General features: G+C 45.3%; 1 protein-coding gene and 1 pseudogene across 1 annotated transcript; both read left to right on the plus strand.

Annotated features, from left to right (window-relative positions):
- The first annotated feature begins 2,843 nt into the window (after nt 1-2,843).
- LOC141182887 (uncharacterized) lies at nt 2,844-43,779 on the plus strand. Its single transcript, XM_073661005.1, has 15 exons — nt 2,844-2,910; nt 23,198-23,356; nt 23,486-23,662; nt 23,746-23,869; nt 23,953-24,050; nt 24,248-24,338; nt 29,572-29,574; nt 32,925-32,996; nt 33,152-33,309; nt 34,220-34,369; nt 34,499-34,675; nt 34,758-34,881; nt 34,964-35,061; nt 35,260-35,350; nt 38,408-43,779. The coding sequence occupies exons 2-15, from the start codon at nt 23,264-23,266 to the stop codon at nt 40,603-40,605; spliced, it is 3,654 nt and encodes a 1,217-aa protein (XP_073517106.1). The 5' UTR covers nt 2,844-2,910; nt 23,198-23,263; the 3' UTR covers nt 40,606-43,779.
- Nucleotides 43,780-47,978: 4,199 nt separating this feature from the next.
- On the plus strand, nt 47,979-63,139 carry LOC141182888 (uncharacterized; annotated as a pseudogene).
- The last annotated feature ends 8,950 nt before the right edge of the window (nt 63,140-72,089 follow it).

Raw genomic sequence — 72,089 nt, forward strand, 5'->3', positions numbered from 1 at the left:
TCCAAAGTTTCCCTTGGACACCTCCAGCTCAGGGATGTTGGCGTCAGGTGATGCTGCCCCATCCTCATCGCCCACAAACACACATGGGAAACTCTTCGGTTACGGCCTACGGCGAGGTTTCTTCAGGGGTGTTCTGGCTGTCATCTAAGCAACCAGATGTCACCACTTTCCCCCTCATGTCCCAGAATAATGCACAATCCCGTCCGATTATTATCAGGTGCAACAAGTCTTTAACGACCCCCACTTCCTGAGCTGTGGTGCCACAGTCCGTGTTTACATCCACCCGGGCAACAGGACATTTTTTAGCGTCCCCATGGATACACCGGACACCCACCACCTTCCCAAGAACCAGCCAATGAGGGAGTTTGGCGCTTATCAGGGTTACCAAACTTCCTGAGTCCAGCAGTCCAGACACTTGCATCCCGTTCACGGACACTGAGCACGCCAGAGGGCTCTCGCCGTGTTGATGAACCGCACTAGAGGCAGGGTAGGCAAAGTAGAAGCAATGCCGGCCTATGCTGCAGTCCATTGGCTCAGAGTTCCTGGGCCACCGAGCAGCTATATGGCTAGGGGCATGACAACTCCAACAGAGGATGGATTGGGACTGATTCCCCAGCTGCGATTCATCTGCCTCTTGGACTTTGGACGAACGCCCAGTGAAGATTTAGTCCCCTTCTTTTGGGAGCCCCAGAAAGGTGACCTAACCACTGCTAGACCACCCAGGGAGCCCTCTACCACCCGGTACCTCTCTACTAGGCCCACCAGGTTGTCTGCATTTTGGGGATCTCCCTGGGCAACACAGGACTGAAGCGGCTTCGGCAGAGAGTGGATAAACCGATCCACGATCCATGACCACTCTCTCTACCATCTGGCTGGGGAACAAGTCTCTGGCTGCAGCGACTTCTGTACCAGGTGCAGAAGATCAAACATTTGTGACCAAGGAGTTTTGTCCCTGTGGAAGTCCCAGAGGTGGACTCGTACTCTGACTGCCAGGGTTATGCCCAGCCGCCCCAGGATCTCAGCCTTAAACTTGCTATACTCCTTAGAGTCCTGCAGTGCCAGATCAAAATACGACTTCTGTGGTTCCCCGATCAGATATGGCGCCCACTGCTCTGGTAGTAGTCTCTCATGGTCCGCCACCCTCTCAAACACGGCCAGGAACGCCTTGACGTCAACCCCCCGGAGTCATCTTTTGCAACGCCCCTCTCACGGTTTTCCTCACCTGGGTCTCATAGCTTTGGCCTGGAGGTGGTGCGGCTTCTCCGATACGGAGGGCCTCCGCCAGGAGCGTCATCTGTTCCTGCTGCTGTCAAAGCTGCATCTATTGCTGTTGAAGCTGGAACTGTTGTACTAACAATTTGTTGGTCTGCTGAGCTTGCTGCTGAGGCATATTCGCCTGCACCAGTTGCTTTATCAGCTCCTCCATGTTGCCGGACGAACCTTGCTGGCTGGCGGCCTTCACCCAGGACATATACGTTTTCCTGTAGCAGTCACACTGCCCCTTGGGATTTGTGCCCGCATTCTCCACCAATCTGTGACAGATTAGCTCTCGGGCCGGCGCAGGTTCACACAGGAATGCAGTCCGCAGGTTCAAAAACAAACTGGTGGTTTATAAAATGTCCATAAACCAACCAGGAAAACAAAACATAACAGCCTTTTTCTGGCACAAAAGGTATAACAGAACAAAACTCAAAATAACCCGTCCATATGCAGCACGGCTTCAGCCGTTTAAATGTAGTGCTTCTCTCCGCCTCCAGCAGACTGAGCAGCACATGCAAGGTCTGCTCACCTTGCACAACACACAGCACACTGAGACAGGTGCACCTGTCTTAAATCAGGCCTTCCAAGACCTGGACTGGAGGTAAGTGAGCAGCTGACCCCCCCCCACCCCCAGCTCTTTCAGCTGCTCGTAAAACCCGGCCCTTTAACTCCCTCTCAGCACTATGTGTGCTGGAGCCTGCTTCTCCGGGTCCTACATCACCGAAGGTTGGTACTTCGGGGACACATACCTCCCATCCATGACCTGTCCGGAAGCCACCTTACAGCGCACAGATACGCACACTTCGTACACGCGCGGCTCTGCTCCGTACATCTCGTACACACGTGGCTCCACTCCGTACACCTCGTACACACGCGGCTCCGCTCCGTACACCTCGTACACGCGCGGCTCCGCTCCGTACACCTCGTACACGCGCGGCTCCGCTCTGTACACCTCGTACACGTGCAGCTCCGACCGTACACCTCGTACCAGCGCGGCTCCGCTCCGTACACCTCGTACACGCGCGGCTCCGCTCCGTACACCTCGTACACGCGCGGCTCCGCTCCGTACACCTCGTACATGCGCTGCTCCGCTCCGTACACCTCGTACATGCGCGGCTCCGCTCCGTACACCTCGTACACGCGCGGCTCCGCTCTGTACACCTCGTACACGTGCAGCTCCGACCATACACCTCGTACACGCGCGGCTCCGCTCCGTACACCTCGTACACACGCGGCTCCGCTCCGTACACCTCGTACACGCGCGGCTCCGCTCCGTACACCTCGTACACACGCGGCTCTGCTCCGTACACCTCGTACACACACGGCTCTGCTCCGTACACCTCGTACACACACGGCTCTGCTCCGTACACCTCGTACACACGCGGCTTCACTCCGTACACCTCGTACACACGCGGCTCCGCTCCGTACACCTCGTACACACACGGCTCTGCTACATCCACACTGTAAACCCCTCCTGACCCCACACATAAACTTCAGCTCATCCAGCACCATGACAACCAGCACAGCAGAGTCCTGCATCCACTGAGGCCCCTGATCATGTGACCCCTGACTCCTCCCCTCCTGTGACCTCATCACAGCTCCTGTGTGCACAGAGCAGCCATATATGTGGTGGCGGCTCTGCAGGTGGAGGTATGTGGAGACTCCCATTACTGGGTGCAGGGGGCATTAACCCCTTCAGCACGGAGACTCTTTTGGGGTCTTGTGTTGCCCCTTTATAAGAATCGTAAGGTTTTTGTTCTGTTTCCTGTAATAGATACATACGACCCAACTATGGAGACTCATAGTACAGGACCCCTTTACTGGCCCCACAATGTAATGCCCCATTATGCCCCTTATGCAGAATGTATGATGCCCCCACACAGTGTAATGCCCCATTATGCCCCTTATGCAGGATGTATGATGCCCCACACAGTGTAATGCCCCCATTATGCCCCTTATGCAGGATGTATGATGCCCCCATTATGCCCCTTATACAGTATGTATGATGCCCCACACAGTGTAATGCCCCCATTATGCCCCTATGCAGGATGTATAATGCTCCCACAGTATAATGCCCCCATTATGCCCCTTATACAGGATGTATGATGCCCCCACAGTATAATGCCCCCATTATGCCCCTTATGCAGTATGTATGATGCCCCACACAGTGTAATGCCCCCATTATGCCCCTTATACAGTATGTATGACGCCCCCCACACAGTATAATGCCCCCATTATGCCCCTTATGCAGTATGTATGATGCCCCACACAGTGTAATGCCCCCATTATGCCCCTTATGTAGTATGTATGATGCCCCCCACACAGTGTAATGCCCCCATTATGCCCCTTATGCAGTATGTACAGTGGTGGCCAAAAGTATTGGCACCCCTGCAATTCTGTCAGATAATACTCAGTTTCTTCCTGAAAATGATTGCAATCACAAATTCTTTGGTATTATTATCTTCATTTAATTTGTCTTCAATGAAAAAACAAAAAGAGAATGAAGCAAAAATCAAATCATTGATCATTTCACACAAAACTCCAAAAATGGGCCAGACAAAAGTATTGGCACCCTCAGCCTAATACTTGGTTGCACAACCTTTAGCCAAAATAACTGCAAACAACCGCTTCCGGTAAGCATCAATGAGTTTCTTACAATGCTCTGCTGGAATTGTAGACCATTCTTCTTTGGCAAACTGCTCCAGGTCCCTGAAATTTTGAAGGGTGCCTTCTCCAAACTGCCATTTTGAGATCTCTCCACAGGTGTTCTATGGGATTCAGGTCTGGACTCATTGCTGGCCACCTTAGAAGTCTCCAGTGCTTTCTCTCAAACCATTTTATAGTGCTTTTGGAAGTGTGTTTTGGGTCATTGTCCTGCTGGAAGACCCATGACCTCTGAGGGAGACCCATGACCTCTGAGGGTGACCCAGCTTTCTCACACTGGGCCCTACATTATGCTGCAAAATTTGTTGGTAGTCTTCAGACTTTATAATGCCATGCACACGGTCAAGCAACCCCAAAACATCAGGGAACCTCCTCCATGTTTGACTGTAGGGACCGTGTTCTTTTCTTTGAATGCCTCTTTTTTTTCCCTGTACACTCTATGTTGATGCTTTTTCCCAAAAAGCTCTACTTTTGTCTCATCTGACCAGAGAACATTCTTCCAAAACGTTTTAGGCTTTCTCAGGTAAGTTTTGACAAACTCCAGCCTGGCTTTTTTATGTCTCGGGGTAAGAAGTGGGGTCTTCCTGGGTATCCTACCATACAGTCCCTTTTCATTCAGACGCCGACGGATAGTACGGGTTGATATTGTTGTACCCTCGAACTGCAGGGCAGCTTGAACTTGTTTGGATGTTAGTCGAGGTTCTTTATCCACCATCCACACAATCTTGCGTTGAAATCTCTCGTCAATTTTTCTTTTCTGTCCACATCTAGGGAGGTTAGCTACAGTACCATGGGCTTTAAACTTCTTGAAGACACTGTTAACGGAAGACACAGGAACATTCAGGTCTTTGGAGATGGACTTGTAGCCTTGAGATTGCTCATGCTTCCTCACAATTTGGTTTCTCAAGTCCTCAGACAGTTCTTTGGTCTTCTTTCTTTTCTCCATGCTCAATGTGGTACACACAAGGACACAGGACAGAGGTTGAGTCAACTTTAATCCATGTTAACTGGCTGATTTAGTTATTGCCAACACCTGTTTGGTGCCACAGGTAAGTTACAGGTGCTGTTAATTACACGAATTAGAGAAGCATCACATGATTTTTCAAACAGTGCCAATATTTTGTCCACCCCCTTTTTTAGGTTTGGTGTGGAATTATATCCAATTTGGCTTTAGGACAATTCTTTTTAGTATTTTTTCATTGAAGACAAAATAAATGAAGATAATAATACCAAAGAATTTGTGATTGCAATCATTTTCAGAAAGAAACTGAGTATTATCTGACAGAATTGCAGGGGTGCCAATACTTTTGGCCACCACTGTATGATGCCCCACACAGTGTAATACCTCCATTATGCCCCTTATGCAGTATTTTTGATGCCCCACACAGTATAATGCCCCCGTTATGCCCCTTATGCAGTATGTATGATGCCCCCACACGGTGTAATGCCCCCATTATGCCCCTTATGCAGTATGTATGATGCCCCCACACGGTGTAATGCCCCCATTATGCCCCTTATGCAGTATGTATGATGCCCCCACACGGTGTAATGCCCCCATTATGCCCCTTATGCAGTATGTATGATGCCCCCACACGGTGTAATGCCCCCATTATGCCCCTTATGCAGTATGTATGATGCCCCCACACAGTGTAATGCCCCCATTATGCCCCTTATGCAGTATGGATGATGCCCCCACACAGTATAATGTTCCCACAGTACCTCCTGAGGTCCTGCAGTTGGAATAAGTCCTGAGGTTTTACAGTTGGAATAATCCCTCTGGAGTTGGTTTTCCCTCTGCCTGCTCCCCTACATATACCCTCGAGCATGTATACATGCATGTAGGGGAGCAGGCCTTACTAGATATCGAGGCTTTGTACAGTAATATATCGCATGAGGATGGTATCAGTGGAGTAAGATGTTTATTGAAATCGATATCAATAGAGTGTACTAGACATAATGACTTCATGGAGGATCTTCTGAAATTCATTCTTACTCATAACGTCTTACTTTTTGACAGGAAGTACTTAAACGAGCTCAGGGGTACTGCGATGGGGAGCCCCTGTACCCCCTCATCTGCTAATCTATTCCTGGGCTGGTGGGAGGAAACCAAAATACTCAGTGATGATTATAAGTGGTGGCAACCATATATTGGGGTATGATATAGATATATTGACAACATTTTTATCATCTGGTCAAGGACGAGTGAACAATTTCTTTAATTTGTCAGGGAACTCAATATCCATAGAGTGGCCCTTAGATTTATATCAGAGTTTAATTATTACCAGTTGCCTTTCCTTGATGTACCAATCAAGAAAGTACGGGATGGGAGCCAGGGCTGTGCAGTCGGTAAGCCAAACCTTTGACTCCTACTCCTAAATTTCCATGACACCGTCTCCGACTTCATGACTCCGACTCCCTCATACATGGCTCATGTTTAAGTGATTTACAGTAGGACACATTTTATTCGTTCTCCCATGACCGCACCACGAGAGAGAGGATCTGCCCATCAAGGACAGGAAACCTACAGGTTAAAAAGGGCGGCGCCTCTCTCTCGCCTCAGTTTAGGTTTCCTGTCCATGATGGGAGACCTCGCAGGCTTACCTGCAGAAGATGGTCTCTTTCCCCAGAGGGAGCCACAGGGTGCTGGATGGAGCTGTCTGTCCTGGGCCTCTGGAGACGTCACGGCAAGGCTCATTGGGGCACCTCCGTGTGCGTTGCGGCAGGCAGTACAAGGCAGGAGATCCGGGCCGCGCCGGCGGGGCACGTGACAGGCGCGGCCCTGTGACGTATTTCCGGTGCGTCGGGGACGTCACCGGAAGTGGGCGGAGCTCTCGCGCGCAACCAGGAAGTGTGCGCGAGCATGAGGACGCCGAAGCCACGAGGAGGACAATGTCAGCTGGGCAGGCGGCGGTGAGCCCACCTGGGGAGGGGGGGGGGAACCACGTGGGAACAATTAACTCCCTCCTGGGTTCGAAAAAAGAAAAAAACCCACACATGGTACCTGGTATGGCCAGTATAAAAGAGTCCTGGCAACATACAGAGGTGCTTCCCAGCCCATTGTTACCTTGGTAGACATGGGAGATTCATAGGAGCAGCTTTCACCTCAGCAAGAGCAACTGCTGCAGGAGCAGCCCTCTGGGGAGCCCTCACAACTGGTGGTGCAACGTCATTCCCGGTCTGGGTCTAGTCGTTCAGCTAGGAAGTTCACCACTAAGAGCAGAAAAAATAGTCCGGTTCAGCGTGATTCCCCGCCGGTTATGATGGATTCTTCTGCTTCTACGGTACCAGATATTCTGTGGGGTAAGTGGAATCTTCGTGGAAGTTCTACTAATAGTTTCCTTCTCCTTTTTTCTTTCTATAAACTCCTCTTTAAGAGCAAGAAATGTTGAGCTAAAATGAAACATAAAGAATGTGCCTTATGCAGCAATCCGCTCCCAGATGCATATAATAAGAAATTGTGCCAGCTGTGTATTAACAAAGTAATGACGGAGGAAACCCCGGGGTTTTCCCTGGACCTAAAGACTTTAATTAGAGAGGAAATAGGCAAGGCTTTGCAAGGCTCAGAATCTACTCATATTTCTCGGGAACCTGAGCCGGGTTCAGACTCTGACATATCTGACATTTCCTCCTCCGCTCTCTCTTCTTCTGATAGTGAATCGGATAGCCAGTGTTTTCCTCTCCAGGAGGTTGATTCCTTGGTAAAAGCTGTCCGGTCTACCATGGGCATTGTAGACATGAGGGCAGAAAAGTCTGTGGAGGACGTAATGTTTGGTGGATTAGGTCAGAAAAAGAGAAAACGTTTTGCCGTGAATACAAGAGTAAAAGACCTCAATGATAGAGAGTGGAAAAAACCCGACAGGAAGGGCAGTGTTCCTCCATCTTTCAAGAGGAGGTACCCATTTGAGGATGCCATATGTTCCTCTTGGTCAAAAGCACCAAAGCTGGACGTTGCTGTCGCTAAAGCGGCAAAAAAGACTTCCCTCCCGTTTGATGACATGGGAGCATTAAAAGACCCCCTGGACAGACGAGCCGATACCTTCTTAAAAGGTGCATGGGAGACAGCTGCAGGAGCACTGAGACCAGCAGTAGCAGCCACCTGCACATCTAGAGCCCTGATGGTTTGGCTGGAACAGTTAAACAGTCAGCTAAGGGATGGTGTCTCTAGGAAGGAGATTATTTCTTCCCTTCCACTGGTTCAGGGTGCAGCGGCCTTTCTTGCTGATGCGTCTGCGGACTTAGTCAGATTGGCAGCAAAGTCATCAGCTCTGTCAAATGCGGCTCGACGAGCGCTATGGATTAAATGCTGGCCTGGGGATGTACAGACAAAGTCCAGGCTGTGTACAATCCCTTGCGAAGGGGAATATCTCTTTGGCCAGACTATGGACGAATTATTGGAGAAGGCCGGAGATCCTAAGAAGTGTTTTCCATCAGTACCTCTACCCTCCTTTAAGAGATCGTTTCGGAAAAGAAAATTCATCCGAAGAAGATTCTTCAGGGAACCGGACAAGTCCGAAGAAAGAGGTCGAAAAGGTAGAGGCCTTCTCTTTGGTTCATCTCCAAAAAATGAGCAGAAGCCAGGGAATGCACAATCAGCCCAGGTGGGAGGGAGATTGTCATTATTTTTCCCAGCTTGGGAACAGATTTCTCATAGTAATTGGATTTTGAGCCTGATTAAATATGGTCTAAAATTTCAATTTCAAGCTTTTCCTCACAAGAGATTCATGATTGTTCCCTCTAGTTCCTCCCCAGAACGCCAGACTGCCCTCGTATCGGAAATTCAAGTCTTAATAAGGAAAAACGTTCTGATTGAGGTTCCGGATTCAGAAAAGGGTCTCGGATTCTACTCCCCGCTCTTCTTGGTCCCAAAACCGGATGGGAGTTTCAGGACAATTATAAATCTAAAATCCTTAAATAGCTTCCTTAAAGTAGACACTTTCAAAATGGAATCCTTGAAAACAGTAATAAAGTTGCTTTTTCCCCACTGTTATATGGTAGTTCTCGATCTCAAGGATGCGTATTACCATATTCCCATTCATAGTTACTATCAGAAATACCTGAGGCTGGCCATTGAAATTGAGGGGGTGGTTAAACACTTTCAGTACACTGCACTTCCCTTTGGGTTAGCAATAGCCGCGCGAATTTTCACCAAATTAATGGCAGAGGTTATGGCCCATATAAGAGAAAGAGACATTCTAATAATCCCTTACCTAGATGATCTCCTGATAGTGGGAAACTCTTTTGTTCAATGCGAGGCCCACCTTCGGGTGACCATGTCTTTCTTGGAGGGCTTGGGGTGGTTTCTAAATTTGGAAAAATCTAGATTAACTGCACTCAAAGCTCAGCAGTATCTGGAGGGTCATGTTAGATTCTAAAAAACAGTTATGTTATTTATCTGAAGAAAAAATCACAAGAATCCAGGGTTTGGTAAGACAGTGTATGGATAAACCCTCTATGTCACTCCGTAAAGCCATGTCGCTATTAGGGACCTTAACCTCGAGTTTTTCCGCAGTTCGTTGGTCACAATTTCATTCAAGGGCTCTTCAGTGGGATGTATTGTATAACAACTCAGTCCTAGAGGGACATTTAGACCGTGAGTTTACCCTGTGTCCTCGGGCCATACATTCCCTTCCATTGGTGGTTATGACACGATAATCTTTCTAGGGGGGTCCCCTGGGAGTGTAAGCCGACGGCAGTCTTAACTACAGATGCGAGTGCTGCAGGTTGGGGAGCTCACTTCAATGGGAACTTAGTTCAGGGGACCTGGTCAAGGAGTGAGATACAGTTGTCATCAAATGTTAAGGAGCTTTTGGTGGTGGATTATGCGTTCAACAAGTTCCTTACAGGGCCAGCATGTCCGTATACTCTCGGACAATCAAGTCTCAGTAGCTTATATAAATCACCAAGGGGGAACCCGCTCAAGAGACTTAAAGAGGGTAGCGGACAGACTTCTTCAGAAGGCAGAAGATCATTGTCTCTCCCTTTCGGCTATTCATCTAAAAGGGAAAGAAAACGTCACAGCGGATTTCCTAAGCCGTATTTCCATAAAAGAGGGAGAATGGTCCTTGAATCCTCAAATCTTCTCCAGAATTGTGGCAATGTGGGGTCTTCCGACAGTGGACTTATTTGCGACAAAATCCAACCGGAAGGTGACAACATTCTGTTCCCTAGACCCCAGAGAAGAACCCCTGACAGTGGACGCCTTTATGGTTCCCTGGAAATTCCCTCTGGCATATGCATTTCCTCCCATGATCCTGCTTCCAGCAGTTATAAGGAAGATCAGGGCAGACAGGGCCAGAGTAATACTCATATGCCCCTTTTGGCCAAAAAGACCGTGGTTCCCTTGTCTCCGAAAAATGTCCATATCAGATCCCTGGATCCTTCCGGAGATTCCGGACCTTCTCACTCAGGGTCCGGTTTCCCATCCTCCAGCCTCGAGTCTCCATTTGACGGCGTGGAATTTGAGAGGGTGCTGTTAACCAACAAGGGATTCCCCGCAAATGTAGTAAATACTCTCTTGTCTAGCAGAAAACCCGTTACCACCCGCATTTATGCTAGGACCTGGAGGAAGTTTTTATCATTTACTGAATTTAAATCAGAGGAGGGGCCCCCTATTGGGAAAATACTAGAGTTTCTGCAGCGGGGCTTAGAATTGGGGCTTACCACTAGTACCTTAAAAGTACAGGTGTCGGCTTTGGGAGCTTTGTTTTCTTCCGATATTGCAGCTAATTATTGGATAGCACGATTTATAAAAGCTTCCTTTAGGTGTAGACCCATTATCAAAGCAAAATCCTCTCCCTGGGATTTGAATTTGGTCCTAGAGGCCTTAACTAATCCTCTCTTCGAGCCCCTAGATTTAGCCTCCCCAAAAATTATTCTCCTAAAAACAGCCCTGTTAGTGGCCCTGACTTCAGCCAGAAGAGTGAGTGACATACAGGCTCTTTCCATATGTCCGCCATTTACTCAGATTCTGGATGATAGGATTGTATTAAAACCTGACCCAGCCTTTCTTCCAAAAGTAGTCACTCGGTTCCATAGAACTCAGGAGGTAGTTCTCCCAACCTTTTGCTTTCCCCCCAAAAATCAAAAAGAGGAGAGGCTACACACTTTAGACGTGAGGAGGTGCGTACTCAAATACCTACAGATTTCACGCAGTTTTAGGAAGGATAATTCCCTATTTATATGCCATCAGGGGGCTAGAAAGGGTTGTAAGGCCTCCTTTGTTTTGTGCACCTTTGGGAGAAGTTGGTGAAAGTAATGTACTTAATGTAATGATGTGTTTATTGTAACTAACCTTGGCGGTCCTCTCATGCGCTGTTAACTAAACTGAGGCGAGAGAGAGGTGCCGCCCTTTTTAACCTGTAGGTTTCCTGTCCTTGATGGGCGGATCCTCTCTCTCGTGGTGCTGTCATGGGCTCCGAAAAATCCCGTTACCGGTAAGTAACTAAGGCTTTTCTCAGCTAAAAGTCTAGACTCTTAGATCAGGAATAGGCAAGACATTTATAGGACATTTCATAACTTTCTCAAATTCTTATGAAAAAATATTCCTCACAAACTGCATTGAACTACTGTACCCAATTTATTATATATTTTAGGCGTCGGAGTGGGTCCATTTTATACCGAATCCACCAAAATGGGCACCGACTCCGACTCCACAGCCCTGGTTTGGACCCTAGGGACACTCATCTACCATAAACTATTAAAGTGGGATAGCCACCACTGCATCCTACTAAAAAAAAAAAATATATCCAAGGGCCAATGTTTTACAGTTGAGAAGAAACTGCTCTAATGTCACAGATATTAATATACAGGCAATAGACATGAACACCAGATTCAGGGAAAAAGGTATCCACAGTACATTTTGGATTCCGCACGATTGTTTGCTGAAGAACAGGAGAGAGAGACACTTCTACATACCTAACCAAGACGCCAAGAAAAATATGGGATAACACAAGTAATAGGAACTTGTGACCATATCTTTAATATCCTCAGAAAACACTAGGATGTACTTGTGGCCGACCTGGACCTGAGGGTGCTTTGTGATCTGCTCCCACAATAACTTTCAGAAAGGGTTAGTCAATTAGGGACCGTTTAGTGCATAGTTTCTAAAAAAAACTGCACCCAAGGGGACATGGCTGGATAGAAGAATCTGGTTTCTTTAGATGTGTAGAAAGTTGTACATGTAATTGGATGAGACCATGTAAGTCTTTCTCGAGTTCCTCTACAGGTGAAACCTTTTTCCAGAGGGATTATTCCAACTGTAAAACTTTAGGACTTGTATATGTGGCCACATGCACCTACCTCCTAGGTTATGTAAGCACGACCAAGAAGCAGTCTAAGAGGAGTGTCGGGGGGGGGGGGGGAGCATTTGGGCGAAATACGACATGGTTGGGTGTCACGGGTGTGTCAGAGGTGACAGACAGTCGCCCTGCAGGGGTTTGCAGGAGATCTCCACGTTTGGCAATGCAGACAGCTGCCTAGATGAGAGGCTGTGTTTAGGACCCAGATTCTACCTCCATTTAGTCTGGGTGTATATATCTCTGGTGTGTCTATGTTGGCGTCGCCGGGTATACTCATTTCTACTTGGAACTTGGCTGAAGCAGTATCACGTCCTCTTTGGAGTCTTGAGGCCGTGTGCCCTGTTGGAGTTTCTTCTAAAGCGAAGTTTTAATTCCCCTGTGTTGTCTTTCCCTTTTGTCTTTAGAGTGCTAGCGGAGGTTGACTAGTGCTCATCTCCTTCCACCCCCAGCTATAGCCTTACGACAGGGATAGTTGGGCGAGGCATGTGATGGGCGACAGCTGCGGAGGCTGTATAGAGACGTTAGGGGGAGACAGGGTGATGCTAGTCCAGATTAGGAGGTCACCTCTTCCCCCTTTTCCATAGTGTCTGGGCTCCCTTTCCCTTTCTCCTCTGTGTTGCACTCACGCCTGGCGTGATTCTTTGTGTTACACTCACACCTGGCGTGACATTGGGACACCCCATTAGTGAGACACATGAACAGTGCACATTGAGGTGAAACAAGAGACATCTCCTTTTGCATCATTGAGGTGGTTAAACCCAATGTGAGAGGTGGTGATCTTAATAGATGTATCCTCAAAAAAGAAAGTGAATGTATTTCCAGACTGGATTCACTAGGCCCTAAGGGACTGAATGAGCAAATTTCCTATGCCTGTTTTGTATGAATACAGGCCCATTCTGGATTACATTTTAGGATTTTATACTCTACCCATTGCTACTCAGTTCCCTGTGAACGAGGTTCACATATTGTTTTACTTCATCAAGAGATCTGAGCTTCTATATCAGAATTATTTCTTATCAGTTATATCCCAATTATACTATTTAGTAACTAACAAGTGTGGTGTTCCTTGTATATCTCTAATTATGCAATAGGGGTCAAATATGACCATTTAGGAGTATACTGTGGGCCACCATCCCATATATTTTGTAGTGATAAAGTAGATCCACATGCCGATTGCATGATGGGAGGATGTGCAATACTTGTTTTTAGTCTCCCATGATACTGATCTCAGAGAGAGGATTTTTCTGTTGGTGGAATGCAATCCAATACCATATGCGCTCCGGTGTGGAACGCAGACATATGGGCATGCACATTTGTGGACAATGATCCTAGATGGAATGATGACTACGGGCATGCGCAGTCACAGGTACGAGTTTCACGGCAGCAATCAGTTTATCTGGTGTTTCAGCATAAAGCACGTCACTTCCGGACATGCACACTAGGTGATGGACATTATCGAACCTCTAGCTCATGAGAAGTAGCGTAGGTGCAGTATATTATTGTAGACAGACTCTATTCTGTATATCCTGTGACAATTCACCTCTAGGAATGGGAATGAGCCTCATAGTCTGGGAGGGGTTTTGGATGAAGTGGGATATTTAAACATGGACACCTGGCTATTAGGCACACTATGTTGAACATCATGAATTATCATCCCTCTATCAAGCCTCCTAATGAACCTGTTGGGAAAATGCATTGAGGCGGATTATTGAAACATTCTCTGAGTACCATACCCTTTCCTTTATACATATTGTAGGGGTTTTACTCACTGGGGCACTATAGGAGGAAAACAGGAGGCATGTTCTTAAATTTCATGTGGGTTTATTACTTCATAAACCCAGAAGCCAAACAGAAAAGCAAATAGCCTTTAGATCAGGCAAACAAAGCAAATGTCCTTAGCAGGTCTCTACTCAGCCAGGCCTGTGTGGCACACAAGCTGGAGTAGCGTCCAGTGTCTTGGCTTGGTCTGAAGACAAACATACACAGTAGGCCTTCTACCTCCAAACACACAGACTATGTGCCAAACAACTGCCTTCATTTTATAGGCTGTTAACCACACCCAGAGATGAGGTATGTGGGTAGCTGGACCCGCCCATTCTCTCCTAGCTACCTGTAACCCGGCTCCCAGGTGCACCAAACGATCCTCTTAGTGCTTATGTGCTCTAGAGAAACACTCCGGGTTACATCACACAGACCAGCCATCTCTGTGACACATACCTCCCATCGACTACGCGACCATTAGCCACCTTACATACCCCCTCCGCCTAAACCTGTGGGCTTGACACCTTTTACTACCAGACAGGGGATTCTCGAGAGAGCATCGGCATTACCATGTAGCTTCCCTGCTCTATGTTCTACAGGGAAGTAGGAGTCCTGTAGGGCTAAAAACCCGAGGGTGACTCTGGCATTTTTTCACTTGTTTCCCTCATCCATCTGAGTGGAGCATAGTCGGATAATAATCTAAATTTTCGACCTAACAGTACGGTAAGGTGTCCACCGCACACTTTATAGCCGAGCGTTCCTTCTCTATGACCAAATAATTTTTCTCGCAGGAGAACAGCTTTCTACTCAGGTAGAGGACAGGGTGCTCCTCCCCGTGTATCTCCTGGGAAAGGACTGCTGCTAACACGACATCTGGGGCATCTGTCTGGAGTATAAACTCTTTCTTGAAGTCCGGGGCAACCAGGACCGGTTGCCTACACAGAGCCAGTTTCATCTTTTGAAAGGACGTCTCCGCCTCTGCTGTCCACTTGGCTTTGGCTGATTTTGTCCCTTTAAGGAGGTCAGTCAGGGGTGCGGCCATCATGGCGAAGTTTGGGATGAATTTTCCTGTAGTATCCCACGATTCCCAGGAAGGCTCTGACTTGCTTTTTCGACACCGGTCTCAGCCAATTTTGGATTGCTTCTACTTTAATATTTTTGGGTTTTATCTTGACTCTACCCACTACATATCCGAAGTACTTGGCTTCTTATTTCCCCATGCCATATTTCTTCGCGTTTATTGAAAACCCCACCTTCCTCAGAGCATCAAACACAGCCTGAATCTTTTCCAGATGACTCTCCCAGTCTGGACTGAAGATAATAATATTGTTCAGGTATGTTGCAGCATATTTCTTATGGGATGCAAGGATGCAATCCATAGCTCTCTGGAATTTTGCAGGGGCCCCCTACAGTCCAAACGGCATCCGGGCATACTGGAAGCATCCGTCCAGCGTAGAAAACGCAGTCTTCTCTTTGGCTACCTGTGCCATGGGGATCTGCCAATATCCCTTCGTCAGATCCAAGGTGGTTATGTGCCTTGCTGGCCCAAGCCTCTTGATCAGCTCGACGACGCGTGGCATGGGATATGCATCAAATTGGAAACCTCATTCAACTTCCGATAGTCGTTGCAGAATCTCCACTCACCATTGGGATTTGGGACCAAGACAATCAGGCTCGACCAACTGCTCTTGGATTCTTCAGTGACACTGAGCTTCAGCATACAAGCTACCTCTTTGGATATCAACTCTTGTCGGGCCTCAGGTATCTGATAGGGCTTCAAGTTCACCCACACATGTGGCTCCGTCAGAACCTTGTGTTCTATGACCCTTGTGCAGCCCGACAATTCCGAGAACAGATCCCTATTCTTCTGCATCAACTCCCAACACTGCTGTTTCTTGGCCTTCGTTAGCGTTTCCGCTATTGCGACTCCTCCAACGTCACCTTCTAGCTTGCCCAGCAAGCATGGAGCTTCCACAGCCTCTCTGTCTTGCCACGGCTTGATGAGGTTGATGTGGTATATCTGGTACGGCTTACGTCGTCCCGGTTGATGAACCTTGTAGTTCGCTTCACCCATTTTTTCCACCCTTGCCACATGGCCAAGAACTTACTTTCCACCATAGTAATTAGCATGAGGATTCCGGTCTCCCGGATTGAATTGCCTCACTCTGGCTGACTGGTTGTAGACTCTGGCATGAGCTTCTTGTGCCTGGAGGAGATGTTCTTTTACAATGGGCATCACCTTCACAATCCTCTCCTGCATCAGAGCAACCATGCTCGATGACGCTCCTATGGGGCGTGAATTCGGCTTCCCAGATTTCCTTTGTGACATCCAGAAGACCCCGCGAATGTCGGCCATACAGAAGTTCGAATGGCGAGAACCCTGTAGAGGCCTGTGAAACCTTTCGGTTGGAGAACAACAGATACGGTAGGAGACAGTCCCAGTCTCTTCTGTCCCTTTCTATGTCCTTCCTCAGTATACTCTTCAGAGTCTTGTTAAACCTTTCGACTAGGCTATCCGTCTGAGGATGGTATACTGAAGTCCTCAGTTGGGAGATTTGGAGGGCTTTGCATAACTCCCTCATCACCTTACTCATAGAGGGAATTCCCTGGTCAGTGAGTATCTCCCTTTGGTAAGCCTGTTGGGGGAAAAACATGGACCAACTCACGGGATATATTCTTTGCGGAGGAGTTTCTCAGTGGAATCACTTCAGGATAGCGTGTGGCATAGTCCAGGATAACCAATATAAATTGATGCCCACAAGCAGATTCAACAAGGGGACTGACCAATTCTCTCGAACGGCACTTCAATAATGGGCAATGGCACGAGGGGACTTCAAAAGTGAGAGGTGGGGTCGGTTAACTGGCACGTAGTGCAAGACCTGCAATACTTAAATATTTCCCGGTGACATCTGGGCCTATAGAACCTTTGTAAAAGATAATGCCTTACCAACAACAGATGCAGCAAGCCTCCATGATAAAGGCGGGGCTAGCACATGTGCAAAATACTGATGCAGACAGCCACTCACTAACCTACCAATTCATGGAGGGGGGTGGCTGTCTAGTATTATATATGCACACCGATGGAGTCTGCATAGGGCGCCAGTCACACAGATAAGTGTGGTGCACAGTTTCTGGCTTGCAGCTTGTTGATGACGCCCATACTATTAGATCAGGCCGGCTGCCCAGCACTATATACGTGCACCCCCACAAGACAGACGCCCCAATTCACCCAGCCAACACTAAAGAGGCCTGGCCTCATCCTGCAAAAAAATGTGCAAAAAAGATGAAAAATAGCGTAGAAGATAAATACACCACATGAGGTGTTGGTCGATATTTTGGCCAAAATACACAAGCTCACAACCCAAACGTCAAGGGTCCTCATACTTGCGAGTCCTAACACTAAACATTAAAAATGGTGAACATTGGACATAATTTCAAAAAACATCACAGTAAGGCTGTATGCCCACTATGCGTTTTTTAAGCGTTTCCGCAGCGGCAATTCCGCTGCAGAAACGCTTAAACGCTTGGTAGAAGGTCTGTCATGTTCCCCAGTGATAATCCCATGTGCTGTGCACATGCTGCGGAAATTTCCGCTGCGGATTATCATTGCGGAAAAATCCACAGCACTACCAATTATTTTGCGGAAGCGCGGCATGTTCGCCGCCATTGACTTACATTGGAACGCATGGAATCCGCATCATTGCATCTGCAGATGCGGAATCCATGCGTTTCAATGTGCGGATGGTACCCGGGTTTGGAGAAGAGGAGACTCTCCTCCGGACCCGGGTACCATAGAACCTGTAAAAAAAAGAATAAAATAAAAAATATACATTATACTTACCTTCTGATGGCCCCCGGTGTCCTTAGCGATGCGTCTTGGCTTGCTGGCAGCTCACGATGGTCTGAAAAGGACCTGCCATGACGTCAAATAGTCATGTGACGGGTCACGCGACCGCTGACGTTGGCAGGTCCTTTAGTCTACCGCGAGCTGCCGGCAAGCCAGGACGCATCGGATAAAGACACCAGGGGCCATCAGAAGGTAAGTATATATTTATTTTTTACCATTCTTTCGGTCACACTATATAAATCCATGCCGGTTGCATGGATTTATATAGTGTGACCAAGTTGTCAAGCACTTTCCAAGTGATGTTAAAATCGCTTGGAAAGCGCTTGACAACCCGCATGCGGAAATGCTTGTGAAGAACGCTTCACTTCCATACAATCCGCATGCGTTTTTTCTGCCAAGGAGATGCAGAAACGCTCAGGAAAAAATCCAGAGCATTTCTGCATCGTGGGCACATAGGCTAAAAGATAATGCCTTACCAACACCAGGTCAGATTACCAATGCACTGCAGGATGCAGTAAGCCTCAATGATAAAGGCGGGGCCAGCACATGTGCCAAATACTGATGCAGACAGCCACTCACTAACCTACAATTTCATGGAGGGAGTGGCTGTGTAGTATTATACATGCACACCGATGGGAGTCTGCATAGGGCGCCAGTCACACAGATATGTGTGATGCACATTGTCTGGCTTGCAGCCTATTGATGACGCCCATACTATTAGGCTGTGTGCCCACAATGCGTTTTTAATGCGTTTTTGCAGTTGCGGAAATGCATTAAAAATGCATGTAGAAGGGCAGCAATGTTCCCCAATGATAATCCGCAAATTTAATTTCCGGTGCGGATTATCATTGCGGAAAAAACGCAGCACTACCAATTATTTTGCGGAAGCGCTGCGTTTTCGCCGCAATTGACTTGCATTAGTACGCGCCAATTCCGAAAGACTGCATCTATACTTGCGTAATTGGCACGTTCTAATGTGCGGATGGTACCCAGGTGTGGAGGACAGGAGACTCTCCTCCACACCCAGGTACCATTAAAAAAGCTATAAAAAAGAAGAATAAAATAAAAAATAAATATATACTTACCTTCTGGTGGCCCGCAGTGCACTCCTCCTTGCTTCACGGCACTTAGCGATGGAATGAAGGACCTGCTCTGACGTCAGAGTCATGTGACGGGTCACACGACACTGACGTTGGCAGGTCCTTCAGTCTACCACTGCCGGCAGCCGGGACCGAGCGAAGCAAGACAGCGCAGGCCATCGGAGGGTAAGTATAGATTTATTTTTTTACATTCTCTCAGGTCACACTATATAAATCCATGCTGGTTGCATGGATTTATATAGTGTGACCAAGTTGACAAGCACTTTCCAAGTGATGCTAAAATCGCTTGGAAAGCGCTTGTCAACCCGCATGCGGAAACGCAAGTGAAGAACGCTTCACTTCCGCATGTCCCTGGCAGGAAAAAGACATGTACAATCCGCATTCATTTTTTTCTGCCAGGGAGATGCAGAAACGCTCAGGAAAAAATCCTGAGCATTTCTGCATCGTGGGCACATAGCCTTAGATCAGACGGGCTGCCAAGCACTATATACATGCAAGCACACAAGACATATACCCCAATTCACCCAGCCAACACTAAAGAGGCCTGGTGGGGTATTTATCATGTGGTGTATTTATCTTATACACTATTTTTAATCTTTTTTGCACATTTTTTTGCACTATGCATCACACATATCTGCGTGACTGGCGCCCGCCCTATGCAGACTCCATCGGTGTGCATGTATAATACTACACAGTCACCCCCTCCATGAATTTGGTAGGTTAGTGAGTGGCCGTCTGCTTCAGTATTTTGCACATGTGCTGGCCCTGCCTTTATGATGCAGGCTTGCTGCATCCTGCAGTGCATTGGCGATCTGACCTGGTGTGGGTAAGGTATTATCTTTTACTGTGATGTTTTTTGAAATTTTGTCCAATGTTCACCAATAGAACCTTTGCACGATCCGTTCCTGCGTTTTAACCACTCCCAGATGTCCCCCCAAGACATGTGAATGGGCCATGTCCAACACCTTCCGTCTAAAGGGGCCCGGCACTATTAACTGCTCCACACTCTCCTCCCTCACTTTCTTGACCCGGTACAACAACTCCTTACTCATCATAAAATGGGGAAACCTTGTGTCAGTCCCTGACTCCTGTGCAACCCCATTTATAATAGTGACATTATTAAAGGCTTCCTTCAGAGTTAGGTCCCTATGTTGGGCAGACCCAAAATTCTCGCTGGTCACCCCTAACTCTGGAATTGCAGACTCAGGGGGCACTACCTCCTCATCCCCCACAAGGACACAAAAAGGAAACCTGTCTGACTCTGGGTGTGGTGATACCTCATTAAGGTTAATTTTTTTCTTATCTGAGCCAGCGAACTCAGAACCCTTCCTCCACAGATCCCAAAACAAGCAAAAGTCCCAGCCTATAATAATAGGGTGCAGCAAGTCCTGAACGACGCCGACCTCGTGGGACTCTGTACCGTGGGCCATTTCAATGTCCACTCTGGCCCGTAGGGTAGTCTTTAGCATCACCATGAATGCGCTGAATGCCGACTTTTTTCCCCGGGATAATTTGGAGAGGGTCACCAGGCTCCCGGAGTCTAGCAGTGCCTTTACTTCCCATCTGTTCACCTTCATGTGACATGCTTGTGGCCTCTCGCTGGATGGACAGTTCACACTGCAGGCCGGATAAGCATAATATGAACAACGTTGTCCTATGCTGCAGTCCATCGGCTCAAGGGTCAGGGGACAACGGGCGGCTATATGGCCTGGGCCGTGGCACCGCCATCAAACAACATCACCTGTATGGACCTTGGGCACCACCTCCCTCGTCCATTTGGACCTTGGAAGTCCCACCACCTTTTGGGCCTGCACCCCCTGTTGGGAACTCCAGCATGTAGTGGGCTGCCTTCCCAAGGAACCTTCAACCCCCTGGTATCTCTCGATCAGTCCGACCAGTTCATCCGCATACCGGGGATCACCCTGGGCAACCCAAGGCTGTATGGGCCTCGGCATGGAGTGCACAAACCGGTCCATCACCACCCACTCTACCATCTGCGCAGGCATTGAGGACTCTGGCTGCAGGCATTGAGGACTCTGGCTGCAGCCACTTCTGGACCAGGTGCAGCAGGTCAAACATTTGGGACGGAGGTGGTTTGTTCTGGTGATACGAACCCACTGTGCCCTGATAGTCATTGTCAACCCCAAGCGTGCGAGAATCTCACTTTTTAGCTTGCCATACTCTTTGGCATCCTGGAAAGCTAAATCATAGTACGCCTACTAGGCGTACTTCTGGGGCTCTCCAAGTCAAGTATGGCGACAGTACCTCTGCCCACTGCTCTTGTGGAAATTTCTTCCTCTCGGCCACCCTTTGAAACACCATCAGGAAGGTCTCAACGTCATCCCCCGGGGTCATTTTCTGCAAAGCCCATCATACCGCCTTCCGGACATGGGAGTCCTCAGTCGGACCTGGGGTTGGAGCGCTCATCCTGTCCTGGATGGCGGTTGCCAGAAGCTGCATCTGCTGACGTTGTTTCTGCTAGTGCTGCTGGATCTGCTGTAACTACAGCCTGTTGGTCTCCTGTTGATGCTGCTCCGACTGGACCAGGTGTTTCAGCAGGTCCTACATTTCGTCTGGCGATGCTTGCTGGCTTGCAACAGACTTCACCCAGGGCATGCAGTCCATCCTGTAGCAGTCACACGTCTCTGCTGGTAATACTACCCGCAAGTCTAACACTAATTGTGGAGGTTTTACTCACTTGGGTGTGACAGGAGGAAAACAGGAGGCATGTTCCTTTAAAAGTTCATGTGGGTTTATTGCTTCATAAACCCAGAAGCCAAACAGAAAAGCAAATAGCCTTTAGATCAGGCAAACAAAGTAAATGTCCTTAGCAGGTCTCTGGCCAGCCAGGCCTGTGTGGCACACAAGCTGGGGTAGCGTCCAGTGTCCTGGCTTGGTCTGAAGACAAACATACACAGGAGGCCTTCTCCCTCCAAACACACAGACCATGTGCCAAACAACAGCCTTCATTTTATAGGCTGTTAACCACACCCAGAGGTGAGGTATGTGGGTAGCTGGACCCGCCCATTCCCTCCTAGCTACCCGTAACCCGGCTCCCAGGTGCACCAAACGATCCTCTTAGTGCTTATGTGCCCTAGAGAAACACTCCGGGTTACATCACACAGACCAGCCATCTCTGTGACACATGCCTCCCATTGACTACACAACCATTAACCACTTTAGAATACTTTGATACATATCTGGTTTTATGATTACCCCACGGCTGATTAAAGGGAATCTGTCACCCCCTGGGACTTATCTGACCTCTAATATTGGCATACAGGTGATAGAAATGTGAATCTATACATACCTTTATGCCTCATATTAGAGGTCTGTTTGCTGAGAAATGGCTTTTTATTCAGTGAAGATTCTGATGCTTGCTGGCCGTGGGGAGTGGATTCCCTATAATAAATACTCACTTAGCCCCATTCTTCGTGCAGATACTAATAAATACAGGACCTATGAGATTTTTACCATATGATAGTTGGATAGTTAGGGGTGTATCATCCATAGCAGCAGCCCACAGGGCCACTATGGTGCCCGTGAAAAAACACAGAATTTGAGCTTGGTTTAAGTTGGTATCCATGCAGCACATAAATGCATGTTTACTATGGCCATAAATCAGAAAAAAAACCTTTAAGAAGAAAAATGATCATAAACCCTGCTGTAAATAAATAAATAAAAAGCAAAAGTGCATTTAAATAAAATAGGGTTCCTAGTAACACTGTTTTTGATCAAAAATAGCATGAAAGCTATCCCACCATGGTAAAATGAACCCATTCAGGATAGTCCTACTCTGCTTAATATTAAAAAAATTACCATGTATCAAAGCCTCAAACTTCTGTGTGTGAATCAGACATGAGAACTAACGTGATAGAAGATTACAGTCCGGGGAAGACGGGAAACATTCATATAGACGGCCGGTGGAGATGTAGTCAGTGAAGAACTCTGGCTAAATATGTTTGTAGAGCCGTAGTAGAAGATGAAGATGTCGTCGTCCTCCTCATGAAGTAGTTATTTCTCATGTCACGTGTAATGAATATCTCCTGCAGTATTGCTAATGCCGATTGCAGTGTCGGTAAATGAGACGAGAATTAGCTTTATGGAAGATGAGTCTTTGAGAAACGTATTCAGCTACAGACTCCAAGGAAGAAACTGCTTGTTGTCTGTGGCCTAAAATATATAGGTTTTATTACTAGATGTAAAGCAGAAAACGAAATACTGTAAAATAATATATCTCCTCATATGTTTCCCCTTATTATCTCCAGTAATTGTATTATTACACAATATCAGATCCTCTCAGTGAAGATCTTCTATTTAAGAGAATTTTCCTTATGGACCCATCAAAGATGGATATGGATAGAGACAAGATGGCAGAGAGGATATTACACCTCACCCTAGAGATCCTCTTCCGTCTTACTGGAGAGGTGAGAGATTCTGATGACATCACATTACATCATTCTTATCTATGGGAATAACAGATGAACAGAACTGGAGAGGTGAGGAGTCTGGAAATGTCTGTAGTGAGATTTATTTATATGTCTTTCCATAACCAGGATTACATATTAGTTAAGACCTCTAGTGAGCGCTGTCAGGACCCTGTGTCTGAGGGATGGGAAAGACCCCTGAGCCCAATCACAGGGCCTCCACCTCACCCCCTGATACATGAGGATATCAATGACCAGAAGATTGTAGAACTCACCTACGAGATGATTGAGCTGCTGACTGGAGAGGTGACACTACTTCGAATGCTGGGACTTTATACAGTAATGCTATGAAAGGATCGGGGGGATGACTGTATCATTGTATGTGTCAGGTTCCTATAAGATGTCAGGATGTCACTGTCTATTTCTCCATGGAGGAGTGGGAGTATTTAGAAGGACACAAAGATTTGTACAAAGACGTCATGATAGAGGTTCCTCAGCTCCTCACATCATCAGGTAATAGACAGGACTAAATACACACGGCCTATAATTATCTGTATGTAAAGAATAAATTCCGTCCCTGTATGTGTTTCTTCCAGAGCTATCCAGTAAGAGGACAACACCAGACAGATGTCCCCATCCTTTTCTTCCACAGGACTGTAAACAAGAAGATCCCAATGTTCCTCAGGATCATCAGGTACATGGAGAGAAGGTGTCATGAGATCTCCCCTATGATGTGTAGACGGCTGTGAAGGTCTTGTGTTCAGTCTTGTTTTATCCACCAGTATTATGTGTTTTCTATTTGTGTAATGAGAACGGTGGAGATGGCAGGATTAGAGTTGATCATAGATGTGACTTCTCATCTGTTTGTGACTTATACAATATTTGTTTCAGGGTGAAGATCTCACCCATATTAATACTATAGAGGCATATGTGAGGGGTGATGAGCGGTGTAAAGAGGAGATTCCTACTTATGACTACCCAGGTGAGTAGTGACCACTAAATGCAGAGAAGTTACAGATTCTTCTCAGTCACCGGCTGTGGCTGCTTTATCGGTGGTGTAGTCCGGCCGTATCACAATCATATGATCACCATTTTGCCTCTAGACCACAACATTCTCTTCCACCCAAAACTTCAAATGATTTTGGGCATTGAAACCCTTTTCCATAGAACTTACAACCTGGAGGATCCACCTACTCACTGTGATTAGGAGACGTTACCTGCCCAGATCTGTAAACCACAAAGCCAGAAAATCACTTAAAAAAATATTATGATAGGCCTGTAAGAGAAAGTGGAGGGTAATGATGCTGTTGGCTTCCTAGAACCCTGATATCTTATTGGATGAATCTACCTTCTCTCCCTTCTCTGCTGCTGAATGTGCTCATATGGTCCCTACAAGACCAGGTCCAGTCTTTCTGGCCAAACTTCACTTTTATGATCGACAACATTAAATGTGCAGTGAGGACCAAGTGTGAATTTCTGTACAATAACAACAAAGTTTCCCTTTATCCTGACTTTTCAATTTCTTTTAAAACCGACTAATTTCAAACCAAATTGTGATAAACTACACAAAAAAAACATTACACCTGTGACCCGTTGTATCTTTAAGCTAAATTTAAGACTCCTCATCTCTTCACTATTATAAAAAGTTCTCTTTAAATGTCAATATTTCTTGAAACGTTATCTGACAGAAAATATTGTCCCTTACGATAGTTTAGATTGCCAAGAGCCACCGAGCCCTATACTCTAATTACCACAGAGAGGTTTCACCACTAGTTACTCACTACTTACTGATGAAGACTGTTGAGTTTGATCATTTCAGTAGATGTGTTATGGTCTATACTCACAGTTTTGACTATAGTAGTTAGTGCCCAAAATAGTCTGATTTCACCCCTTCCTGCAGCCAGTTTTGTGTTCCTATCTAGGCCCATTTTTCAAATCTGACGTGTGCCACTTTATATGGTGACTAGCTACTGAACTCGTTCTACGCCCGGGTGGTGAGCATTTTTATTGGTATATGGTCTCCCATGCTGGTATGTGTGGTATGTGCTGCCCCCCTCCTGGTATTTGTGCTGCCCCCATCCTGTCCCCACCATCTTATCCTGGTATGCATGGCACCCTCATCCCCAATCCAGGTATGCGTGGTACCCCATCCCTCATCCCCAATCGCGGTATGCGTGGCTCCCCATCCCCAATCACGGTATGCTTGGCTCCCCTCATCCCCAATCGCGGTATGCGTGGCTCCCCTCATCCCCAATCGCGGTATGCGTGGCTCCCCTCATCCCCAATCGCGGTATGCGTGGCTCCCCTCACCCCCAGTCGCGGTATGCTTGGCTCCCCTCACCCCCAATCCCGGTATGCATGGCTCCCCTCACCCCAATTCCCGGTATGCGTGGCTCCCCTCACCCCCATTCCCAATATGCGTGGCTCCCCTCACCCCCAATCCTGGTATACGTGGTACCCCTCACCCCACAATCCTGGTATATGCATGGTCCCCTCACCCCACAATCCTGATATGTGTGGCCCCCTCATCCCTTCCACACTGTACACACAAACAAAAAAAATAAACAGTTATACTCACCTTTCTTCTCTGTACTCCAGCGCTGCAGCGTCCTGTTCTGCCGTAGGCCGGGGGAGGAGAGTGGCGCCATTTTGCTGAAGACACACTGTAAATGTGTCTTCAGTAAAATGGCGAAGGATAGCGCTATGTGCACGCGCCGATCCGACGCCTCACTCCGCCCCCGGTCTCCGGCCAGAAGAGAGGCGCCGCGGCAACGCTCCTCCTGGTCAGGTAAGTATGCAAGTATGGCGCCGGAGATCGCGGTATGCGTTCAGTGTCTACACATACCGCGATCTCCGGCGCCATACACCTCCTCTTACCTGTAACAGCTGGATGCCTGCTTCTGTCTGGAGCCAGACTGCGCGTCACGCATGCGCAGTCTATCGAGGCTTCGGACAGAGGGACTCTTAGCCGATTATATTATAGATAACTTTTGAATTCTTCACAAAGGATTATAGGAAACAAATGGACCTTACAAATAATATTCTAACTTCTCTTGCATCTGACAATACCCTGTATGCAATTGTACACTACTGTCTGGGCACATGGCAGGTTAAAAAGGGAAGGAGCGCAATTTAGCTATTTGAATGCAGATTTTGCTGGGATAGTGTGCAGACACAATGTATTGGGGGCACTGTTCGTTGTCACCTGGCAGCTCAAAAGATGGCTACCACAAACAGGCTTGGCGCTATCTACTCCATTTTCCAGATCCCAGGGTTTGCCTTGCTCATCATCCTTTAACCCCTCTACATGTATTTGGACTTAGACAGAGACCCCATAAGCTTGGGCCACAGTGTTAACTAATGTTCTGTGGTGTGAGATGGCAAGAAGAATAGTCAGATAGCCGGGTCAGAACATGGAGGTCAGAGAAAAGCCGGGAGCTGAGCACAGAGGACTGAACCAGAGGAGAACAAGGCTGGATCTGGCCGCTTCCGGCAATATGCTTCCAGCTTTAGTAGGGTGCGGTGCTTTCCAGTTGGCTAAAGCAGGGAGCAGATTACTCCAGCTGGACAGCACACACACCCACACTGCCAGACTGGATGGTACTACAGGTCCCAGCAACCCTAATCTTAGTGGCTGGACAGAGCCTGCGCCGCCCAGAGCTTCTGGTTCTATCGTCTCCTCCATCACCAATGCCGCCTGCAGGATGAATAAGGAGGTGAGAGAAGCAGCCGTCTCAGGAGCAGATCCCAGAGGAGATGGCACACACCATTTGCGGAAGCACTAATGTGACCAAATTGCAGAAAACCAGAGCAGTAGAAATCCCCATAAAGTGACTCCATTTTGGAAATTATAACCCTCAGTGAATTAATCTATAGGAGTAGTGACTATTTTGACTCCACAGGCACTTTCTGGAAATTAGCACGCAGTGGATGTTGGAGAGTGAAAATTACAAATATATAATTTCATTACCCAACACATAGTGCCCAGATTGTGCTCCAGGAGACACACACCGTAAATTAAGTGGGTTCTTCTCACTATAGTAATGTCAAATACATGGATGCTGAGTGTGGTTTGGGCGCACTGCAAGGCTCAGAAGCGAGGGGGAGATTTGACTTTGGGAGAGTGGATATTGCTGGATTGGTTTATGGAAGCCATGTTGCTTTTCAAAAGCCTTTGAGCCACTAATGATGTGGAAACCTCTGTTTTTCCACTGACAGATGATGGACCTGAGTGGGGACTTGGTTTTTGTGAGAGGAGTAGAAGTTATTATTGATATTATTTTTGCCTACATAACATTGTTTGGTGGCTTTTTATTCCATATTTGGGAGGCAGAATTAACAAACAGTTGGACACTACGATCCACTGGTTCATCCTATGAGGTTTTCTATTAGACTGTAAACTGTTATTGTCTTGGTGAATAATGACGGCTAACATAGGGCACAATTAAAAAAAAATCACAGAAAAAGATACAGCCTTACCAACACCAAATCATATAACAAATGTACTAGCAGGATGCCGCTGACCCCCATGATAAAGGTGGGGGCAGCGCAGGTGCAAAATACTGATGAAGCAACCACTCACAAACCTACCAATTCATGGAGGGGGTGGTTGCCTAGTATTAAAGATGCACACAGATGAAGCTTGTATAGGACGCCAGTCACACAGGTAGGTGTGATGCACAGTGTCTGGCTTAGGATAGTGATGATGCCCATACTATTACATCAGGAAGGCTGCCCAGCACTATATAAGTGCACCCCACATGGACAGACACCCCAGTACACCCAACCAACACTAAAATGCTAATGCATTTGTTATCTGATTTGGTGTTGGTGAGGCTGATTTTTCTCTTTCCCCATGACGGCACCACGGAGAGAGGGGATCCGCCCTTCAAGGACAGGAAACCTACAGATAAAAAGGGCGGCACCTCTCTCCCGCATCAGTTGGTTTCCTGTCCTTGACAGGGACCTACGGATGAAATCCTGAAGAAAGAAGATTTTACTTACCAGGCCCGACTGTTAGAACCTTGCTCTTAGGTTTTTTCCTTTGCTGGTCACATGACCTTGTTGGCCTATTTAATCCTGCTCCGCCCTTCTGGCTTTGCTGGACTTCATTGTATAACTACTTTCTAGCTAGCCTGTGCTCTGTATCTAACTCTGTTAGTTTGCTTGGTCTACGGACCTCTATGTTCTATATATTTTGTTTGTTCGTCTGTCTGCTACTATTTCTGTTAGGAGGTGTCCCATTTTCCTCCCAGTCCTTAGTACTTGTAGGGATTCCTTCCCCACATCTATAGGTCTCCGTACAGACTAGCTTAGGACTTTAGCAGGTCTGATCGCAGGATCAGGTCCCCTGTTACATCGTAGGGATTCAGCTGAGTTCTATCGTAGGGACAGATCTCCTCTCTTTCCTTAGCTCTGGTAGCAGAACATAACACCGACCAGTCCGGCTCAGGCAGCGGGGGTTCCCTGCCTCTGCTGGTGCGGTGTCCTGAAGCGCCACAGCTGGGGTCAGCGGGCCTCTAGGGTGGCTTGGGAGACGCGAAGCAAGCCGCGGTCTCCTGTGGCGTCGGGCCCAGGCGGTAAGTATAGAAGGCTCAGGGCTCGGGTTGGCCTGAGCCCTGGGTCAGGGTCTGGGCCTTGTGCAGCGCGCGCCCCGCATGCTTGCCGGATAGCGATTCGGCGTTTGGGCGGGTGCGTGCGCTCACCGACGCTCCCCCTCGTGCGCGCGCCGGAAGTGACGCGGGAGGCGCCCGGAAGTGACGCGGCCGCAGGAGCGGCGAATTCAAACGCGCGCGCGGGAAAGGCCTAACATGGAGGACACAGCGGTGTCCTGGCCAGAGGGGGGCGCACCCCACAGCGGTGTTGGAGGGGGAGGGGGCGGTCACCTGCATAGCTTAAATTGCCAGGGAAGCAAAAGGAAAATGCTTCCTGTCATACGTGAAAATCAGCAGTATGAGTGACCAGGAGCCCCAGGAGGTGCAGTCCCTGCGCCCCCACTCACCATCTCCATCACCATCGCCTCAGAGGAAACGCACGAAAGGACCCTCCAGCGGCCCTCCGCGTCAACATAATCAAGGTGACGGAGGAAGCGGTCGGTCCGGCAGGTCTTCTCAGCGTGGCAAAGATTCCGGCACGGCATCAGCCTCGGCGAAAGACCCAGCTACCAGAGCAGGTTCCTCTTCGAATGCGGTATTCCCTCTCTCTCTTTCGTATAGGCGGTAAGTGATCTTCGTGAAAGTTCACTTGTAATTTGGACCCTCCCCCCTCTCTTTTCTTCTTAGGGAAGGAAGAGCACGGGGAAGTTTAAAAACAGGGCCTGCGCACTTTGCGCAGCAGATCTACCCACCACATGGCAAAAGAGACTATGTAGCTCATGCATCGAGCAAACCATCTGTGAGGAGACCCCTAAGTTTGCTACCGAGCTCAGATCCCTGATAAAATCGCAAGTCGAAGATACCTTCAAATCCCTCCAAAAGGGGGGGAAGAAGCATAAAAAAACTAGGCACCTTTCCCCGGAGTCAGAGTCTAGTAAATCAGATGAGGAAGTTGCGGGGTCTGAATCATCCTGTTCATCATCTGCTTCCTCATCTTCAGAGGACGGTGGTCGTAACTGTTTCCCTATAGACGGAACAGGGCACAGGGACTACCAGAAATTCCTGAGGGTAGCCATACCAATAAGGGGCACAATCAGACACTTCCAGTATGGGGCCCTTCCCTTCGGGTTAGCAATAGCCCCCAGAGTCTTCACGAAAGTGATGTCAGAAGTCATGGCTCATCTGAGGGAGAGGAACATCCTGATAGTCCCATACCTGGACGATCTACTGGTTATAGGCAACTCGTTCAGCCACTGCAAAGACCAGCTAGCAGTAGTTATGGATTCTTTGACAAGTTTGGGATTGCTTCTAAACCTAAAAAAATCCAGAGTGGAGCCAGTTCAGCTACAGGAATACTTAGGTATCCTGTTAGATTCAAGAAGTCAGGAATGCCATCTTCCGGAAGAGAAAGTCCAAAATATGATAGCCCGTGTGTCCTATGTGAGGAAGCATCCGGTTATGACACTAAGGGGAGCAATGTCCCTCCTCGGTTCTATGACTGCCTGCATCCCGGGTGTCCGCTGGGCTCAGTTGCACACCAGGGTCTTACAATGGGAGATTTTGAGGGCGGAAAAATCTCTAAGAGGGCACTTAGAAGGGCGACTGACCTTATCCTCAAAAACTTTACTTTCCCTAACATGGTGGACAAAGAAAGAAAATCTAGGCAGGGGCGTCCCATGGACAATACCGTCACCCCAGATTCTGATGACAGATGCAAGCCCCAGGGGGTGGGGGGCTCATCTAGACCAGGGTTCCCCAACTCCAGTCCTCAAGGCCCACCAACAGGTCATGTTTTCAGGATTTCCTTAGTATTGCACAGGTGATGTAATTATCACCTGTGCAATACTAAGGAAATCCTGAAAACATGACCTGTTGGTGGGCCTTGAGGACTGGAGTTGGGGAACCCTGATCTAGACGACCGAGTGGCTCAGGGAGTCTGGGCAAAGGGGGTGGAAGGTTCTTCCTCCAACATGAAAGAACTTCTGGCGGTGAAGTATGGCCTCTTGGAATTTCTAAACGTGTTAAAGGGTTACCACGTGAGAGTGTTCTCGGACAACCAAGTAGTGGTGGCATATCTAAATCACCAGGGGGGTACCCGGTCCATCTCCCTTCTTCAGGCGTCAAGCTCCATCCTCCACGTAGCAGAGAGGAATCTAGAGTCCTTATCAGCTCTGCACATAAAAGGGTCAATGAACGTCACGGCGGACTTCCTAAGCCGTACCCAGTTGAGACAGGGCGAATGGGAGTTGAACCAGCTAGTGTTCAAAAAAATCACGAGGGCTTGGGGAATCCCATGTATAGACCTATTCGCCAACTGGAAAAACAAAAAGGTGGACACGTTTTGCTCGATCGACCCCAGGGGGAACCCAGTAGCACTAGACGCTTTTTTGATTCCATGGGGCCACCAGCTAGTATATGCCTTTCCTCCGATTGCTCTCATTCCGGCAGTTCTGAGGAAGATCAGGGAAGACGAGGCGAATGCGATCCTGATCGCCCCTTTCTGGCCAAGAAGGCCTTGGTTTTCCTGGCTGAGGATCATGTCCGTCTCCGACCCCTGGGTCCTTCCGGAAGTTCCGGACCTGCTGTCTCAGGGTCCAGTACTACACCCGCAGGTAACAAACCTGCACTTGACAGCTTGGAATTTGAGAGGTCACTCTTGAGGGATAAAGGGTTTTCCCCCAATCTAATCTCTACCTTGCTGCAGAGTAGGAAACCTGTAACTACTAGGCTCTACGGGAAAACTTGGAAGAAATTCCTTTCCTTTGCAGGTACGGATATAGTAGGGGAGGCCCCCGTGGTTACCATCCTGGAGTTCCTTCAGAAGGGGTTGGAACTGGGGTTGGCCACGAGCACGCTGAAGGTTCAGGTGGCAGCTCTGGGAGCCCTGTATAACTGCAACCTGGCAAGGGATAGATGGGTCTCCAGGTTCATCAGAGCATCTCATAGATCCAGGCCCATCCCCTCCCGGAAGGCTCCTCCGTGGGATTTAAATCTTGTTCTTTCAGCCCTGACCAGAGGCCCCTTTGAACCTCTAGGGGAAGCGTCCCTTAAAATCTTGTCCCTTAAGACGTCCCTTCTGGTAGCCCTCACCTCGGCTCGCCGCATTAGTGATATCCAAGCACTATCCGCAGGACCCCCTTTTACACAAATACTAGACGACAGAGTGACGCTTAGGACCGACCCTGCGTACCTTCCTAAGGTGGGATCCCTTTTTCACAGATCACAGGAGGTTACCCTCCCTTCCTTCTGCGCAGCCCCAAAAAACAAGGGGGAAGAGGCCCTTCACACCTTGGACGTCAGGAGGTGCATTATGCAATATTTAGAGGCCACACGGGAGTGTAGGAAGGACAGGGCTCTTTTTGTGTGCTTCCAGGGATCTCGGAAGGGACAGAAAGCTTCCAAAGGAACCCTGGCAAGGTGGATAAGGGAAGCCATTTCCCTGGCTTATTCCTCAAGCGGGGAAACAGCGCCGGTGGGCTTAAGGGCGCACTCGACAAGGGCAGTGGCAGCCTCCTGGGCGGAGAAGGCCAGAGCTTCAATCGAACAGATATGTAGAGCGGCGACCTGGTCTTCTCCCTCCACGTTCTTTAAACACTACCGGCTGGATCTAACATCGTCTTCAGATCTTACCTTTGGCAGAAGGGTTCTGGAAGCGGTGGTCCCTCCCTAATCTTCACTGCTCTGCAATCTCTCCGTGGTGCCGTCATGGGGAAAGAGAAAGAGTAGTTACTTACCGGTAACGAAATTTCTCGGAACCCATGACGGCACCCGTACATTCCCTCCCCTTTTTTCTTACACATGGGTGTGCACAATCGTTACTACCTGTTGTTTAGTCACAGGGTGTGTCTGAAAAAAAAAAATATATATACATATATAGTATATATAATAAAAATGCCATATTTGGTGTTACTAACCTGGCGGTGCTCTGTAAACCAACTGATGCGGGAGAGAGGTGCCTCCCTTTTTATCTGCAGGTTTCCTGTCCTTGAAGGGCGGATCCCCTCTCTCCGTGGTGCCGTCATGGGTTCCGAGAAATTTCGTTACCGGTAAGTAACTACTCTTTTTCTGTGATGTTTTCTTGGTAGATAATGATACTATTACGTAAAGTACATTTTTACGGAGAGTTTAAGTAGAAATATTCAACAATATAAATTTTAAGGATATGTTATTCATAAATAATAATTGGTTTTCTTCTTGGCAGATGACTGTACCAGGAGATCAGAGGGACAGCTGACATCTTCAATTTTTAAATCAGATGATCTTGAGATCCCACAGGACACAATTGAAGTGAATGTCATTACTCCAGATATACCATCATCCCTTCACAGCAAAGATCTGTCATCTGATCATTTGAAACAGGTCCTGTCTTCTGATTCATTATCGACTACTAAGGAAAATCAAAGTCACAAAATAGGCATTAAAAAACGAATTGCTCCTAAAGCAAAGAAATCATTTTCATGTTCAGAATATGGAAATAGTTTTTCCCTCAAAGTCTTTTCTTAAACATCAAAGCATTCACACAGCAGAGAATAGATTTTTTTGTTTCAAGTGTGGGAATTTTTTTTAACCAGAAATCAAATTTTGTTAATCACCAGAGAAGTCACACAGAGGAGAAGCCATTTTCCTGTTCAGAAAGTGGAAAATGTTTTACAGAGAAATCAAGTTTAATCAAATATCAGAGAACTCACACAGGGGAGAAGCCTTTTTCCTGTTCAGAATGTGGGAAATGTTTTAGCCGGAAATCTCTGGTGCTTAACCAAACCTGAACTCACACAGTGGAGAAGCCTTTTTTCTGTTCAGACATGAGACCTAACGTGATGGAAGATTACAGTCCGGGGAAGATGGGAAACATTCATATAGACGGCCGGTGGAGATGTAATCAGTGAAGAAATCTGGCTAAATATGTTTCTGGAGCTGTAGTAGAAGATGAAGATGTCGTCCTCATCATGAAGTAGTTATTTCTCATGTCACATGTAATGAATATCTCCTGCAGTATTGCTAATGCCGATTGCAGTGTCAGTAAATGAGACGAGAATTAGCTTTATGGAAGATGAGTCTTTGAGAAACGTATTCAGCTACAGACTCCAAGGAAGAAACTGCTTGTTGTCTGTGGCCTAAAATATATAGGTTTTATTAGTAGATGTAAAGAAGAAAACTAAATACTGTAAAATAATAAATCTCCTCATATGTTTCCCTTATTATCTCCAGTAATTGTATTATGACGCAGGATTTTTATGATGTTACATCGACTCATCTTCTTCTCATTCAGGTCTCTACAATATCGGATCCTCTCAGTGAAGATCTTCTATTTAAGAGAATTTTCCTTATGGACCCATCAAAGATGGATATGGACAGAGACAAGATGGCGGAGAGGATATTCCACCTCTCCCTAGAGATCCTCTTCCGGCTTACTGGAGAGGTGAGAGATTCCAATGACGTCACATTGCATCATTCTTATCTATGGGAATAACAGATGGACAGAACTGGAGAGGTGAGGACTCTGGAAATGTCTGGAGTGAGATTGATTTATATGTCTTTCCATAACCAGGATTACATATTAGTGAAGACCTCTAGTGAGCGCTGTGAGGACCCTGTGTCTGAGGGATGGGAAAGACCCCTGAGCCCAATCACAGGGCATCCATCTCACCCCTTCATACATGAGGACATCAATGACCAGAAGATCCTAGAACTCACCTACAAAATGATTGAGCTGCTGACTGGAGAGGTGACACTGCTGGGAATGCTGGGACATTATACAGTAACGCTATGAAAGGATCGGGGGATGACTGTATCATTGTATGTGTCAGGTTCCTATAAGATGTCAGGATGTCACTGTCTATTTCTCCATGGAGGAGTGGGAGTATTTAGAAGGACACAAAGATCTGTACAAGGACGTCATGATGGAGGTTCCCCAGCCCCTCACATCACCAGGTAATAGACAGGACTAAACACACACTGCCTATAATTATCTGTATGTAAAGAATGAATTCAGTCCTGTATGTGTTTCCTCCAGATCTATCCAGTAAGAGGAGAACACCAGAGAGATGTCCCCGTCCTCTTCTTCCTCAGGACTGTAAACAAGAAGATCCCAATGTTCCTCAGGATCATCAGGTAGATGGAGAGAAGGTGTCATGAGATCTCCCCTATGATGTGTAGACGGCTGTGAAGGTCTTGTGTTCAGTCTTGTTTTATCCACCAGTATTATATGGTTTATACTTGTGTAAAGAGAATGGTGGAGATGGCAGGATTAGAGCCGATCATAGATGGGACTTCTCCATCTGTCTGTGACTTTTACAATATTTGTTTCAGGGTGAAGATCTGCCCCATATTAATACTACAGAGACATATGTGAGGGGTGATGAGCGGTGTAAAGAGGAGATTCCTACATATGACTACCCAGGTGAGTAGTAACCACTAAATGCAGAGAAGTCACAGATTCTTCTCAGTCACCGGCTGTGGCTGCTTTATCGGTGGTGTAGTCCGGCCGTATTACAATTGTGTGATCACCATTTTTCCTCTAGACCACAGCATTCTCTTCCACCCAAAACTGTTCAAATGATTTTGGGCATTGAAACCCTTTTCCATAGAACTTACAACCTGGAGGATCCACCTACTCCCTGGGATTAGGAGACTCTGACCGTTACCTGCCCAGATCTGTAAACTGCAAAGCCAGAAAATCACTTGAAGAAAAATATTATGATAGGCCTGTAAGGGAAAGTGGAGGGTAATGATGCTGTTGGCTTCCTAGATCCCTGATATCTTATTGGATGAATCTACCTTCTCTCCCTTCTGTGCTGCTGAATGTGCTGATATGGTCCCTACAAGACCAGGTCCAGTCTTTCTGGCCAAACTTCACTTTTATGATCTACAACATTAAATGTGTAGTGAGGGCCAATTGTGAATTTCTGTACAATAACAGCAGAGTTTCCCTTTATCCTGACTTTTCAGTTTCTTTTAAAACCGACTAACTTCAAACCAGATTGTGATAAACTAAAAAAAAAACATTACACCTGCGCCATGATATATCTCTAAGCTAAATTTAAGACGTCTCAGCTCTGTAGTATTATAAAAAGTTCTCTTTGAATGTCTGATATTTCTTCTTGAAACTCATCTGACAGAAAATATTGTCCCTTATGATAGTTTAGATTCCCAAGAGCCACCGAGCCCCATACTCCAATTACCGCAGAGAGGTTTCACCACTAGTTACTCATTACTTACTGATTGAGACTGTTGAGTTTGGTCATTTCAGTAGATGAGTTATTGTCTATACTCACAGTTTTGACTATAGTAGTTAGTGCCCAAAATACTCTGATTTAACCTCTTCCTGCAGCCAGTTTTGTGTTCCTATCAGGGCCCATTTTTCAAATCTGACATGTGTCACTTTATATGGTGATAACTTTGGAATTCTTCACAAAGGATAAAAGGAAACAAATGGACCTTACAAATAATATTCCATCTTCTCTTGAATCTGACAATCCCCTATATACGGTTGTACACTACTGTCTGGGCACATGGCAGGTTAAGAAGGGAAGGAGCGACATTTAGCTATTTGAATGCAGATCTTGCTGGGATAGTTTGCAGACACAATGTATTGGGGACACTGTTCATGGTCACTTGGCAGCTCAAAAGATGGCTACCACAAACAGGCTTGGCGTTATCTACTCCATTTTCCAGATCCCAGGCTTTGCCTTCCTCAACATCCTTTAACCCCTCTACGTGGATTTGGACTTAGACAGAGACCCCCTAAGCTTGGGCCACAGTGTTACGTAATGTTCTGTGGTGTGAGATGGCAAGAAGAATAGTCAGATAGCCGGGTCAGAACATGGAGGTCAGAGAAAATACGAAACCACACAAAAGTAGTCAGTAAACGGGCCGAGGTCACAACAGAAACAAATACACAAGTCGGGACCTGAGCACAGAGGACTGAACCAGAGGAGAACAAGGCTGTATCTGGCAGCTTCCGGCAATATGCTTCCAGCTTTAGTAGGGTGTGGTGCTTTCCAAATGGCTGAAGCAGGGAGCAGATTACTCCAGCTGGACAGCACACACCCCCATACTGCCAGACTGGATGGTACTACTGGTCCCAGCAACCCTAATCTTAGTGGCTGGACAGAGCCTGCGCCGCTGAGAGCTTCAGGTTCTGACGTCTCCTCCATCACCAGCGCCGCCTGCAGGATGAATAAGGCGGCGCCTGGTGACAGAAGCAGACATTACAGGAGCAGATCCCAGAGGAGATGGGACACACCATTTACAGAAGCCCTAATATGACATAATAACAGAAAACAAGAGCAGTAGAAATCCCCATAAAGTGACTCCATTTTGGAAATTATAACTCTCAGTGAATTAATGTATAGGAGTAGTGACTATTTTGACTCCACAGGCACTTTCCGGAAATTAGCACGCAGTGGATGATGGTGAGTGAAAATTACAAATATATAATTTCATTACCCAACACATAGTGCCCAGATTGTGCTCCAGGAGACACACACCATCAATTAAGTGGGTTCTTCTCACTATAGTAATGCCAAATACATGGATGCTAAATGTGGTTTGGGCGCACTGCAAGGCTCAGAAGTGAGGGGGAGATCTGACTTTGGGAGAGTGGATATTGCTGGATTGGTTTATGGAAGCCATGTTGCTTTTCAAAAGCCTTTGAGCCACTAATAATGTGGAAACCTCTGTTTTTCCATTGACAGATGATGGACCTGAGTGGGGACTTGTTTTTTGTGAGATGAGTAGAACTTTTTATTGGTATTATTTCACCTACATAACATTGTTTGGCTGCTTTTTATTCCATATTTGGGAGGCAGAATTAACAAACAGTTGGACACTACGATCCACTGGTTCATCCTATGAGGTTTTCTATTAGACTGTGAACTGTTATTGTCTTGGTGAATAATGACGGATAACATAGGGCACAATTAAAAAAAAATCACAGAAAAAGATACAGCCTTACTAACACCAAATCATATAAGAAATGCACTAGCAGGATGCCGCAGACCCCCATGATAATGGTGGGGGCAGCACAGGTGCAAAATACTGATGAAGCAACCACTCACAATCATACCAATTCATGGAGGGTGTGGTTGCCTAGTATTAAAGATGCACACAGAGGAAGCTTGCATAGGACGCCAGTCACACAGGTAGGTTTGATGCACAGTGTCTGGCTTAGCCTAATGATGCCCATACTATTACATCAGGAAGGTTGCCCAGCACTATATCAGTGCACCCCACATGGACAGACACCCCAGTACACCCAACCAACACTAAAATGCTAATGCATTTGTTATCTGATTTGGTGTTGGTAAGGCTGATTTTTTTCTGTGATGTTTTCTTGCTAAATAATGATACTTTTACACAAAGTTCATTTTTACAGAGAGTTTAAGTAGAAATGTTCAACAGTATAAATTTTAAGGATATGTTATTCATAAATAATAATTGGTTTTATTCTCGGCAGATGACTGTACCAGGAGATCAGAGGGACAGCTGACATCTTCAATTTTTAAATCAGATGATCTTGAGATCACACAAGATACAATTGAAATGAATGCCATTACTCCAGATATACCATCATCCCTTCACAGCAAAGATCTGTCATCTGATCATTTGAAACAGGTCCTGTCTTCTGATTCATTACAGACTACTAAGGAAAATCAAAGTCACAAAATAAGCATTAAAAAACAAATTGCACCGAAAGCAAAGAAGCCATTTTCATGTTCAGAATATGGTAATAGTTTTTCCCTCGAAAAGTCTTTGCTTAAACATCAAAGCATTCACACAGCGGAGAATAGATTTTTTTGTTTCAAGTGTGGGAAATTTTTTAACCAGAAATCAGATCTTGTTAATCACCAGAGAAGTCACATAGAGGAGAAGCCATTTTCTTTTTCAGAAAGTGGAAAATGTTTTACAGAGAAATCAGGTTTAATCAAATATCAGAGAACTCACACAGGGGAGAAGCCTTATTCATGTTCAGAATGTGGGAAGTGTTTTAGCCGGAAATCAGATTTGGTTGAGCATAAGAGAACTCACACAGGGGAGAAGCCTTTTTCCTGTTCAGAATGTGGAAAATGTTTTAGCCGGAAATCAGATTTGGTTGAGCATAAGAGAACTCACACAGGGGAGAAGCCTTTTTCCTGTTCAGAATGTGGAAAATGTTTTAGATTGAAATCAAGTTTTATCAGACATCAGAGAACTCACACAGGGGAGAAGCCTTTTTCATGTTCAGAATGTGGGAAATGTTTTAGCCGGAAATCAGATTTGGTTGAGCATAAGAGAACTCACACAGGGGAGAAGCCTTTTTCCTGTTCAGAATGTGGAAAATGTTTTAGCCGGAAATCAGATTTGGTTGAGCATAAGAGAACTCACACAGGGGAGAATCCTTTTTCCTGTTCAGAATGTGGAAAATGTTTTGGATTGAAATCAAGTTTTATCAGACATCAGAGAACTCACACAGGGGAGAAGCCTTTTTCATGTTCCATATGTGGAAAATGTTTTAGATTGAAATCAAGTTTTATCAGCCATCAGAGAATTCACACAGGGGAGAAGCCTTTTTCCTGTTCAGAATGTGGAAAATGTTTTAGATTGAAATCAAGTTTTAGCAGACATCAGAGAACTCACACAGGGGAGAAGCCTTTTTCCTGTTCAGAATGTGGAAAATGTTTTAGATTGAAATCAAGTTTTATCAGCCATCAGAGAATTCACACAGGGGAGAAGCCTTTTTCCTGTTCAGAATGTGGAAAATGTTTTAGATTGAAATCAAGTTTTATCAGCCATCAGAGAATTCACACAGGGGAGAAGCCTTTTTCCTGTTCAGAATGTGGAAAATGTTTTAGCCGGAAATCAGATTTGGTTGAGCATAAGAGAACTCACACAGGGGAGAAGCCTTTTTCCTGTTCAGATTGTGGAAAATGTTTTAGCCGGAAATCAGATTTGGTTGAGCATAAGAGAACTCACACAGGGGAGAAGCCTTTTTCATGTTCAGAATGTGGGAAATGTTTTAGATTGAAATCAAGTTTTATCAGACATCAGAGAACTCACACAGGGGAGAAGCCTTTTTCATGTTCAGAATGTGGGAAATGTTTTACAGTGAAATCAAGTTTTATCAGCCATCAGAGAATTCACACAGGGGAGAAGCCTTTTTCCTGTTCAGAATGTGGAAAATGTTTTATCCGGAAATCAGATTTGGTTGAGCACCAGAGAACTCACACAGGGGAGAAGCCTTTTTCCTGTTCAGAATGTGGGAAATGTTTTAGCTGGAAATCAGTTTTGGTTACGCACAAGAGAAATCACACACGGGAGAAGCCTTTTTCCTGTTCAGAATGTGGGAAATGTTTTATCCAGAAATCAGTTTTGGTTAAGCACCAGAGAATTCACACAGGGGAGAAGCCTTTTTCCTGTTCAGAATGTGGGAAATGTTTTAGCTGGAAATCAGTTTTGGTTACGCACAAGAGAAAGCACACAGGGGAGAAGCCTTTTTCCTGTTCAGAATGTGGGAAATGTTTTAGCTGGAAATCAGTTTTGGTTACGCACAAGAAAAATCACACACGGGAGAAGCCTTTTTCCTGTTCAGAATGTGGGAAATGTTTTAGCTGGAAATCAGTTTTGGTTAAGCACCAGAGAACTCACACAGGGGAGAAGCCTTTTTCCTGTTCATAATGTGGGAAATGTTTTAAAGATAAATCAGATTTGGTTAAGCACCAGAGAACTCACACAGGGGAGAAACCTTTTTCCTGTTCAGAATGTGGGAAATGTTTTGTGAAGAAATCATCACTTCTTAGTCACCAGAGAACTCACACAGACGAGAAGCCATTTTCATGTTCTTAATGCGGGAAATGTTTTACACGGAGATCAACTCTTAACAAACTTCAGAGACGTCACACAGGGGAGAAGCCTTTTTCATTTTTAACTGAAAATTATATCTTCATAAAGGGGTTGTCCACTACTAGACCAACTCCTTCTCATTCCTCATGTTTGGCCTTTTTAAAATAAAAACACTCATACGCACTTCCTGTTCTGGCGCCGTTCCATTGGTGTCACAACTCGCGTTTCCTTAAGGATGTTACATCACACAAGATTGTTACATCACACAATCCTGCTCCCAATCAACGCCACCTTTAGACGTATTGTACATCAACAGGAAGGACATGGCCTGGACACAGCATCAAGGGAACGCACACACTGAGAGCACTCTCTTCAGACCGTGTTCCTGGGGGAATTATAAGCAATTTACAGCCTCAAACATGACGTTCGATATGGGAAAGAAAGAAGAGATCGGAGGTTAATCTGAGGTCCTCCACCTCTGTCAGCATGTCTGGTATGCAGCGTTTCTTATGGAAGGTCTTATCTTCCTGCTCCGGAGCCATTACTGCCTCACCTCAGCATGGAAAAAGAAGCAGCCTTAACCCTCATGATGCCAGACAGCTCCAGGCTGTAAGTCCTGCACCAACTTCTCTCTTAATGTAGGCCTCACAAGAAAACAGCTCCACAAATCTCCTTGTACTCTCACCAAAGCCCACATACTGAGCAGCGCATGCTTCACAGGGACATTTACCCCCCAGACACAGGGAATTCTGATATGGAGAACAACATAACTTATTTGTATATCAGATTACGTCTATCCCGACTAAAGAAGACATGGAGCAATATATTCAGAGGCTGGAGACCACATACAATACTGAAATACGTCCCCTCACTTCTATCCTGTCACAGCTTACTGACAAGTTACAGAGATTAGAGGATAATGTCGTCCAAGTTAGAGGCCATCATAATGCTCAGAAACTAACACTGGATCTTCACAGCCAGTAAATAAACCATCTGTTTAATATGGTTGATGATCAAGAAAATCACAATAATATCTGGATAAGGGGTATACCTGAAAGCATCATTGCACAAGTGATTATGCCAACACTGCGATCATTATTCAATAATATCCTTGGTGATCCTATTGATAAGGAGGTGGAGATTTTAAAGGCGCACCGTACAATAGGCAATCATGCCCAGATCCTGAGCGTTCAAGGGACATTATGTGTCGCATACATATTTTCAATGTAAAAGAGGCCATTGTGAGGAAAGCAGAGGAGTTGGATCCTGGTGATTTCAATGGAAAACGCATATAATTGCTCACATATCTATCCTGAATGACACTTGCTAAAAGAAGGGTATTGAAACCACTACTTGATGCCATCTGGGAAAATGGCCTGATGTACTCCTGGGGGTACCCATTCCAGCTGTATATTTTCAAAGATCCAATCAACATGAGACCTTTCTGTGATGCCCTGGACATTCCCTATATCTGACTGGCCACCTGCTCCACCATTGCCACAGAGAGTTCCAGCACGTCGCAGAAGGTGTTAAGTGGATCAGGAACTTGATGGTAATGCAGCCAGATGGGAAAGGAACCTGCCAATCATATGAGCTCCTGAAATGAATCTTGCCTTCCCTGATGAGAGACAGTTTGCAGATGCTTACTTATTTCTTTAAGCATATAATTAGATATATCTAAATAGAGCATTAGGTGCCACTCTTCCACTATATAGAATGTCTAAGTTCATATAAGATCTTAGACCGGCATATAAGTTGAGTTCACATGATACTACTGTAATATCAGGCTGTATTACTTTACTTGCTTTATATTCCATGGTTCCACCTAATAGGAATCCTAGAACTGAAAGTTTGACTTACGCCTGTAAAGACAACCCCCAGTTAGGGACTTGCATTGGGATCTGCTTGTTTCGCAATTTCCTACTGTTTTGATATATTCATAATCTATACTTCTTAGACACTGAGAGGTAGATGTTACTATCTACCGTCTATACGTCATCTTTTCTTTTAATCTTTCTCTCTTCCCCCTCCTCCTTTTTTTCATATAATATGGCACAACTCAAAACTTGTTCATTGAATGTCAGAGGACTTAATGTTCCAGAGAAAGGAGCTCAAGTGTTTTATCGTAGCCATAAACAGCACGTACATTTTCTCTTTCTTCAGGAGTCACACTTTAGAGGCGATCATATACTATACCTCAGATTACTAATAGATATTATTCATCTTGGCGTCCCAGAAAAATGCAGTTTTGAAGTCTAAGGTGCTGAGTATAGGCCGCCACAGATCACTGATGCATACTATTGTAGAAACACTGTCTGACACGGAGAGGAGGTATGCGTTTGTTAAGATCTCCATCTACTCCAAAATTTTGACTTTGGAAAAGTTCTATCTCCCTAATTGTGACCAAATTAAGACATACCGTCATAACTTAAACAAACTAAAATATTTTGCGGAGGACCTTATCATCATTGGAGGTGACTTTAATTTTGTCTTGGATCCTTCTTTAGATGCGTCCCTGGGCTGGAGCCACCAATCTAAAACACAAACAAAAGCTTTGCTAATTGTGCTTTGGTCTCAACCGGGCGATGTATGTAGGATACTACATCCAGACGTAAAGAATTATACCTATTATTCTCCTTTACACAATATGCATAGCAGTATAGTCCTTTTCTTAATTAGCCGTCACTTGCCTACATGGCAACCTACATCTCAGGTAGGAACTGCTGTATGGTGAGATCATGCTCCTGTATATTGTAATCTGACTATACGTGACTCCACCAAGGCTTCAGATGTTGGAACTTAAATGATAATCTGCTGAAAGACTCACTCTGTGTCCCAGACCTTCTTGAGACTATAGACTGCTTCAAATATATGAGCATGATGAAATGCCTTACCATTTAAATGGGAAGCACTCACATGCGTCCTCAGAGGGATAATAATAAAAAATACAGTACAGACCAAAAGTTTGGACACACCTTCTCATTTAAAGGTTTTCCTGTATTTTCATGACTATGAAAATTGTACATTCACAATGAAGGCATCAAAACTATGAATTAACACATGTGGAATTATATACTTAACAAAAAAGTGTGAAACAACTGAAAATATCTCTTATATTCTAGGATCTTCAAAGTAGCCACCTTTTGCTTTAATGACTGCTTTGCACACTCTTGGCATTCTCTTGATGAGCTTCAAGAGGTAGTCACCGGAAATGGTTTTCACTTCACATGTGTGCCCTGTCAGGTTTAATAAGTGGGATTTCTTGGGGTTGGGACCATCAGTTGTGTTGTGCAGAAGTCTGGTGGATACACAGCTGATAGTCCTACTGAATAGACTGTTAGAATTTGTATTATGGCAAGAAAAAAGCAGCTAAGTAAAGAAAAACGAGTGGCCATCATTACTTAAAGAAATGAAGGTCAGTCAGTCCGAAAAATTGGGCAAACTTTGCAAGTGTCCCCAAGTGCAGTTGCAAAAACCATCAAGCGCTACAAAGAAACTGGCTCACATGAGGACCGCCCCAGGAAAGGAAGACCAAGAGTCACCTCTGCTTCTGAGGATAAGTTTATCCAAGTCACCAGCCTCAGAAATCTCAGGTTAACAGCAGCTCAGATTGGAGACCAGGTCAATGCCACACAGAGTTCTAGCAGCAAACACATCTCTTTAGCAACTGTTAAGAGGAGACTTTGTGCAGCAGGCCTTCATGGTAAAATAGCTGTTAGGAAACCACTGCTAAGGACAGGCAACAAGCAGAAGAGACTTGTTAGGGCTAAAGAACACAAGGAATGGACATTAGACCGGTGGAAATCTGTGCTTTGGTCTGATGAGTCCAAATGTAAGATCTTTGGTTCCAACCACCGTGTCTTTGTACGACGCAGAAAAGGTGAACGGATGGACTCTACATGCCTGGTTTCCTCCGTGAAGCATGGAGGAGGAGGTGTGATGGTGTGGGGGTGCTTTGCTGGTGACACTGTTGGGGATTTATTCAAAATTGAAGGCATACTGAACCAGCATGGCTACCACAGCATCTTGCAGCAGCATGCTGTTCCATCCGGTTTGCGTTTAGTTGGACCATCATTTATTTTTCAACAAGACAATGACCCCAAACACACCTCCAGGCTGTATAAGGGCAATTTGACCAAGAAGGAGAGTGATGGGGTGCTACGCCAGATGACCTGGCCTCCACAGTCACCAGACCTGAACCCAATCGAGATGGTTTGGGGTGAGCTGGACCGCAGAGTGAAGGCAAAAGGGCCAACAAGTGCTAAGCATCTCTGGGAACTCCTTCAAGATTGTCGGAAGACCGTTTCCAGTGAGTACCTCTTGAAGCTCATCAAGAGAATGCCAAGAGTGTGCAAAGCAGTCATCAAAGCAAAAGGTGGCTACTTTGAAGAACCTGGAATATAAGACATATTTTCAGTTGTTTCACACTTTTTTGTTAAGTATATAATTCCACATGTGTTAATTCATAGTTTTGATGCCTTCAGTGTGAATGTACAATTTTCATAGTCATGAAAATACAGAAATTTCTTTAAATGGGAAGGTGTGTCCAAACTTTTGGTCTGTACTGTAGATAAAGGCTAAAAAAAGGAGAGAACAGCTAAAGTCTCCCATTTGCTTGAACAGATTGATCTGCTTCCCTCCAGGTATACGCAGACCTGCTTAACGCTAGAAGGGAGCTAAAGTAGTTTTATGGATGGGGTACTCGCAAATATTGTGTAATTTCAGGGCACCTACTTATGGAAGGAACCAAGTGGAAACTTCCATTCTCGGTACTAGATATGGGGCCTCCTCGAGAAAATTGCTTAAAATGTTGTACACTAAAGTTAATATATAAGGCGTGGGATAGGGGTAAAATTTTTCTGGGGATTGGAAAGTACTCAAACTATACCCCTTTATGGCACAACTATAACTTACCAGAGCTACATAAACTAAAAAATGTTATCGAGTGGGAGGATAGGGGTATATGTTTGGTGTCACAACTCTTGAGGGATGGATTATTCAAGATGTTTGAACAAATAAAGTCAGATTTTAACCTTCCACATAGGGTGTTTTATCAATATCTGCAAATACATCTTGCATATAGTAGAATAAACGCCATACTGATTGACATCACCCAATAGATACCATTACTACATCGATGGATACAAAAGGTCTAATATCCCTTTTTTATAGGCAGTTACTGGCCCTACATTTGGATAAATATCCTTTGATAGTTAAGACAAAATGGGAGGAGGATGTGGGTCCCTTATCTGAGGAGCATTGGGGGAAATACTGGATTTGACACCGAAACTTTCATTGTCGGAGTCACAAAGATTGTCCCGAATTCTTCTAATTCATGGGATATATAGATCCCCAAGTATTTTATTTAAAATTTAAATACAAACGGATGACACATGTCCTAGATGTGGTCAAAAGGACGACCACCTGGTGCATATGATGTGGGAATGTGTAAATATTAGCGACTACTGGAACATGGTGATCGCTCTTGTACTATCTGTATTTGGGATACAACTTCAGTTGGAACCTAAAATCTGTATCCTAGGACTCCTGGGAGAGGACGTAGACCCAGACTCCCATATGGCAATAGTTAGCTCAAGAATATTATTCCAAGCCAGAAACTTGTTGGCACTACATTGGATAGACAATTCTTCCCCAACGATAACAGAACTAAAACCCAGGATAAATAACACTCTACGCTTGGAAAGTGGAGCTTATATAAAAAGGAACGCTCTCAAGAAATTCATACACATATGGGAGCAGTGGTTAAATACTCCAGGTATTTCTTCAGAAATACTCTACTGGACCATTTGTACATGTCCCTGCTGTAAACCAGGAATTTATATCCTTATATGTAAATAATAATTGTCTCAGTCCACACAATTGCCCATTCTTCGATATATTCTTTTTCTTTTGACGTCGCAATAGGGAAAAAAAAGCCGCCAGGAAGTATTCAGATATTTATGTACAAATGTATAATTACTGTTCCAAAACCTTGTACTATAGAACAATATTGGGTTTTATTTCACTGTAAACCGGTTCTTGTATTCTTTACTGTTTTTTCTTTATTTTTATTTTTTTTGTCACAGAGTTTATATGACAAAAACAAAATGTTGGTCTTTCTTTTGTTAAATAAAAATGATCTGATTGAAAAAAAGAAAGGAGCGAAGGTCTTTACTAGATCAAACGTATACAAAATATCAAGATCGCATGTGAAGGTACTCTTATGAATTCACAGATAAATGTGGTCTCTCATTGACAAGGAGGTTACATCCACGAGTTTCCAAAACAAAAGGGGCACCCGGCTATAAATTCATAACCCCACTGACATAGCGGAAGCATTTCATTGCTGTTATAGCTCACTACATAGTATTCATGGAAAATACCATGACATGCCACCTTATAGTATTAAAACAAAAATTGACAAATATATTAAGGACACTGCCGTTCCTTCCTTACAGACCCCTGAGCAGGAGGTACTAGACAAAGCTTTCACTGAACAAGAGATAGGAGAGGCCAATAAATCATTCCCTATCGGGAAGAGCTCTGGGCCAGATGGATTCAATAATAGATTTTATAACATGTTTGCACCTCTGTTATTACCATTAGTGTTCAATAATATCTCAGAAGACTCCCCTTTGCCCCCCAATCACTTGAGGCTCACATAACAGTTGTATCAAAGCCTGGAAAAGAACTAAATGCCTGCCCTAATGTTCATCCAATTTCATTAATATATACATCAAAATATTCTCTAATATAATTGCACCATGGCTCTCCCACTACCTACCCTCAATTGTTAGCAATGATCAGGTTGGCTTTGTTAAGGGTAGAGAAGTGCGTGATAATACCAATAAAACGTTGTTAGTTTCACGTGCAAAAAAAACAGGGGATCCCAATGTGCCTTGTTTCTGTGGACGCTGAAAAAGTGTTTGACAGAATGAACTGGACTTTCTTGAAGAGCACCTTACGAAAAATTGGGTTGGACTCTTGTTATCTAAAATTCTATCCTTCTACACTGACCCTAAAGCGATAGGGTAAACGCCTTCTATATCACACATTTTCTATTAAAAATGAGACAAAGCAAGATTGTCCCTTATCACCTCTGCTATACACATTGGTGATGGAACATTTCGCGGTAGCATTACAAAAAAATCCAGATATTAGTGGAGTTACTATAGGCTCACATCACTGTAAACTAGCTCTATACGCAGATGACTTGTTGCTCTATTTTCAAACCCAATTATCTCATTTCCTTCTATACTAAAGGAATTCGAAGAATTTGGCCAAGTAAGCGATTTTAAAGTCAACTACTCTAAATCAGAAGCAATAACATAAGACAACAGCTAATTTTTAACTTTCCCTTTAAGTGGCAGAAAGACACATCTAAAAACCTCGGTATACAAATTGCAGGGAACATGGATGATCTGTATAGTTTAAATTATATCACTGTCCTTGAACAAACTCTTCAAAATGTAATGAATTATAAATTCAAACCCTTGTCCTGGTTTGGTTGTATTTATGTGATAAAATGGACATTTTGCCAAAACTTCTTTATATATTCCAGACCGTTCCTGTCTGCGTTCCTCAGACCTTTTTCTCCCATCTCGACAACGCTATTAGGTAGTATGGGGAACGTCGAGGTCTAGAATACGTTTTAAAATATTGTGCTGTTCCAAAAATAAAGGGGGGTACTAGTATGCCTGATCTAAAAAAATTACCATCAATCTTTGATTCTTATGAGAGCACTGGACTGGTTCACATCTGTGGAACATAAGCAATGGGTGAAACTGGAAGAGGACCTCTATCCGTGGATACTCACATCTCTACCTTGGATTGACTAAATACATGTACAAACTAAACAATTACCAATACCCATTCAACACATTTTGAAAACATGGGATCAAGTCTTAATCTCTTCATTTATACCACGTAGGTTGGGTCCATTAACGCCCTTGTTTGGCAACCCAGATTTTCCCTCTGCTTCAGGTACGGACTCATTTCTAATCTGGGACTGATCTGATGGGGTTAGATTGAGACACGTTCTCATGGGATCAGGCTCTTTTCCTTCCTTTATAGAACTTCGTGGCTCCTTTCTAATTAGGAGTCTATCCTGCCTGGCTTATTTCCAGCTCAGTTATAAATTCTCACATGTTACTAGTATAAAGGATGAACTCACTCCGTTTGAACCCATAATCACTCAAGTAGGTCTTTGTACTAAACTTCTATCTTGCATATGTAGCACCCTGAGGACTCGGCTGCTACAGGGGTATTACACCTCAAGCCAGAGGTGTGGTATTCCACTCCCGGGTAAGGATGGAGTGTGGAACTGAGCTAGTAGGCTGCATGCACTACATACATCCCATTTCCGGGGGACAGATCGACGGTACTCCCACCAGTTTATGTGCAGGTACGACAGTGTCTGTCCCTGGCTGGAGTGGGAGGGGGGTGGAACATCCCAGTAGTGTAGGGGCAGATAGGGGGGAGCAGTCTGGGTAAGGCTAGGAGCTCATTGGGTGCTGGTCACCTGAGCTCACACATAGAGGGAGTATATAAGGTGGGCACCATCTTAGGACAGGGTCTTTTGTAGAGTGGGTCAGTCTGTCAGAGTTGAGTCAGAGGAGCAGAGCAGAGAAGCTCAGCCAGAAGGGCTGACAGGGAGTTGTGGTTCCGGCTGGGCCCAGCTCCAAGGCCAAGACTGAGAGAGACAGAGAGGAGTCAGAAGGACCCAGAGAGAGAAGAAGAAGGAACCCCAAGACCCCAGAATACAAGCAGCAGGGTGAAGGGTTGGCACCCAGGGTACCGGATCCCAAGCTGGCAGAGGACAAAGCACACCTTAGCCAGAGACCGGAGGTCGTGGGCAGGATCTGCCACGACCCTCACTAAATCCACTAGGAAGGCATACCAGGTATAGGGTCAGGGAACCCAGAAGGGGTGTACCCACCAAGAGACCTGAGGGAGCCGGACATAGGTGGATCCCTGGTGAGAACGGCCAGAAGAGAGGGAAAGTCAGACAGGAGCTCAGGACCACGCTCCAGAATTACTTGGGGGTTGGCCGAGTCCAGGACCTGGTGGACGCAGCACGGCTCGGGTGGTCGCTTCAGGCCAGAAGTGACCATAAGAACACCCGTAAGTAAAAACCCCTGAACTGCACAGCCCGACTCTGAGTCTTCTTGCTGATTCATCCTGCACCTTCACAACCACCATCCTCTACCCCTGACCCCCTGAGGCTATACCCCTCCCGTTGGGGGTTATACTATCACAGCTGCACACACACCACCAGCCTCAGCGGACCCTTCTGCAGCGGCGGCCTTTTGACCGCAAATCAACGGGTGGCGTAGTCGACACTAAGGACCTTTAACAACATCTGTAAAGACTGCCACACACTGAGTTTGACACCCTGGGCACGGACCGGGTCGCCGCCACTCGGAGACTACAACCCCCATCTGATCCGGCTCCGGGTAATCCCCAAACAGCACTGGCCCAGGGGGCGCGTCAACTTTGGCGTAGTCGGCAGGATTTCGTGCCCACAACCACCGGGTACTGCGTGCCTGAAGAGAAGTTCAAATTTACCTTAAGAAGAAGTCTCCCGCCGGTTCCAGAGGGTCCCCGCCATGGGACGCCATCACGGATCGTTTCCCGCCGGTTGCCCGCCATCTGCAGCTTTTTCCCGCCATCCACGGAGTTTCCCGCCACTGGGAGGCGATTCCCGCCATTTCCAGAAGATTTCCCGCCTTGGAAGAGCGGACGCCATTATGGGCGTGCCAGAGGGTGGCAAGCGGTCACCTCCCATCGTGGGCCAGGTCAAGGAATGGCGCCAAAAGCGGAAACCGCCCCCACCAACAGAGACTGTGATGCTAGAGATGTCCATCAGCGTGAGAGAACTGCCCCTGGAACTGACAATCACAAAGTTGCCCCGGGACCACCTTCAATGTGGGAGGAGACAGAACAAAAGAACGAAGATGGGTGCAGCCTGGAGGAGTCTGGAGAGAGCGCACCCGGAGACAAGAAGTCTGGAGAGGACTCCGGAGAAGTCGTACCCGGAGATGGAAGGAGAGTCAGGCAGCACCAACCCAGTGGTCAGGAGCCTGCTGCAAGCAACAACCCCACTAGGCTTAGTGGAGATCCTGGCACAGCTCCCCCGAGACCGGGAGTGTGCGCAGACCGAGCTGGAGCGCCTCGCACGGAGGATGGCCCAGGTGCAGCGAGAGACGCTGACGGAGTGGAGCCGAGAGATGGCCCTGCAGGCAAGAACCCACCAGCGAAGCACGCCACCCGAGACGAGGAGACAGACCGCCTCTGAGGATGGTGCAGGAGGAGTGAAGGCCGGAGACGGCGCCGAGGAGGGAGTTGAACAGACGGAGGCAGGTAAAGGGGACGTCACTACCCCGAGCCGAGAAACCGTGAGCCTGCCCCAGCTCCCCGTCGCAGAGCCCGAAATTCCCCCTGCCGTGCCCGTCGCTGCATCGTCACCGCTCCAGACAAGGCCTCAAGCAGAAGCCGCGGCCGCGACCCCTGTGACGTCACGCGCCTCAACCCTGAGCGCGGCAAAGCAGGAAACACCACCGGCCTGGTCGCAAGGTCTAGTACCCCCGGGCGCCGCAGTTCCCACAGCGCCCTCTACCTCCACTGAGCCACCGGCCTGGTCGCTGGGCCAAGTAACCCCGGGCGCCGCCGTCTTCACGGTGCCCTTTACGTTCAGGGTACCCCAGGCCTGGTCGCAAGGCCTGGCGAACCCGGGCGCCGCTTCCACCACCGCGCCCTCAACATCTAGAGTGCCGCACCTGGGTGAAGACTTGTTTGCCCAGCACACGTGCCCGGATGGGCAGCCCTTTGTGTGGCCACCGGAGTTCCACCATCCCCGACTCCGGAAAGAAAGACCCCTAGATGAGCCCCTGATTCCGGTTCCGAAGCCCGTTAAGATCACCCCCACTCTCATTGGAGGAAGCGCAGTTTGCGTGGGACCCCACCGGAGGAGACCTCATGGGATTCACCCAAGAGACTCGGGCAGCCGCAGCTGAGCGTGCGGAGTGCTGCCGGCAGCAGTTAGAGGTCTTTGACCGGGAGCGAAGAGAGAGGCGGGTCCGAGAGCAGCGGCTGCAGGAACAGAGTGCAGAGCAGAAGAGCCGGACCAGGAGGAACCCCCGTGCAGCCCACGGTCCCCGTGCCACCGGGACTGTAATTAAATTCCAGCTGCAGCACGGTTGGGGTTTCATCAGGGATCATCACACCCCCGGCGACGTCTTTGTCACCCGCAGAGACGTGGAGTCCCATCTGCCGGAGGGACACAGAGGTCGTGACCTATATGTAGGGGACGAGGTCACGTTCACCCGGCACAAGTGTGCCAAAGGACCCTACGCCCTCCATGTACACCGGCTGACGGAGGAGGAGCTACGGTGTGAAGAGGAGCAAGAGGATCCGGACGGGTCTGAAGGAGGAGCAGGAGTACGCCGTCATTAAAGTACGGTAAAGAGACTGTACATAGTTACCCGTCAGGGTATAAGAACTGTTACTGCTGCTAGTTAAAATATAGTCCCCGTTGGGACCAGCAAATTGAACTGAAACCCGTGTGTCCCTATTCCCACTGACCGAGGACTGAGAGCGGTCATTCCTTCCTGATACCTGGCCGAGGACTGAGAGCGGCCATACCTTCCCTTGTATATAGTTGCGCTTTCTAAGGCGCCCCCCTACCGGTTTTATAGGAAACTGTTGTCTTTACTACAAGAGACTGTCGCACTTTACCCGGTCACAAGTTGCACCGTGGCCGGAGGAACAAGAGTGTTATTTATGAAAAGCTTTATATGAAAAGTTTATGCTGATAATATATGATGTTTTATATGTTTATGTTTTATGAAAAAAAAATGTATGTTTGTGGATGTTTTTATTCTTTTACAGCCCGAGGACGTGCTGTGATTTACCAGGGGGGAATGTAGCACCCTGAGGACTCGGCTGCTACAGGGGTATTACACCTCAAGCCAGAGGTGTGGTATTCCACTCCCGGGTAAGGATGGAGTGTGGAACTGAGCTAGTAGGCTGCATGCACTACATACATCCCATTTCCGGGGGACAGATCGACGGTACTCCCACCAGTTTATGTGCAGGTACGACAGTGTCTGTCCCTGGCTGGAGTGGGAGGGGGGTGGAACATCCCAGTAGTGTAGGGGCAGATAGGGGGGAGCAGTCTGGGTAAGGCTAGGAGCTCATTGGGTGCTGGTCACCTGAGCTCACACATAGAGGGAGTATATAAGGTGGGCACCATCTTAGGACAGGGTCTTTTGTAGAGTGGGTCAGTCTGTCAGAGTTGAGTCAGAGGAGCAGAGCAGAGAAGCTCAGCCAGAAGGGCTGACAGGGAGTTGTGGTTCCGGCTGGGCCCAGCTCCAAGGCCAAGACTGAGAGAGACAGAGAGGAGTCAGAAGGACCCAGAGAGAGAAGAAGGAACCCCAAGACCCCAGAATACAAGCAGCAGGGTGAAGGGTTGGCACCCAGGGTACCGGATCCCAAGCTGGCAGAGGACAAAGCACACCTTAGCCAGAGACCGGAGGTCGTGGGCAGGATCTGCCACGACCCTCACTAAATCCACTAGGAAGGCATACCAGGTATAGGGTCAGTGAACCCAGAAGGGGTGTACCCACCAAGAGACCCGAGGGAGCCGGACATAGGTGGATCCCTGGTGAGAACGGCCAGAAGAGAGGCAAAGTCAGACAGGAGCTCAGGACCACGCTCCAGAATTACTTGGGGGTTGGCCGAGTCCAGGACCTGGTGGACGCAGCACGGCTCGGGTGGTCGCTTCAGGCCAGAAGTGACCATAAGAACACCCGTAAGTAAAAACCCCTGAACTGCACAGCCCGACTCTGAGTCTTCTTGCTGATTCATCCTGCACCTTCACAACCACCATCCTCTACCCCTGACCCCCTGAGGCTATACCCCTCCCATTGGGGGTTATACTATCACAGCTGCACACACACCACCAGCCTCAGCGGACCCTTCTGCAGCGGCGGCCTTTTGACCGCAAATCAACGGGTGGCGTAGTCGACACTAAGGACCTTTAACAACATCTGTAAAGACTGCCACACACTGAGTTTGACACCCTGGGCACGGACCGGGTCGCCGCCACTCAGAGACTACAACCCCCATCTGATCCGGCTCCGGGTAATCCCCAAACAGCACTGGCCCAGGGGGCGCGTCACATACACAAAGCAACACAAATGGACACCAGCAATGACCCTCTACCCTTTACTGGGGTTGGGAGAAGGAATTGGGTAGTCAAATTTCAGAGATGGATAGGAAAAAACATTCATACTCTCCCACAAATTATCTAATACTTGCCGTGCCTAGGAGAAAAACGATAAGATTCTATCTAGATGGCACCATTGTCACATTATGCTAAGTAGCATCTTCGGACTTGTGCTGGCGGTGTGGTGCAGACGGGTCTGTGTTACATATATGGTGAGAATGCCCATCATCGTCGGATTCGGTGGACTACGCTGGACCTGAATGCTTTTTTTGGGGGGGTGGGGTTGATTTAATGAAAAAAAAGTGTTGGGGAGTGTTTATTCAAATTAAGTATTTTTTCGTGGGTGTTTTTATTTTTGATTACTAGGTCAGTAATGGGTTTGTCTGATAGACACCTCTCCATTACTATCACCAGGGTTTGATGCCAGCTGTGATTTTTGACAAACCACAGCTGACATTAACCCCAAGATACTTTATGTAGCACCCCGAGGGTTCGGTTGCTACAGAGGTATTGCATCTCACCCAGATGTGCGATATCTCACTTCCAGGTAAGGATGGAGTGTGGCTCAGGACCCTAACACCCACATGCACTACACCACATTTCCGGGGGACAGCTTGACGGTGCTCCCATTAGTTATGCAGGCACGAGTGAGCATGTCCCTGGCTGGAGTGGGGGGAGGGAACACCTAGAGAAGGGAACCCGGTAGTGTGTGCGTGGGGGAAGTAGATCCTGGGTGCACTCTGTACAGGAGTATAAAGGGAGGCACCATCTTGGAAAGGGAGGGAGTTGAGAGAGGAGAAGACAGGGAGCAGAGCTGCTTTATGGGCTCTGCTCCACAGGCAGGCCCTGTCAGGAGGCCTGAGCCTGGAGGAGGGAAGAAGGAGGAAGAGGAGCAGACTGGGCTCCAGGAAGGACAGAGGGGACCCCAGGGGTGTGGACTGGCTGGTAGCCACCACACGCCCGCCGCTACCTGAGTAGGGGGGTCAGGTCAAGAAGATGGGAACCGGATCCCAAATTAGTGGAGGAGAGAAACTACCCTCAACTAAGAACCGGAGGCTGCGACATTACATGTGGAGCAGCCCCTCACCACACCCGCTAGAAAGGCACCACATAGGACCTGGGAAACGCAGGCCAACGTTTGCCCACCAAGAAGGTCCGAGGCAGCTGGACATAAGCGTGGTCACTAGTGGGGTTGAAGACCAGAGACAGGGGACATAAAAGGGGGTCCTGCAAAGCACTCCAGAAAGACCTGGGAGTTAACCGAGCCCCTCACCTGGTGAGCACAGCGCGACACAGGCGGCCACCTCTGCAGCGGTGGCCTGGAGCAGTAACCGAGTAACCGTGAGTAAAGACCCTGAACTGCACCACCAAGACTCCGAGTTGTCTTTGTTGCGCTCGTGTACCACCATCACCCCCATCATCTATCCCTGCTGCCCTGAGGCCATACCCCTCCCGTTGGGGGTTATACCACCACGCTGCACATCCTCATACACCTGGCGTCAGTGGACTGTTCTGCAGCGGCGGCTTCAAAGCCGCACTCAACGGGTGGCGTAGTCGATCAAGTTAACATCTACTGCCATAGACTGCCACTTAGTCTGACTCCCTGGGCACGGACCGGATCACCGCCACGAGACTACAACCCTAAAGAGATCCGGCTCCGGGTAAGCTCCCGCGTGCGCAACGCAGCGCGACACAGGCCCAGGGGCGCGTCACTTTACACCAATTGTCAATGCATCTGGGCAATTGGGAAGAGCAAAGGCAAAAAGCCATAATTGGTGCATCTCATGTGATGCGCCACTTCTGAGGTGGCTACGAGCTGATATTTTTAGGCTGGGGAGGGCCCCATAACAAGGGACCTTCCCAACTTGATAACATCAGCTCTCAGCTGTCTGCTTTACCTTTGCTGGTTACAAAAAAAAATAGGGGGACCCCATGTCGTTTTTTTGCAATTATTTATTAGGTTAAACAAGGCTCAACACCCTTTAGTTCCACATAAAAGACTCTAAAGGGTGCAGATTTATAACATATAGGAGGTTGTGAAATTATATATCTGCAGGACATCTATCTATTCTCTATCATATCTCTATAACTTCTTTCTATCGATATCTGTATATAAGATTGTTTTCTTCATTTTGTAAACCAGCTTTAAGTTACATAGAGGATTATAGTAAGTAAAAGACGATGTTAAAACGCACTGTATATGGATGCAGGCGAGAATGAGATCTCACACTCGCATGACACTCGTCCAATTATTCAGGATGAACATCGGAGCAATTTATAATCCGGTGATGTTAACGAACCCTAAGCCGGACTCTGAATATATCAAGGCCTCCCTCCCTGGAAGGGGTTAAACATGAGATTTCTGCATTTTGCTCCTGGTAGGAAGTGGATAGCACAATCATATGCCATCATATAGTAGACGTCCGGTAACTGGTGATAATCACCTCATGTGTCGTCTATTTGTCTCCAAGCAGGAAAATCCCACGTTACATCCTCACATAAAACTGTAGAAAAGGCGGCGCGGGGTAATTGTGCCAGTAGTGAGGGGAAAATAATGCTGGAAATGTCACTGACTGCGGAGACGTCTCCATGTAGCGTCTTCACTCCGGATATCACTGTACAGGAGCCGCACTGTTCACACTGTGCATTCACTGAGGCCCCTGATCATGTGACCTCTGACTCCTCCCCTCCTGTGACCTCATCACAGCTCCTGTGCGCACAGAGCAGCCATATATGTGGTGGCGGCTCCGCAGGTGGAGGTATGTGGAGATCTCCCATTACAGGGTGCAGGGGGCATTAACCCCTTCAGCACTGAGACTCTTTTGGGGTCTCTGTGTGATGTGAACAGTGAGGTAACAGCTGTGGACAGAATGCGGCTTAGCTGGTTCCCGTCCACATTAGATCCATTCAGACGACTGCAGGATGAAGGACAGAAGCCCAGAGAAGTCCTCACACAACGCCATTATTCCTCTCCTAGCCCCAGCACAGTAATGTAGATAGTAGTGATAACCGTCCACACATAGAGGACGATCCAGGACCTCAAATAACATAAAACTTTTATTCCTTCATTTTATAACCTTATGTCACAATAATGATGGGACGTCATCAGAACATTGGAGGAAAGAATCCAGAGAGATAAGGTGGAGGTGACGCGTTTCGGAGTGATACTTCATACCCAGAACCGAAGATAAGAATGAAACCCGAGCAGGATATAAATGTCTCCGGAGCAGCCGCTCCTGTGCACAGGATGAATGGCGGCATTAATAGATGTAATAGATGTGATACAAAGAAAGACAAGAAACACAATCATCTTACAGTCATCACAATATGGCCCCTTCACTTGTCTGGTAATGTAAGATCAGATCCTCCTTCTCTTTATACCCTCCGGTACGATGGATTTACCCTCAGTGTCCAGGAAGTTTCACGGTTCAGCAATGCTCCTCTGCCATCTCCCCTCCACCTGAACGATTTACCCTTTCACTGCCACAAAACTGAAAGTTCTTTCAGTCCCCATTGTGTTCTCTTAGGAAATGTGTGGAAACGTTGGAGGGGGTTAATGGCCGCGGGATTAGTGGGGTCTCCTATGTGCTCATTAATTCTCTGCCTTATTTACGGGAGGAGCAGCCGACATATCTGACATTACATCCCAGACACTGAATACAATATATTACAAATTCACGTGTAATGAAATGTTTTATTTAATGTGATTAAATCTATTTCTTGTGTTCGGCATATTTACATGGTGGACATTTATCAATGCCGCATTTGAGAAAACCCAGAGGTGTAAGCCAGGTTCTCGTTATGTGTTTCTCTTACGATTAAACCAGGAGACAGGAGTTGTGAAAGGGTCGGGCCGAGAACAAACAACCATCTCATAATAACCATCAGATAACCATCTTGTGAGAAAGTATTCAGCTGCAGACTCCAAGGAAGAAACTGCTTGTTGTCTGTGGCCAAAACTATATATATTTTATTAGTAGATGTAAAGAAGAAAACTAAATACTGTAAAATAATAAATCTCATCTGTTTCCCTTATTATCTTCAGAAATTGTATTATTACACAGGATTTTTATGATGTTACATCGGCTCATCTTCTCATTGAGGTCTCTAAAATATCAGATCCTCTCAGTGAAGATCTTCTATATAAGAGAATTTTCCTTATGGACCCATCAAAGATGGATATGGAAAGAGACAAGATGGTGGAGAGGATATTACACCTCACCCTAGAGATCCTCTTCCGGCTTACTGGAGAGGTGAGAGATTCTGATGACGTCACATTACATCATTCTTATCTATGGGAATAACAGATGGACAGAACTGGAGAGGTGAGGACTCTGGAAATGTCTGGAGGGAGATTTATTAATGTGTCTCTCCATAACCAGGATTACACAGTAGTGAAGAAGACCTCTAGTGAGCGCTGTCAGGACCCTGTGTCCGAGGGATGGGGAAGACCCCTGAGCCCAATCACAGGGCCTCCACCTCACCCCCTGATACATGAGGACATCAATGACCAGAAGATCCTAGAACTCACCTACAAGATGATTGAGCTGCTGACTGGAGAGGTGACACTGCTGGGAATGCTGGGACATTACACAGTAACACTATAAAGGGATCAGGAGGATGACGGTATCATTGTATGTGTCAGGTTCCTATAAGGTGTCAGGATGTCGCTGTCTATTTCTCCATGGAGGAGTGGGAGTATTTAGAAGGACACAAAGATCTGTACAAGGACGTCATGATGGAGGTTCCCCAGCCCCTCACATCTCCAGGTAATAGACAGGACTAAATACACACTGCCTATAACTATCTGTATGTAAAGAATGAATTCAGTCCCTGTTTGTGTTTCCTCCAGATCTATCCAGTAAGAGGACAACACCAGAGAGATGTCCCCGTCCTCTTCTTCCACAGGACTGTAAACAAGAAGACCCCAATGTTCCTCAGGATCATCAGGTAGATGGAGAGAAGGTATCATGAGATCTCCCCTATGATGTGTAGACGGCTGTGAAGGTCTTGTGCTCAGTCTTGTTTTATCCACCAGTATTATATGTTTTATACTTGTGTAATGAGAATGGTGGAGATGGCAGGATTAGAGCTGATCATAGATGGGACTTCTCCATCTGTCTGTGACTTTTACAATATTTGTTTCAGGGTGAAGATCTGACCCATATTAATACTACAGAGACATATGTGAGGGGTGATGAGCGGTGTAAAGAGGAGATTCCTACATATGACTACCCAGGTGAGTAGTGACCACTAAATGAAGAGAAGTCACAGATTCTTCTCTGTCACCGGCTGTGGTTGCTTTATCAATGGTTTAGTCCGGCAGTATCACAATCGTGTGATCATCATTTTGCCTCTAGATCAAAACATTCTCCTCTTCCAAAAACAAAACTGTTCAAATGACTTTGGGCATTGAAAGTACTTTCTGTGCTGCTGAATGTCCTCATATGGTCCCTACAAGACCAGGTCCTGTCTTTCTGGCCAAACTTCACTTTTATGATCGACCACATTAAATGTGCAGTGAGGGCCAAGTGTGAATTTCTGTACAATAACAGCAGAGTTTCCCTTTATTCTGACTGTTCAATTTCTCTTAAAACCAACTAACTTCAAAAAACAGGATTGTGATAAACTATACAGAAAACATTACACCTGTGCCATGATATATCTCTAAGCTAAATTTAAGACCCCTCATCTCTGCACTATTATAAAAAGTTATCTTTGAACGTCTAATATTTCTTCTTGAAACTCATCTGACAGAAAATATTGGCCCTTACGATAGTTTAGATTCCCAAGAGCCACCGAGCTCCATACTCCAATTACCCCAGAGAGGTTTCATCACTAGTTACTCATTTATTACTGATGAAGACTGTTGAGTTTGATCATTTCAGTAGATGTGTTATGGTCTATACTCACAGCTTTTGACTACAGTGGTTAGTTCCCAAAATACTCTGATTAATCCACTTCCCACAGCCAGTTTTGTGTTCATATCAGGGCCCATTTTTTAAATCTGACGTGTGTCACATTATATGGTGATATCCTTTGTGAAGAATTCCAAAGTTAATAGGAAACAAATGGACCTTACAAATTATTTTCCACCTTTTCTTGAATCCAACAATTCCCTATATACGGTTGTATCCTACTATCTGGGCACATGGCAGGTTAAGAAGGGAAGGAGCGACCTTTAGCTATTTGAATGCAGATCTTGCTGGAATAGTTTGCAGACACAATGTATTGGGGACACTGTTCATGATCACCTGGCTGCTCAAAAGATGGTCACCATGAACCGGCTTAGCACTATCTACTCCATTTTCTCTGTATCTGGACTTACACAGAGACCCCTAGGCTTGGGCCACGGTGTTACCTGATGTTCTGTGGTGTGAGATGTGAAGAAGAATAGTCAGGTAGCCGGGCCAGAACCAGGAGAGCAGAGAAAATGCTAAATCAGAAGACACAAAAGTAGTCAGTAAACGGGCCGGGGTCACAACAGGAAACAAATACACAAGCCGGGAGCTGAGCACAGAGGACTGAACCAGAGGAGAACAAGGCTGTATCTGGCAGCTTCCGGCAATATGCTTCCAGCTTTAGTAGGGTGCGGTGATTTCCAGTTGGCTGAAGCAGGGAGCAGATTACTCCAGCTGGACAGCACACACACCCATACTGCCAGACTGGATGGTACTACAGGTCCCAGGCACCCTAATATTAGTGGCTGGACAGAGCCTGCGCCGCCCAGAGCTTCTGGTTCTGACGTCTCCTCCATCACCAGCGCTGCCTGAAGAATGAATAAGGCGGCTCCTGGTGACAGAAGGAGACATCGGGGGAGCAGATCCCAGAGGAGATGGGACACACCATTTGCAGAAGCCCTTAATATGACAAAAGGCAGAAAACTAGAGCTGTAGAAATCCCCATAAAGTGACTCCATTTTGGAAATTATAACCCTGAATGAATTAATCTTAAGAAGTAGGGAATATTTTGACTCTACAGGTACTTTTCGGAAATTAGCACTCAGTAGATGTTGGAGAGTGAAAATTGTGCATTTGCCATTTTGTTACCCAACACATAGTGCCCAGATTGTCCTCCAGGAGACACTCACACCGTAAGTCAAGTGGGTTCCTCTCACTATAGTAATGTCAAATACATGGATGCTAAATGTGGTTTGGACACACTGCAAGGCTCAGAAGTGAGGGGGAGATTTGACTTTGGGAGAGCGGATATTGCTGGATTGGTTTATGGAAGCCATGTTGCTCTTCAAGAGCCTTTGAGACACTAATAATGTGGAAACCTCCATTTTTCCACTGACAGATGATGGGCCTGAGTGGGGGCTTGATCTTTGCGGAATGAGTAGAAGTTTTTATTGGTATTATTTTCCCCAACATAACAGGTTCATCCTATGAGGTTTTCTATTAGACTGTGAGCTGTCATTGTCTTGCTGAATAATTCATATTTTTACAGAGAGTTTAAGTAGAAATATTAAAAAATATAAAATTCAAGGATATTTTATTGAAAAATAATAATTGATTTTTATCATAGCAGATGACTGTACCAGGAGATCAGAGGGACAGCTGACATCTTCAATTTTTAAATCAGACGATCTTGAGATCCCACAGGATACAATTGAAGTGAATGTCATTACTCCAGATATACCATCATCCCTTCACAGCAAAGATCTGTCATCTGATCCTTTGAAACACGTCCTGTCTTCTGATTCATTACCGATTACTAAGGAAAATCATAGTCACAAAATAAGCACTAAAAAACGAACTGCTCCTAAAGCAAAGACGCCATTTTCACGTTAAGAATGTGGTAATAGTTTTCCCCACGAAAAGTCTTTTCCTATATATCAAAATATTCATACGGCAGACAACAGATTTTCTTGTTCCAAGTGTGGGAAATATTTTAGCAGGAAATAAAATCTTGTTATTCACCAGAGAACTCACACAGGGGAGAAGCCATTCTCATGTTCAGAATGTGGAAAATGTTTTACACACATGACTAGTTTTATCAGACATCAGAGAATTCACACAGGGGAGAAGCTTTTTTCATGTTCAGAATGTGGGAAATGTTTTAACCAGAAATCAGCTGTTGTTATACACCAGAGAACTCACACAAGGGAGAAGCCTTTTTCATGTTCAGAATGTGGAAAATGTTTTACACACATGACTAGTTTTATCAGACATCAGAGAATTCACACAGGGGAGAAGCCTTTTTCATGTTCAGAATGTGGGAAATGTTTTAACCAGAAATCAGCTGTTGTTATACACCAGAGAACTCACACAATGGAGAAGCCTTTTTCATGTTCAGAATGTGGAAAATATTTTCCACACATGGCTAGTTTTATCAGACATCAGAGAACACACACAGGGGAGAAGCCTTTCTCATGCCCAGAATGTGGAAAATGTTTTACACACATGACTAGTTTTATCAGACATCAGAGAATTCACACAGGGGAGAAGCCTTTTTCATGTTCAGAATGTGGAAAATGTTTTCCACATATGACTAGTTTTATCAGACATCAGAGAACTCACACAGGGGAGAAGCCTTTTTTCATGTTCAGAAAGTGGGAAAAGTTTTGTGAAGAAATCATCTCTTCTTAGTCGCCAGAGCAGTCACACAGGGTAAAAGCCTTTTTTATATTCTTAATGTGGGAAATGTTTTCCTTCAAAATAAACTCTTAATAAACTTTAGAGAGGTAACACAGGGGAGAAGCCTTTTCCATGTTCAGAACATGGGAAATGTTTTAACCAGAAATCAGCTGTTGTTATGCACCAGAGAACTCACACAGGGGAGAAGCCTTTTTCATGTTCAGAAAGTGGGAAATGTTTTGTGAAGAAATCATCTCTTCTTAGTCACCAGAGCAGTCACACAGGGTAGAAGCCTTTTTTATATTCTTAATGTGGGAAATGTTTTCCTTGAAAATAAACTCTTAATAAACTTTAGAGAAGTAACACAGGGGAGAAGCCTTTTCCATGTTCAGAATGTGGGAAATGTTTTAACCAGAAATCAGCTGTTGTTATACACCAGAGAACTCACACAGGGGAGAAGCCTTTTTCATGTTCAGAAAGTGGGAAATGTTTTGTGAAGAAATCATCTCTTCTTAGTCACCAGAGCAGTCACACAGGTTAGAAGCCTTTTTTATATTCTTAATGTGGGAAATGTTTTCCTTGAAAATAAACTCTTAATAAACTTTAGAGAAGTCACACAGGGGAGAAGTCTTTTCCATGTCCAGAATGTTGGAAATGTTTTAACTGAAAATTGTACAATCTTAAAGGGGTTGTTCACTACTAGGAAAACCTGTGTCATTCCTCATGTTTGGCCTAGTTAAAATAAAAACACTCATACTCAGCTCCCATGCCAGCGCCGTTCCAGCGGTGCCGGGACTCATATTCCCGGGGTTGTTACATCACATGAGCCCTGCGCCCAGTCAATGCTGACTTCACTGTCCCAACCTTTGGACATATTGAACATCAACTGGAAGCCAGGGCTGCAGCTGCTCTCAGATTTCCTCATGATGTTCGATTTTTCTGAAGGTGGATACAGTGATTCCAGCAGTTACTGGGCTCACACGACGTAACAATCTCACATGAGCCCCAGGAACGCACGTGCCGACACCGCTGGAATGGCGCCAGCATCGGAGGTTTGATACAAATCTTACAGACTGTTTCATACAGAAAATATAACATATAATAAAACATCACATTTACAGGATTTAAAAAAACACTCCAACCGTCCCCACCAGAACCCCCCCTTTTCATCCCTTACCCATCTGATTTTGCATAAGACTATCATCCCTCCTTGACGTACAAATACCAAATGTATCATGAATTGCACAACATTCTATCCATCCTATTATGTTGCTATTAAAGAACTAGCATATCAAATATTATGTCTCTGACCAACTCATCCAACGCCACACTTGAGCATTTAACCCATTCTCCCCCACTGTTTCCCAAATTTAGCTGTGGTCCCTTTTCATATAGACCCATTTTTCCATTAGAATAGTACTGTTTAAAGCTCCCACTACTTCTTCTATTAAAGGAGCATTGTTCGCCAACCAATGCCTACTTATAGTCTTTCTAGTATGATATAGAATCTTGGCTATTGGCAATTGTATACAAAGATCTGTACAAGGATGTCATGATGGAAGTTCCCCAGTCCCTCACATCACCAGGTAATAGACAGGACTAAATACACACTGTCTATAACTATCTGTATGTAAAGAATGAATTCAGTCCCTGTTTGTGTTTCCTCCAGATCTATCCAGTAAGAGGACAACACCAGAGAGATGTCCCCGTCCTCTTCTTCCTCAGGACTGTAAACAAGAAGACCCCAATGTTCCTCAGGATCATCAGGTAGATGGAGAGAAGGTATCATGAGATCTCCCCTATGATGTGTAGACGGCTGTGAAGGTCTTGTGCTCAGTCTTGTTTTATCCACCTGTATTATATGTTTTATACTTGTGTAATGAGAACGGTGGAGATGGCAGGATTAGAGCTGATCATAGATGGGACTTCTCCATCTGTCTGTGACTTTTACAATATTTGTTTCAGGGTGAAGATCTGACCCATATTAATACTACAGAGACATATGTGAGGGGTGATGAGCGGTGTAAAGAGGAGATTCCTACATATGACTACCCAGGTGAGTAGTGACCACTAAATGAAGAGAAGTCACAGATTCTTCTCTGTCACCGGCTGTGGTTGCTTTATCAATGGTTTAGTCCGGCTGTATCACAATCGTGTGATCATCATTTTGCCTCTAGATCAAAACATTCTCCTCTTCCAAAAACAAAACTGTTCAAATGACTTTGGGCATTGAAAGTACTTTCTGTGCTGCTGAATGTCCTCATATGGTCCCTACAAGACCAGGTCCTGTCTTTCTTGCCAAACTTCACTTTTATGATCGACCACATTAAATGTGCAGTGAGGGCCAAGTGTGAATTTCTGTACAATAACAGCAGAGTTTCCCTTTATTCTGACTGTTCAATTTCTCTCAAAACCAACTAACTTCAAACAGGATCGTGATAAACTATACAGAAAACATTACACCTGTGCCATGATATATCTCTAAGCTAAATTTAAGACTAGTGTTGAGCGAACATGCTCGACACTGCTCGGTACTCGCCCGAGCATCACGCTACTCGGGATGTTCGGCGAGCACCGAGCATTTCCGGGTTAGTCGGGCGGGAGCTCGGGTCTCCGCCCTGCATGTTTGGCGCTCTTTACAGAGCCAATGAACATGCAGGGATTGCCAGCCAGTCACTGTAATGCCGCAGCCATGCTGTTTGTGGGCATTACAGTGATTGGCTGGCCGCGCAGCGTCACCTCGAGTATTTAAAACCGGGCGCCGCCATCTTGGACACAGTCGCTCCGGATCAGACAGTGTAGGGACAGCGCTGCTGATTTAGGGAGAGATATATCCTGCAAAATAGTTAGTGTAGGGTCTGTAAAAGCTGCCAGATCAAACAAACAGTCCTTCTCAGGACTAATATCCATCCCAGGTATATCAGGCAGGCCGGCAGGCAGGCTGTATAGGAGACGCAGTGGTTATACCAGCAAACGCTGCATTACAGTCCTGTGTGCTGCTCCTGTTGCTGAAATTGCTGGACTTAGCTCCAGGTCCCGGGGGCCAGGAAAAATCCTTTTTTTTTTAATCTAAATCCTCTTTTTTTTCCCTCCTTCACAATGTACAAATACCCATCTTATTAACCTTTTGGTGCCCCTCCCCCCCCCCAAAAAAAAAGTGTGCCTCTGATTTTTCAGACACAAATATATCTGTTGAAAATAGTCTGGTGGAGGCCAGAGAAATAGAAGTGTGGTTTTGCAGTTCTATGGGCCATTTGTATCTAAAAAAAACAGTTTGAGTGTGTCGCTCACTGTTCAGCCGCAAATATATATATATTTTAAAAAGCCTGGTATACACCAGTAAATTATTACTGTGGTTTTGATGTTCCACGGTAAAACATCTCTATTATCCTGTTTTTGGCATTTTTTGCTGTATAAAAATAATAATAGTGTCTCCCTGATTTTTCAGACACAAATATATCTGTTGAAAATAGTCTGGTGTAGGCCAGAGAGACAGAAGTGTGCTTTTGCTGTTCCACGGTAAAAAATCTCTATTATCCTGCTTTTTGCATTTTTTGCTGGAAAAAAAAAAAAAAAATAGCGTCTCCCTGATTTTTCAGACACAAATATATCTGTTGAAAATAGTCTGGTGTAGGCCCGAGAAATACAAGTGTGGTTTTGCAGTTCAACGGTACAAACCTCTGTATTATCCACTTTTGGGCCATTTGTATCTAAAAAAAACAGTTTGAGTGTGTCGCTCACTGTTCAGCCGCAAATATATATATATATTTTAAAAAGCCTGGTGTACACCAGTAAATTATTACTGTGGTTTTGATGTTCCACGGTAAAACATCTCTATTATCCTGTTTTTGGCATTTTTTGCTGTATAAAAATAGTAATAGTGTCTCCCTGATTTTTCAGACACAAATATATCTGTTGAAAATAGTCTGGTGTAGGCCAGAGAGACAGAAGTGTGCTTTTGCTGTTCCACGGTAAAAAATCTCTATTATCCTGCTTTTTGCATTTTTTGCTGGAAAAAAAAAAAAATAGTGTCTCCCTGATTTTTCAGACACAAATATATCTGTTGAAAATAGTCTGGTGTAGGCCCGAGAAATACAAGTGTGGTTTTGCAGTTCCACGGTACAAACCTCTGTATTATCCACTTTTGGGCCATTTGTATCTAAAAAAAACAGTTTCAGTGTGTCGCTCACTGTTCAGCCGCAAATATATATATATTTTAAAAAGCCTGGTATACACCAGTAAATTATTACTGTGGTTTTGATGTTCCACGGTAAAACATCTCTATTATCCTGTTTTTGGCATTTTTTGCTGTATAAAAATAATAATAGTGTCTCCCTGATTTTTCAGACACGAATATATCTGTTGAAAATAGTCTGGTGTAGGCCAGAGAGACAGAAGTGTGCTTTTGCTGTTCCACAGTAAAAAATCTCTATTATCCTGCTTTTTGCATTTTTTGCTGTAAAAAAAAAAAAATAGTGTCTCCCTGATTTTTCAGACACAAATATATCTGTTGAAAATAGTCTGGTGTAAGCCCGAGAAATACAAGTGTGGTTTTGCAGTTCCACGGTACAAACCTCTGTATTATCCACTTTTGGGCCATTTGTATCTAAAAAAAAACAGTTTCAGTGTGTCGCTCACTGTTCAGCCGCAAATATATATATATTTTAAAAAGCCTGGTATACACCAGTAAATTATTACTGTGGTTTTGATGTTCCACGGTAAAACATCTCTATTATCCTGTTTTTGGCATTTTTTGCTGTATAAAAATAGTAATAGTGTCTCCCTGATTTTTCAGACACAAATATATCTGTTGAAAATAGTCTGGTGTAGGCCAGAGAGACAGAAGTGTGCTTTTGCTGTTCCACGGTAAAAAATCTCTATTATCCTGCTTTTTGCATTTTTTGCTGGAAAAAAAAAAAAAAATAGTGTCTCCCTGATTTTTCAGACACAAATATATCTGTTGAAAATAGTCTGGTGTAGGCCCGAGAAATACAAGTGTGGTTTTGCAGTTCCACGGTACAAACCTCTGTATTATCCACTTTTGGGCCATTTGTATCTAAAAAAAACAGTTTGAGTGTGTCGCTCACTGTTCAGCCGCAAATATATATATATTTTAAAAAGCCTGGTATACACCAGTAAATTATTACTGTGGTTTTGATGTTCCACGGTAAAACATCTCTATTATCCTGTTTTTGGCATTTTTTGCTGTATAAAAATAATAATAGTGTCTCCCTGATTTTTCAGACACGAATATATCTGTTGAAAATAGTCTGGTGTAGGCCAGAGAGACAGAAGTGTGCTTTTGCTGTTCCACGGTAAAAAATCTCTATTATCCTGCTTTTTGCATTTTTTGCTGTAAAAAAAAAAAATAGTGTCTCCCTGATTTTTCAGACACAAATATATCTGTTGAAAATAGTCTGGTGTAAGCCCGAGAAATACAAGTGTGGTTTTGCAGTTCCACGGTACAAACCTCTGTATTATCCACTTTTGGGCCATTTGTATCTAAAAAAAACAGTTTCAGTGTGTCGCTCACTGTTCAGCCGCAAATATATATATATTTTAAAAAGCCTGGTATACGCCAGTAAATTATTACTGTGGTTTTGATGTTCCACGGTAAAACATCTCTATTATCCTGTTTTTGGCATTTTTTGCTGTATAAAAATAATAATAGTGTCTCCCTGATTTTTCAGACACAAATATATCTGTTGAAAATAGTCTGGTGTAGGCCAGAGAGACAGAAGTGTGCTTTTGCTGTTCCACGGTAAAAAATCTCTATTATCCTGCTTTTTGCATTTTTTGCTGTAAAAAAAAAAAATAGTGTCTCCCTGATTTTTCAGACACAAATATATCTGTTGAAACTAGTCTGGTGTAGGCCCGAGAAATACAAGTGTGGTTTTCCAGTTCCACGGTACAAACCTCTGTATTATCCACTTTTGGGCCATTTGTATCTAAAAAAAACAGTTTGAGTGTGTCGCTCACTGTTCAGCCGCAAATATATATATATTTTAAAAAGCCTGGTATACACCAGTAAATTATTACTGTGGTTTTGATGTTCCACGGTAAAACATCTCTATTATCCTGTTTTGGGCATTTTTTGCTGTATAAAAATAATAATAGTGTCTCCCTGATTTTTCAGACACAAATATATCTGTTGAAAATAGTCTGGTGTAGGCCAGAGAGACAGAAGTGTGCTTTTGCTGTTCCATGGTAAAAAATCTCTATTATCCTGCTTTTTGCATTTTTTGCTGCAAAAAAAAAAAATAGTGTCTCCCTAATTTTTCAGACACAAATATATCTGTTGAAAATAGTCTGGTGTAGGCCCGAGAAATACAAGTGTGGTTTTGCAGTTCCACGGTACAAACCTCTGTATTATCCACTTTTGGGCCATTTGTATCTAAAAAAAACAGTTTGAGTGTGTCGCTCACTGTTCAGCCGCAAATATATATATATTTTAAAAAGCCTGGTATACACCAGTAAATTATTACTGTGGTTTTGATGTTCCACGGTAAAACATCTCTATTATCCTGTTTTTGGCATTTTTTGCTGTATAAAAATAATAATAGTGTCTCCCTGATTTTTCAGACACAAATATATCTGTTGAAAATAGTCTGGTGTAGGCCAGAGAGACAGAAGTGTGCTTTTGCTGATCCACGGTAAAAAAATCTCTATTATCCTGCTCTTTGCATTTTTTGCTGTTAAAAAATAGTGTCTCCCTGATTTTTCAGACACAAATATATCTGTTGAAAATAGTCTGGTGTAGGCCCGAGAAATACAAGTGTGGTTTTGCAGTTCCACGGTACAAACCTCTGTATTATCCACTTTTGGGCCATTTGTATCTAAAAAAAACAGTTTGAGTGTGTCGCTCACTGTTCAGCCGCAAATATATATATATTTTAAAAAGCCTGGTATACACCAGTAAATTATTACTGTGGTTTTGATGTTCCACGGTAAAACATCTCTATTATCCTGTTTTTGGCATTTTTTGCTGTATAAAAATAATAATAGTGTCTCCCTGATTTTTCAGACACAAATATATCTGTTGAAAATAGTCTGGTGTAGGCCAGAGAGACAGAAGTGTGCTTTTGCTGATCCACGGTAAAAAAATCTCTATTATCCTGCTCTTTGCATTTTTTGCTGTTAAAAAATAGTGTCTCCCTGATTTTTCAGACACAAATATATCTGTTGAAAATAGTCTGGTGTAGGCCCGAGAAATACAAGTGTGGTTTTGCAGTTCCACGGTACAAACCTCTGTATTATCCACTTTTGGGCCATTTGTATCTAAAAAAAACAGTTTGAGTGTGTCGCTCACTGTTCAGCCGCAAATATATATATATTTTAAAAAGCCTGGTATACACCAGTAAATTATTACTGTGGTTTTGATGTTCCACGGTAAAACATCTCTATTATCCTGTTTTTGGCATTTTTTGCTGTATAAAAATAATAATAGTGTCTGCCTGATTTTTCAGACACGAATATATCTGTTGAAAATAGTCTGGTGTAGGCCAGAGAGACAGAAGTGTGCTTTTGCTGTTCCACGGTAAAAGATCTCTATTATCCTGCTTTTTGCATTTTTTGCTGTAAAAAAAAAAAAATAGTGTCTCCCTGATTTTTCAGACACAAATATATCTGTTGAAAATAGTCTGGTGTAAGCCCGAGAAATACAAGTGTGGTTTTGCAGTTCCACGGTACAAACCTCTGTATTATCCACTTTTGGGCCATTTGTATCTAAAAAAAACAGTTTGAGTGTGTCGCTCACTGTTCAGCCGCAAATATATATATATTTTAAAAAGCCTGGTATACACCAGTAAATTATTACTGTGGTTTTGATGTTCCACGGTAAAACATCTCTATTATCCTGTTTTTGGCATTTTTTGCTGTATAAAAATAATAATAGTGTCTCCCTGATTTTTCAGACACAAATATATCTGTTGAAAATAGTCTGGTGTAGGCCAGAGAGACAGAAGTGTGCTTTTGCTGTTCCACGGTAAAAAATCTCTATTATCCTGCTTTTTGCATTTTTTGCTGTAAAAAAAATAGTGTCTCCCTGATTTTTCAGACACAAATATATCTGTTGAAAATAGTCTGGTGTAGGCCCGAGAAATACAAGTGTGGTTTTGCAGTTCCACGGTACAAACCTCTGTATTATCCACTTTTGGGCCATTTGTATCTAAAAAAAACAGTTTGAGTGTGTCGCTCACTGTTCAGCCGCAAATATATATATATTTTAAAAAGCCTGGTATACACCAGTAAATTATTACTGTGGTTTTGATGTTCCACGGTAAAACATCTCTATTATCCTGTTTTGGGCATTTTTTGCTGTATAAAAATAATAATAGTGTCTCCCTGATTTTTCAGACACAAATATATCTGTTGAAAATAGTCTGGTGTAGGCCAGAGAGACAGAAGTGTGCTTTTGCTGTTCCACGGTAAAAAATCTCTATTATCCTGCTTTTTGCATTTTTTGCTGCAAAAAAAAAAATAGTGTCTCCCTAATTTTTCAGACACAAATATATCTGTTGAAAATAGTCTGGTGTAGGCCCGAGAAATACAAGTGTGGTTTTGCAGTTCCACGGTACAAACCTCTGTATTATCCACTTTTGGGCCATTTGTATCTAAAAAAAACAGTTTCAGTGTGTCGCTCACTGTTCAGCCGCAAATATATATATATTTTAAAAAGCCTGGTATACACCAGTAAATTATTACTGTGGTTTTGATGTTCCACGGTAAAACATCTCTATTATTCTGTTTTTGGCATTTTTTGCTGTATAAAAATAATAATAGTGTCTCCCTGATTTTTCAGACACAAATATATCTGTTGAAAATAGTCTGGTGTAGGCCTGAGAAATACAAGTGTGGTTTTGCAGTTCCACGGTACAAACCTCTGTATTATCCACTTTTGGGCCATTTGTATTTAAAAAAAACAGTTTGAGTGTGTCGCTCACTGTTCAGCCGCAAATATATATATATTTCAAAAAGCCTGGTATACACCAGTAAATTATAACTGTGGTTTTGCTGTTCCACGGTAAAAAAATCTCTATTATTCAGGTTTTGGTAGTTTTTTCCGTAAAGAAAAACAGTAGTGTCTCCTGACTGTTGTGACACAAAAATATATCTGTTGAAAATAGTCTTGTGTAGGCCCGACATCCCAGTGTGGTTTCGCAGTTCCATGGGTCAAATCGCTGTACTATCCAGTTTTGGGCCTTTGGTATCTAAAAAAAAAAGCAATTTGAGTGTGTCGCTCACTGTTCAGCCGCAAATATCTCTATTTAAAAAAGTGTGGTATACCCCAGTAAACAATAACTGTGGTTTTCCTCTTCCACGGTTCTAATCTACTCTTTATTACCCTTTTTCCATTGATAGTGCAAGTGTAAGCTATTTTATTTCATTTACAATGGGCAAGGCGCGTGGCAAGGGACGTGGAAGTGGACGTTCTGGTGATGGTTCGTGCAGAGGACGGGGCCGTGGCCAAGGTGAAAATGTGCCACAACCAACAGCCACATCTTCTCGCTCCC

The sequence above is a fragment of the Phyllobates terribilis genome, unplaced genomic scaffold, assembly GCF_046119375.1.
Source record: "Phyllobates terribilis strain yellow unplaced genomic scaffold, ASM4611937v1 Scaffold_36__1_contigs__length_13169755, whole genome shotgun sequence".
Taxonomy (NCBI): domain Eukaryota; kingdom Metazoa; phylum Chordata; class Amphibia; order Anura; family Dendrobatidae; genus Phyllobates; species Phyllobates terribilis.

What these genes read in the sequence shown, in the direction of transcription:
- LOC141182887 (XM_073661005.1), top strand. Translation starts at nt 23,264, where the DNA reads ATGGACCCATCAAAGATGGATATGGATAGAGACAAGATGGCAGAGAGG. An exon ending in TCAGCTCCTCACATCATCAG is followed by an intron (nt 23,870 to 23,952) that starts GTAATAGACAGG and finishes TGTTTCTTCCAG; the next exon opens with AGCTATCCAGTAAGAGGACA. An exon ending in CATCTGATCATTTGAAACAG is followed by an intron (nt 33,310 to 34,219) that starts GTCCTGTCTTCT and finishes CTTCTCATTCAG; the next exon opens with GTCTCTACAATATCGGATCC.